The 72089-nt window shown below is 32.1% G+C and overlaps 2 protein-coding genes and 1 long non-coding RNA gene across 3 annotated transcripts; 1 reads left to right on the top strand and 2 right to left on the bottom strand.

The window, feature by feature from the left end:
- Positions 1–29687: 29687 nt before the first annotated feature.
- LOC132726141 (uncharacterized) lies at positions 29688–35072 on the bottom strand. The gene is made up of 5 exons (XM_060711412.1): positions 34896–35072; positions 32805–32895; positions 31367–31540; positions 30339–30467; positions 29688–29959 (listed from the first exon to the last, which is right to left on the bottom strand). The coding sequence occupies exons 1-5, from the start codon at positions 35070–35072 to the stop codon at positions 29688–29690; spliced, it is 843 nt and encodes a 280-aa protein (XP_060567395.1).
- Positions 35073–44428: 9356 nt separating this feature from the next.
- Positions 44429–50394, top strand: LOC132726137 (uncharacterized). Its single transcript, XM_060711408.1, has 4 exons — positions 44429–44713; positions 47960–48102; positions 48880–49014; positions 49989–50394. Exons 1-4 carry the CDS (start codon positions 44698–44700, stop codon positions 50229–50231), a joined length of 537 nt encoding a protein of 178 aa, XP_060567391.1. The 5' UTR covers positions 44429–44697; the 3' UTR covers positions 50232–50394.
- A 6158-nt stretch (positions 50395–56552) lies between these two features.
- LOC132726136 (uncharacterized) lies at positions 56553–62365 on the bottom strand. The gene is made up of 3 exons (XR_009625150.1): positions 62194–62365; positions 56905–57050; positions 56553–56613 (listed from the first exon to the last, which is right to left on the bottom strand). It is a non-coding gene; the product is annotated as an uncharacterized LOC132726136 (long non-coding RNA).
- Between the last annotated feature and the right edge of the window lie 9724 nt (positions 62366–72089).

The following is a 72089-nucleotide window of genomic DNA, read 5'->3' as shown; positions in this document are numbered from 1 at the left end:
GTCATTCGGGGTATTTCCAGAAAATCTATTTTTAGAAGAAAAACGGTGAATACACTCTGAAAATCTATTTTTAGAGGAAAGAACAGTGAATATATAGAGGATATTTGTTTGTTTGTGTGTAAGATGAAATTTTATTTCATCGAGTGAGCTTTAAAAACAGTATTATCACGAGTGGCGTAGCCACGAGTGAGAATACTGTTTTTAAAGTTCACGAGATGAAATAAAATTACATCTTACACAACAAACAGACAAATTTTCTTTTTTTTGTGCTTTAAAACAAGTTAAAACGAAATTTCCATAATTTTAACGTTAATATTAAAATCTGTTTCCCCCATTGAGAGCCCCATTCAGACGGAATTTCTCATTTAAAACAAGAAGTCTTGAGCTGAAAAATAAGTCCGCCAATCAAGGTTAAATGACGGTGATATTTATTCATTTTATCAAAAAAATATGAATGATCGCTTGTTTTAATAATAAAAACAAACAATTCTTGCAGGAGAAAATTCCAACCATCCATCCATATTTCTGTTACTTACTGCAAATTTATATTAGACCTGGCTTTCTAAAATGTAAACGGCAGCCATTTTTTAAAGTTGTGTATTTCATTGGAGGAAAATAATTGTGTAAGATTCAGAAGGATATAATTTGGATTTGTTAGTCATACACCTTTTTAAAAGAAAGAAAACTTATTTGAGGATTGTAACAGACAAAAAATAAGTGTTGACAGAAGTGAAAACATTCAGAAAAGGAGCTAGGAAAATGGAAAATTTGGAAGCTTGCTGAAGGAACGCTGGGTTGTTTTACTTATTTTACGAGTGATGGCTGTCAATGCTTTTCAATTTTTCATAAAGCATACGGCAGTTATTGCTCGTAGGATACTTTAATATGCCCAAATGTCATCAAGAGCCCGTTTTGCATGGGGAAGGAATGTATTTTTCAGACTGTAAAAACGAAACAAAAAAATTTAGAGACGAAATTTGGTGATTGGAATTTGAAGGAATAGAAGTAAGTTTTCTCTCTGTGTTACTTTTGACATTTAAGTTATTTATCTATTTCAGCTTTGCTATTTCTTTTAACAGCCTGACATTGTCAGAATTGTCCGTAAAAATAAAATTGAGGTACCACATGGGGAAAATCTTAAAAAAAGTAGTTTCGTCATTGAAAAAGTGAAATTATATTTTGATAATTTTCACTGTGAAATTATCAAATATAATTTTCACGGATAAATCAGTAATCCACTGAAAAGCATAAAATAAACTCTGATATTGACCTGTTATTTTTTACAAAAAGTTGCTTGTTAGCGAATCTGGCATTTCAAAGCTATTTATAGATTATATAATAATATACAATTACTGACCATTAGTGTGCCATTGAATATGATGTGATATTCACCGGCAGATGACATATTGACAGAGGCGATAGGAAACTTGTCAAAAATTGTTTTGTTATATATATAGGCTATAAGAATAAAAAAATCACAGAAAATACACCCTTATACTTGTACAACATTTGCCTTTTTCGTTGAAGCGCGGGCAAAAAAGACGCACGTGTAAGGCGTGCAATAAGTTAACTACGCAAAAGTTGCGCATACAAAAGTAATTCAAGTTTATACTCATCATTGCAGGGTACCTTTTAACTATAATAGTAAAGTAATGATTATTTAATCAAGAAATATACCATAAAGAACAAAATGCAACAATTTTCTGTTTTAATTAGCAGTCTCAATCTATTTTTAGACCTAGGAAATCCAATTCAGCCAGTGAATATGAGAGATTCTATAAAAAATTCTGTTGACTATTGTTTGGACCAATGAGATTGTAGCTATATTTAGATCATATAATAAAAAGTTTTAAACGCGTTAAAAGTCACCTTCAAAACGGTAGTCAGGTCGTCATTCTCACGAATGGTCTAAAAATGTAAACATATTCTTAGAAAAAAATAATGCTGGTTAAAGTATAATGACCTAGCAGCCGTATGCGCTGATTCGTTTCTTTTAACTTAAATTAGGATAACATTTTTTTGCCGGTTTACTCACCAAGTTACTCGTTTTTGCCTTTTCGTTGCACAGATTCGTCGTTACTTTCTTGTTTTTTACACATTCCAGCGTTACTGGATATACATGGTGTAGTTCATAGAAACAAATAGAATTTAATTTCATCTTACTGCGTACATCTCAGGGATTATCGAAGATTAATATATTCTGTGCATTGACCTTATAACCAATATGGAATTAACAGGTTTATAAATTCAAACAATATTGTGTGTTTTCACATAAGACATAATTAAGATCATAAAGTATTTACAACTTTTCTTAAATGAATGAATAAAAATACCGTTTTCATTATATAATCAATAAAATGTATTTGTTTCGGTTGGGTACGTGTACAGACGAATCATAGTCTCAAATTTATGCATTTGATAAATAATTCACTATTATTATAATTGTGGCTGTCGTGCAACAGACTGTAAAAAATATCGTTTCTTTTCAATGATTTTTCAATTTTCGTATTGATTTGAACTTTTTCAGACAGATTCTTGGTTTTCATTTTTTTTTGAAAACAAACACATACCTTTGGCCATTCTGATATATCAGAGAAAATTATTCCCTTTGTTTTGTTGAAGGCTGATGTTCCAACTGTCTCACTGCTTTCTGAGTTGAATTCACAAGTTTTGGTACTTGTTATGAAATTGGTAGACACACAAGCTCCCATTAACATGCATTCTTGAGCACATTCGTGATGTGACATGACAGTCTTGTCAAATAGCTTATAACCAAGTAATTGCTTGTTCAGGTGTTCGGGCTTTACTTGAAAAGGCTTGCATGGTTGTAAACAAGTAATTCTCGTGAATAAAAGAGAGAAAGCCCATAGACAAAGCGGTGTTATCAGACTCATGATTTTTACAATGGTGTGTCTCTTATAGCAATCTGAAATGAATAGTACTATCAAACATATATCATCAGTATAATTTGTATAAACAGATAAATATATTCATGAGTTAATTTTAAGTTTCTTGGAACTTGAGAAAGAGAAAATGCTGATATTTCCATACATTTCGAATTCATGTAGATGTATTTATCAAAGTTATACTTGAACAACACTTTTAATCCGGTTGATTCGTATACAACTTAAAAATTCTTAACAAAAGAAATTGTTAAATAAAAACTTTTTATAAGCCCATTCTCATACTATATACAGAAAAATTTCCGCGATTGTGAAACCATTACGTTTTTTAATCATTATAGGGGGTAGCAATTTGCTCTTTAATTGATTTTATTTAATAGATGCTGTTACATTCTTTTAACAATTGTTTTGAATGGCCAGGCAATGGACGAAATATTTAGAAAACAGGACATGTTTGTTAATCATGTATGCTCCCTATCTGCAGCCATTTCATCATTTGGTCAGGTCATTGTGACTAAATTTTTTTACGTAGAGACCAAATACAAATAGGGGCTATCTACTGGTCAAAACTTGTCAAGGCCAATGCACCTACAAAGTTTGAGGGCCAAAAGTCAATAACCTATCAAGTAATTGATCGGAAACCATTTTACCTACAAGGTCAAGATGACATTAACTCCTTGACAAAAAAATCAAAAGGGGTCATCTACTGGTTAAGTCAAATTCACCTACGAAGTTTGAAGGACCCACCAAAGGGTTGTCAAGTTATTGAACGGAAACCGTTTTACCTTCAAGGTCAATGTGACCTTGACTTTTGACTTGACCCCAAAATCAATAGGGGTCATCTACGTGTCATGCCAAGTTTGAAGTTCCTAGGCCTTAGCGTTCTTAAGTTTTTGATTGGAAACTGTTTTTACCTACAAGGCCAATGTGTCCTTGATATATTGCCCTTGACACCACAATCAATAGAGGTCATCTACTGGTCATGTACAATCATCATACCAAGTTTGAAGTTCCTTTGCCAAGGGTTATTTAGTAATTGATCGGAAACCGTTTATATTTACAAGAACAATATGACCTTGACCTTTTACCCTTTGACCCTTAAATCAATAGTGGTCATCTACTGGTCATGTACAATCATCATACCAAACTTGATGTTAAAAGGACTAACAGTTCATAGTTATTGGAGACCGTTTTACCAACAAGGTCAATGTGACATTGAAGTTTGACCTTATGACCCCAAAATCCATAGGGGTCATCAACTGGCCGTGAACAATCATCATACCAAGTTTGAATTTCCTAGGCTCAAGCGTTCTTAGGTTGTTGATCTGGAACCGTTTTTACCTACAAGGTCAATGTTACCTTGACCTTTGACCCCTTGATCGAAACATCAATAGGGGTCATAAACTGCTCATGTACAGTCATCATACCAAGTTTAAATATCCCAGGCCTAAGCGTTCTTGTTGATCAGCAGCCATTTGGTCTTTGGACCGTCTGGCCGACCAATAGACAGACAAATGCAAAGCAATATATACACCCATTTCTTCAAAGGGGCCATAATAAGCAGATTTATCTTCTTTAAGAAATAATTCACTTTTAATTTTTTACAGGTGCATATGTGTATATGTATCGAGGCCCATCACACGGTAAAATATTATCTCCGATAAATCTGGTTTTATAAGTTCGTGCTTGGTAACGCTGCGCATTTCAAGTTTAAAATTTGGCTTGGTATAAAATTCGCTTATTCCCTTCCCATATGTTCATTTTAAATGGTATAAACATCGCTTATTAAAATCCCACCTTCCCTTCTCATATATTCATTTGATTTTCTCCGCTTGTTTATAATAAACTTTGATATGAAAATTAAAACAATTAAATAGTAGCATTAAACAAATAGTTCTAATTTGGAACGTTATTCAATGCTTTAAAATTAATTTATTAAAATAATCATCAGTATTAGCAATTATTATTTGAGCTAATGGTTAAAATGGTACCTTTTTAATATACTTTAATGGTTATATAAATTTGCAAGGATGTGACGACATTGACAAACCGGTTCGGGTTTCCAATTTTTCCAAGTGTTATTTTTCCTGACCACAATTTGCAAGTTTCATTGCATAGAAAATCAGAAATGTTTTCATTTTACATTGTTCACGTATCTAACTTTACTTTCATAATGCCAATACGTTTGTAGAATTGAAACATTAGAGTATGTAACTTTATATAGTAGTACAGTAACTTCTCCAAGTTAGATTATGTTCAAGACATTCCATTATCATTATGAAAATGAGCAATTTTGCCCCATTTCTCTTTAGCTTTGTTATTGTTTTACTCTTGTACAATGACACACCGCTTTTCATTCTTAATGGTTGGCCTCGTAGCGGCAATCCCAAGCAGAATTTAGCATTTTCAGAGCTAATTATCATAGTTTACAGCATTTTGAGTAGTTTTGTAGCTTACCATGCATTTAGCTGTGAGCTATCTTTCATACTTTTTCTCATTATTATTCTTATGTCATTTAATATTTTTTGAAGAGGAGTTTTGCTTTAACCAAAATGCACAATAAAGTCACGGCTATATTGTAACCAATTTGTGTACTGTTATTCTATTCACAATTGACTATTTTTAAATTAATTTCTCCTTGGAAATATAAACATTTGTATTAGAAGTACTGTGCATTTCCAGACGGTGCTATGTCTGTTATTGTGTCATCTTAGACCTCATATCTTTCAACTAAAGATGCAATAACTAAGTTCAGTCTGCTTTTGAACCTTGTCGCTAGAAAACAACATAGGAGTAAAATTACCCGTTAATAATTAAAGACATAATGACTCCCCAGCAAGAAATGAATGTGAGTTGTAAATGATTTGCACATAAACTTTATATTTACTCTTATAAGTTTCGATAAGTCTGTCCTGTTTGTTTGGTATATATTCAAGTTATATTCAGGTTGACAACAATAAACTTGAGCAAAATCCATATGGGAAATAAGTCACAAGTGGTCATTGATGTTAGAACATTACCATCTAACATTGCTTTATATGGCTGTCCAAACACATCGCAGTAAATAAGAGTACCCATAAAGTTATTAGATTGTCGTTAATAGACCAGTTCAAACATACCTGGCATGACCAAATGCAGCTTTAATACAAAGGTCTGTTATACAATAGCTTTAAAAACTATGTTAAATATGAAAAAAATACTTTAATATGCTGAGTAGAACAGACAATTTAACTTTTAAAAATATCCGAATAAATAACCATCGACTTCCATTCGAAACATGACGTTACGATGGAACACGGTATGAAGATCGCGCGAGCCCTCCCTGTAACTATAATTCTGTCAGTAACGACCAACATTATCTAATGTACTGTGAGTATTTCATCGATAAAAGTGATACATTTCTAGGTGATTATTATTTTTGAGATAACGATTGCTTTTTTATTAACTTCAGGCAGACAACAGATGAAGTTAAATTATCAAATCTGTGTAAATTTATAAGAACTATACTTAGTGTTAGAAAATATTTTTTTTTGTCCAATAGGATTGCAGTTTTTCAAATGAATCGTAACATATTTACTTTGGTAACTTGGCAAAATGTTAATCAGTCTAGTAAATCGACTGTTTAAAAAAATAATTTAAAACACTAAGCTGGTTAAAATTTACAAAATTTATTAGTTCGTTTTTAAATATTGAATTGGTCGCGCGGCGGCGTGAAAAGGTACTTATAAACTTTAACCTAATTTTTAATCTATACTTAATTCCAAATATAAAAAAAACCCATGCCGCATGATTCGCAAATTATGATTTCTCACCTTAGCATGGTAGAATCCATTTGAACACAATTTTAACAGATAACAAAATCTTTAGCTGATACTTCGCTGTTTATATTTTGAATTTGAATTTTCCCGTGTTTTTGCGCGCTGTATTTTTTTAATTGACTAAACTACGCAAATCACCAATATTCCGCGAAAGAAAATAGATGTAGTAAATCATATTTCTTTTCATATACCAGTATAAGCGGCTCAAAGTCTATCAGCTTTTCACAATACCAATATATTTTTCTACATTAGAATCTTTTCAACCAAGATTATATAAAATTTATCTACGTACCTCAATTTATGTCAATTTCATTTTGTCAGGTTTCAATATCTAAATGTCTGTTATTCATCAAACCGCAAAATTACATCCCTCACTCAACAATTCAATCTTGAACAAGTAATCGATGATCCAACACATTGCACTGAATAATCAAATTCTTTGATCGACCACATACTTATTTCAAACAAAAACAGCGTTATTTACCCTGGTGTTGGCGTTCACCTTCTAGACCAAGAACTAAGGTACCACGTTCCTATGGTTTTCTGAAATTCTGTAAAACGCGGCAATTGTGTTTTGACCGCATTATTTTTTCATATGATCATGCTGACTATGAAGCATTACGTAAAGATATTAATACCGTTTCATGAGAAAACTGCTTTGATGCAGATGTTAACATATATGTGAATACGGATATCAATCAGATACAAACCTTTGCTAAAAATAACATCCCTATCAAATTGATTAAAGTAAGACCATTAGATGTTCCATGGATGACAAATTCAATCAGAGTCAATGTCCGTAAACGAAAAAGCTAGAATGACAAATTCACAATATTACTGACAAAGATTCAAATCCATCATAATGAAACAATATTATTGATACGGGAAGCCAAGTCAAACTTGTTTTACAAACTCTCAAATAAACTGAAAAATGAATCATTTTCGTCTAAAGACTGATGGGAGACTCTGAGATCTTTTATTTCATCAACAAATAAAAGTAGCAACCCACCGCAGATCCCTTAAGCAGAATCATTGTTAACACAAATAACGATAAGGTAATTCTTTTGAATAACTTCTTCGTAGAACAAATGTCTATTAAGGATGATAACAGAGATCAACATTATCTTTTTCCACCAGATTCCTGTCTCAACGATATTGTGCTAAGCCCCCATGAAGTAAAATATGTTCTTCTTTCGTTACAAGGTGACAAAACAGTAGGCCCAGATGATATAAGTAATATTATTTTACGTGAGGCTTCTCATAAACTATCTTTCCCATAGCGTGACTTATTCTAAGCTTCTCTACGATGTTGTGAAGTTTCAATCAAAAGGAAAGAGGCAAATGTCACTCCAGTTCACAAAAAGGGCAGTACATCTCTCCCAAATAACTACAGACCCATATCACTTTTGAACACAAGAGAAAAGTTTTTTGAGCGACTTGTATTCAAGCACATCTTTATCTGTCTTAAAGTAAATCAATTTCTGTCTACTGCTCAGTCTGGTTTTATACCTAGTCATTCTACTGTAAATCAGCTGGCCTTCATTTATGCTACCCTTTGTAGATCACTTAACAATGGTCTTGAAGTTCGTCAGGAATTTCTTGATATTAGTAAGGCGTAAGACAATGTTTGGCATAAAGGCTTCCTTTCGAAACTAAAGCACGCAGGCATATGTGGATCTTTGCTATATTGGTTCAATAGTTACTTACTGATACAAAACAAAGGGTCATACTACCTGGCGCCTACTCATCATGGGCTTTTGTCAAAGCAGGAATCCCTTAAGGCCCTTGGTCCCCTGCTATTTTTAATCTTTATAAATGATAATGTTAATGAAATCGGATCTTTCATAAATCTGTTTGCTGATGATACCAGGCTTTATGTTATAGTCTTTAAAGTTATAGGTAAACATCCTAACACAGCAGCCACATTTCTTCAGTCTGACATCAAAAAAGACTCTTAATGGGCAGAAAGGTGGTTAGTCACTTTCAATCTTTTAAAATCGGAATCTATATTTGTAATCTGAAAGAGAAATCATCAGCATTATCCTTCACTTCATATATTTTACCAACCATTTTTCAGGAGTTTCTTAACACAAACATAAGGCATATTTCTTGCTTCTGATTGCACATGGCACAAACATATTGAATCCATAGCTAATTAAGCTTGGAGAAGGATAAATATAATCCTTAGATTGAAATTCTCTCTGGATTGTAAATCTTTGGAAATCAACTATATAGCATTCATTAGACCTATTTTGGAATACGGTGATGTAATTTGGTGTAATTATACCTAATATGAACTCAAACAGCTTGATACGATTCAAAATGAATGTGCACGCATAGCAACTGTTGCAACCAAGCTTATCTTACTAGAAACTCTACAGAAAGAAATTAATTGGGAATCGTTATCCGAAAAAAAGATATAAACACAAACTTATGTTTGACAATATGCAGTCGAACAAAACTCCAGATTATCTCTCATCGTTAATAGCAAATCCAGACAAAACAAAAACAATCGGTATTCAAAAATAACTCGTTCTAACAGATTTTTATCCTCAAGTTAACACGAATTCTAGTGTGAAAAGCATCTAAGCGTCATAATGAGGATAGCCTTGGATTTGTTTAACCAAATTTAGACTATCAGCTCACAAGCTGGAAATAGAAAAAGTAAGGCACATTTATATTCCAAGAGAAAATAAAAAATGTCCAATTATCTATCAAATTTTGTAGAAACAGAATATTATTTCTTATTAATATGCCTAAAATATTACAATTTACGTAGAATTTTTTTTGTAGATGGCCTTCACGGCAGATATTCGAAACTGTATTGACAAGCACACATATCGAAACAATTAATAATCTGGAAAGTTATCTGTACTATGCGTTTAAGAAAGGATATAACTTTAGAGTTTATCCCTCTAGTATCTGTTAACACTTTTTTTTCTTATGAAGACTGGTAAAAGAGAGATAACTATGAACAAATTAACAAATGCTAAATGCATATAACGGTTATGTCATGTTAGAAAGGTTATTAATTGCCGTTTAATTGGTGGATAGTGATGTAATGCAACGTTAACAGATATCTTTCTACGTTGTTTCTTATATAATGCAAACTCTGTTAGATATGGCGTAATCTGTGTTTATACTGTTCAATAATACTACATGATAAAATTTGGTATATCAATGTCATTGTTATGCACTTCAGGACGCAGCCAGGTTTCAGTAAAAATAAGGATATCATATGGCTGTGTTTCGAGTCCAAGTACATTGTGTATATCAAGCTTTGGTCAAAGACTCTCAATATTTAAACACATAATACTTAATTCACTATTTATAAGTTCAAACATAGAAAATGCAAAGGATGAGTCGGTACTAGAGTTGCTTTCAGCAGATGAACCAGTATTAAGATGAATATCTACGGCACAAAGTAAAACAATGGATAGCCATTGAGGAGGTATAAATACAGAGTAAAAAGGGTGATAATATTTAATGTGCACTTGTCATTGCTTACAGGTTCTGTCTGTGACACTGTCATATTTGCATGAATAATCCAGTTAGTAAGTGGTGCGCAAGAGTTAATTTAGTGGTACACACGAGATACTATGTCGTGACCATCGAGACCACGAATAACTAAGTTGTGCGCACGAGATTATTAAGTGGTGCGTATGACTAGTAACTCTTGGCCACGACATAGTATCTCGTGCGCATCACTTAATTAGCCCGTGCTGTCGACTAAGTTACTTGTTCGCACGACATAGTATCTCGTGGGCACAATATCAATAAAAACACAAAAATATCACCTCTGTACCACCTAACATGTCCGTGGTAATATATTCTTTAATTTAATTTGTGTTTATCAATTAAGTAAACCAAGCCGTTTAGCGCAATAGGGTTAACTACGGTTTTTTTTATTTCTAAATGTCCTACATGTTGTAAGATCGAGACCCCGTAGGTCCATGTTTTGTTTTATTTATATTTTTAACATTGCAGGTTTCTGCATATTCAGTTTCGACCGATACTAATACGACACAAATACAAGAACATGTAAAAGATTTGATTATTCCGGATGTGGGGGCAATGCCATCATATTCTTGTCTAAGAGATCATGCGAGAGAACGCGCGTTAACTTGTAAACAGGGTTGAGAACTCTTAGCATCTTGCGCAATCTTGTAAACAAAGGAATGCACTCTAAGTACCTTAATGAAATTTTGATTCAAGTGTTTTTTTTAATGTTTTACGGATTTCCAGCTTCGAATATTTGTTTGAAGTTAATGTATGTCTCTATTTACAATGAATATGTGATATTTTTTCTAAATAAAACAAACGTTTCAAATGTAAATATATTGGCCTTCTCATCATATGTTTCCTTAGAATTCCCTGTCTATGACCCCCACCCCTCCATTCTTCCCGAAGAATATAATGAGTGTCAGTAGAACAATTTCACCATGCATAAAGAAGTTTGAAATAGAATTTCAAAAAAGAAAAATCTAAGATTTTACATGTTATCTAAAAAAAAAAAACTGACGTAGAATTATGATCCCGTGCTTACAAACAAACAACAAGGGCCATCGGTTATTGCATGTGTCGCCTAATGATAGCCATACCTCGGCAAAAAAAGCATTCAACCTAAAAACCCGTGTAATACGCACAATAATTTGAGCTATCGATAAATCCTGTAAAGTTTCATTGAAATTGCATTAGTGGTATAACAGGAGTAGTCCGGACAATTTCAAAATTACAATCATGTAAGGGCCAAAACTCTGACCGAGAAATGTTGATGAGATGCACAAGAAGACATGATATTGGTCATTCCCCTTAAGTTTTGATGATATTGCACCGGTAGTTTCTAAGAAGTAGTCCAGACAAACCTCTGTGTAGTTTACAACACAAAAACACCTTTATATTCAAGGACAATAACTCAGTAAAAAATCATTCAAGCAAAGAAAACTTGTATATTGTACACAAGCACTTTACCTACTTATCAATCCTGTAAAATTTCATTGAAATTGCATTAGTGGTTTAAGAGTAGTCCAGACAAACCTTATTAACACCGTTCTATTCAAGGGCCATAAATGGACAAAAATCATTCAAGCGGAAAACCCATATAATATGCGCAAGAACTTGACCTTCCAATTAATCCTATAAAATTTCATTAAAAATGCACTAGTGGTACAGAGGAGTAGTCCGGACAAATCTTTAGAAATAGAAAATATTAAAGGGCCATAACTCCAACAAATATTCATTGAACCGGAAAATGCTGACGATATGCAAAACTGGACTTGTTCCTGATCATTCCTGTTTAGTTTGGATAAAATTGCACTAGTAGTTTATGAGGAGTAGTCCGGAAAAGATTTTTGACGGATGGACGGACAGCAGACAGATGACGGAGAAGTGATCCCTGTATGTCGCGTCTACTCCGTAGAGGCGACATAAAATCTATTTGCTAAAAACAAATGCCTCAGAATACAAATGTACAAGACTTGAACCACAGCCATTGTTTCATTAATTACGGAGGTCATAAACTCGATGAAGTATTTTGACCGGTCGTACTGGTCACTTAATAAATCAAATGTCACATGTAGAATATGATATGTATCAAAACTGCAGAAATTTAACATATATGTAATTATATTATTCAGAAAAGGGACAGTACTCTAAGTATACCAAAGTGTCTGAAGCATGACAAAGCTAAATTTAAATAACAGAGCATCAAAACATGAGGATATTTAATTTGTTCGAGGGGCATAGCTTCCAAGTTTAAAACCTATTGGAGAGTGTTTTGATCTCCTTTCTCTGTTGTATCATAGGCAAAAAAATAAACACGTAGCTGGCATTATTAAATGAAACCCAAGAAAAATGTACCCAATCAACGAGTATGCCCTATGGACAGTACGGTAACTTGACTGCGGGTTACTAATATCTGCACTTCATTTAACGCACTGTGCATGTATGGGTACTTTTCCTTTGACATAATTATAATAGAAAGGCCTCCAAACTATAATACGAATAAACAAGTAGTATCTTTGAAAAAAGATACTCGACCGAAGTAAAACTGGTTAACTTGCAAATGCTAGTTTTTCATTAGTTTTTCATGCAAAGTCATATAGAAATGTTAGCATAATCTGCATAACAATAACGTAATAATATTGATCATGAAAACACTTTTAGATGTATGTGTTTAGGTGTATGTGTTTCTAAACAAACCTGCCGTGCTGCGGTAAGTGAACTCAATTTCTATCACCAACATCTACGCAGTCGGTAAGGCAATTATTTTTATAAATACTTGATTAATATCGAAAAATAGATACAATTTATCAACATTATATCAATTTGAACACATCAATATGCATTGTAATATATTAGACACTTATTGAACATCATAAAGTAAGTCTACCTGATAAGTTCCGATATTTTGCTCATTATTTTAGACATAAGTTAAAACTTTATCTTGTGTAAAATAAACCATAAAAATTCTTTAAAAAAGACCAATGAAAGCTCGAATGTCAGCTATGATCTTTTTATAATTGTAACAGGACGGACAAACGGACACTCGGTGATCACAGTTAACGTCCTAGTTATTTACCCAGGTTCATTTAGGATTAAATTAAAAATTCAAATAAGAAAAACATAGGCCTTATATTTGACTGTGAGACCTTATATTTGACTGTAATCTTTCGAAATCAGATATCAATAAGCTTTTTCCTCATAATTCATTTGTAAACAATGTGCTTTCGTCATGGTTTCATATTCAACAAGAACACAATAATAAAAAGATAACCTGATTAACGTGTCGTTGCCCTGTCCTTTTTGTGTTTGGGGTCCGCCTGGGCTCCTTGCCATTGGTTCTTGTTGCTGGGTCATATGGGGGTTGCGTTCATTGAACGCCGCCTTTCCTTGTTGATCTTGTTTTTCATATTTTATGCTCACAACCGTGTTGTTTGTGCCGTGTGGCGGCTGTAAAAAGTCTCCCCGTACATGCAATCAATGTTGTTATATTTTCATCCTCAAGGGATTGTTCGGCGTTCAGTGTCGGTGTCCCCCTCCATGTCCAGCCTTCATAGACTAATGGTTTATATTTATTTCCACTTTATTATATTTTTATACCCCAAATTTTCTTTAATCGTACCCTTTTGCAGGTTCTGTGTACACTGTGGCACTAATACTCTAGTCTCGTTACTTTAATATTGGTGCCCCACTGGACACGGAATCATTTGATTACTACATATAATTATGAATAACTTGAATAGAAGCAATACACACTTTCTTTCACCTCTTCGGGTACATTCTACGTCTACTAATTCTTTACAGATTGGAAATCACAGTACACCTAGACGAACACTATCCGTCGTTCTTTCGCCTTTAAACTTTTCATCTGTTAATTTATTTTATATTCCACGATCCATTAACTCTAATATTTTCAATAATTCTTTACGCATTAGGCTTTCTCCTATAAAACATACCATTCTTAAGAAATATAATATCACACATACTAATTATCCTCATAGAGCTAGAGTGTATCCTTCTATTAATAAGTGTAATTCTAAGAGGTGCGGATGTTGTAACTTTTTATCGCACAGGTCTACAATAACCTCTAATGTAAATGGGAGAACTTTTAATATTATTTTGAATACAGATATTGACTGAAAGGCAACTCATTTTGTTTATAGTTTAACTTGAAACACCCCTGGGTGTGGCATACAGTATGTTGGTCAGACAGGACGTTCTCTTAAAATTCGATTCCGTGAACATTTTTATAAAATGAGAAATCGCACAAAATTTACAACTTTTCTATATCAACATTTTCGTAAAGATGGTCATTCATTTAAAAATGTTTTAATTCAACCAGTGGAACAAATAATTTACGATTCTGATGCTTCTGCTAGTTTTAAAGTTAAAGTTAGACACTTAGCAGAATTAAAATGGATCAAGAACTTACAAACGCCTTTCCCACTTGGCCTAAATGACAATATTTTTCAACAAGGTAACATCTCTAAAGATCCAAACATTGATATATTTTCTATTCTGAATATTCGTAAACGTAAATCCCGATCTCACGGAGTACGTAGAAATGGCAACATCAAACGTAAATCTAAAATTACCCTGTCTGTCACCGACTTAAATATTATCTTAAAAAAACTCTGGTAAACATGCAATGTTATCACGTCTTACTTTCCTTTCATTATCATCTCTGAAAATCTTAGACGCGGAGGCAGTTAATATAGTTATTCAAACAGATCCTTTATATACAGCAGCTTATCTTATTCAAAGTTATACTCAGCACGTCTTAAGACCTCATATCGACAACACTTCTGACCACAACAGGCATTTCCTAAAAGTAACCTTTCTTAATAAAGGTATCGATTTCATCGATTTACCAAGTATTTTTCGTGATAAACGTGTCACTAATTCAGTTCCTTTATACTTCAATAACTCCTAGATACCAATTATTTGCTATAAATATAAGAAACCTGTTAGAAATATCATATTTAATTACAACAAAGTGGTTTCTGACTTAGATATTCAGTCTAATACTCCAACAACTTGAGACTGCAATACTTCTAAATTCTGTAATTCAGATTTTGGCCATATAATCACTGGTAATTTTGATATAATTGCAGACAAAAGAATTCGTAACTTATTCTTGAAAGGACCTAAATACAGAATTCCTTCTGAGATTGATTTTAATGCTTGTCGTGGTCAGATTGCTGAATCTATAGAGGATTTTTCGGTCAAATGGTGTCGCCGTGAAAATGCGGATAGTAATGCTCTAGTTACATGGAAACGTAACATCTTTAAAATTATTGATTCACGTATTAATTTTTATCGTGGAAATGAACATCTTTTGCCACCTAAACCAAGACTTACTTTAAGACATCTGAAAAAAAGATATTCTAGCTTTTCATTCAAAATTTGTTTTGGTGCCAGCGGACAAGGCGGCTAATAATATTATAATTGTTTGACGAATCCATTACATTAACGTTTTGCATAAGGAACTAAATAGCACTAATGCGTATTCTAAAACCTCTGCCTCCGAAAAAGACATTGTAAACAATCATATTACTAATATTTCCAATCTTAAAGTCCAAATTAATGAAAAAGAACTCAAACTTCCTATTATGTATTGGATTCCTAAATTACATAAAAAACCTTACAAAGCCAGATTTATTGCTAATTCTACATCTTGCACTACAAGTCAACTTTCTATTTTATTGACGTCTTGTTTGACTGCCATTAAAACACATGTAATTAGATATTGTGATAAAGTCTATGAAAACACAGGCAAACATCTCTTTTGGTCAATTAAAAATTCTGGTGAAATCTTGGATAAATTCAAAATTAATAACTTTCAAGCTTCAACTGTCAGTACATACGATTTTTCTACACTTTATACAACTTTGCCACATAAATTAATCAATGATAAACTAATTTCCCTAATTCAGAAAACTTTTGCACGGGAAAAAGTTACCTTTCTAGCATGTAATTCGAACAAAGCTTTTTTTACTAACGGTATTGTTAAACATTATACTACTGTGACGAAGTTTGTAGAGCACTCTCTTTTCTTTTAGACAACATTTATGTCAGGTTTGGTAATACCCCTATTTAAACAGATCATAGGAATTCCTATGGGTACTAATTGTGCACCCCTGGTCGCCGATTTGTTTTTGTACTGCTATGAAAGAGACTTTATGTTGAGTCTCTCTGAAGAGAAACAACAAGATGTTATAGTCGCATTAAATAATACTTCCAGATACCTTGATGATATTTTTAATTTAGATAATCCTTATTTTGATCAAATGGTGTCTGACATTTATCCGCATGAACTACAACTTAATAAAACGAACTCTTGAAATTTTAGTACATCATTTTTGGATCTTCATATTACTATCAACAACAATTCTATTCACACGAAAAGAGCAAGGTTCACTAAGCACCAAAAATGGCCCCATCTTAGATATTGATAAAAACCTAAAGGTGTATAGTACAATGTGTTACATTTTCAAAATAGACATTAATTAGGCATTTCTGGTTACTATGACGACATAATGACGTTATAATTAGAGCACCTGCTTGATTCAATTAAATCACAAATTTGACGACAATTTTCATACAAGACTAATAAATTTGTGTGTTTGACTGAATTAAACTCATAAAGATAGCAATATATTTCTTATATATTGTAAACAAAATTATAGTTTAGTTAAAATTAGACTACTGTGTCACAAAACTAATATAAAAGATAAATGGAGCTCGTTTCGGATATTCCAAATTCGGATATTTTGAAATAAAAATGTGCATGCATATTATTTTTCGCCTAACTAATTGTATTTATTTTTACTTTTATAAATACTCTAAGTTTGTTCATTTTTTAATAATAAATGTCTAATTTGCTTGTTATATTCATCTACTTCTTACATTACGCTTAAAATAAGGGTGTATAGAATCAATCGCAATTTTAACAGCCTTTTTAGTCAGTCTTTAGACAAGGCCGTTGAACATAATAATAATATTATAAAAATAATAATTATGATAATTATTATTATTATTATTATTATATTATAATAACACAAACAGATAGGTATTTCTATCTAACCTAACTAAACTTACACTGAGTAACTATATACATGTAAGCAAATAGTATGAAAAATACTGGGGGAATTTTGTTTGCTTTTTCCAATGTAAGGTAAAAAGTCGGGCCTAAATTAAGAAAATTTTAAATAGATTTTAAAAAACTTAAAATTTTTTTTTTTGTAAAAGTAAAAATAATTTTTAAACTGAAAGGGCTTTTTTGGGAAAGTATACGTAATTTTTTGATACGGGAACTGCAAATTCGATACTTTTTCCCTTTAATGAATTTAATATACACCCCCAAATCCAGAAAATGATTTTTTGGTTTTTATAATTATAAAAATCAGCCCTTTTAAATTAAAATTGAAATGAAAAATGATCCATGAGGGATATGAGAAACGGGAGAAAAAACAAGGATTTGAACAAAAACCGTGACAAATGCCCCCAAAGGGGATTCTAGTTTTTAAACCCAATTATTTACATGTAAAGGTGTGGGTGGTAAAATTGACAAAGTTTGAACCCCAGCAGTGAACTATAAGTTATACAAAGAAACCTAGGTCTTGTTCACAACACATAATCCATCAATGGTGACTTTATATTTTTCAATAAAAATTGAAACTTTCATGTATATGGAAGTTACAGAGCGGACACAACAACCACCATTTATATGTATAAAGCATAAATATTGAAAACGTTTAAAACCCCAGCAGTGACCTTAAACTAAGGCGTAGGAACACGGGTCTTAAGGGCAACACATCATACATTTATGATAATTTCATATGTGAAATAAAAAATATAATCCTTTCATGCATATTATTTTCAGAGCAGACACGACCATCTCTGCCTGTATGTATATTAATATCAAAATTAACAAAGTTTGAACCCCCACAATTACCTGGACCTAAGTCATAGAAACCAGTCTTGTTCGCGACACACCATACATCTATGGTTATTTCATATATGAAAGAAAAATTAAAATCCTTTCATGCATACTGAATCAGAGCGGACATGACCACCACTGTCTATATGTATAAAGCCTGAATAACTGACGGAATGACAGACGGACGGTTCGATTTTAATATGCCATCCTTCGAGGGCATAAAACATTATTTACATGTATTCATAATTTATGTGACATAAAACAACTCTAAGTAAGATTTGGTTTATATCATTCCAATATGCCCTTACATCTACATAATGAGTGTAAATTAAACACTTAACATAAGGAAGCCTTCAATCAAAAATTTAATTTAGCATTGTCTCTTAGACTCTATTACTGTTACTTTTAACGATTCTCTTTCACACTGTATTGAATGGCTATCAATTTCAAAATACCGCTAAATGATCAGCAAGATTATCAGCTCCTGACTGAGTCTCACAACTCCTCATGGTGTCCATATGCGAGGTACCATGTAACGGTGGAGTCATCGGAATACATTCAAACTACGTGTGCACCAGCCATAAGAAAGGCAGTAATACACATCAACGCTGTTATTCGTGTAGATAATCCAATTCATGTAGTTATGGCTGCTTACATGTATGCTCTGCAATTTCGTGCACAACATAAAAGGATCCTTTTGAATTGTGAAAAAGGACAAGTCAAGACTTTCTGTCTATTTATTCTTGGAAACAGCTAGAGCTTAATACCATGCTTTTTTTCTCATCCTGGGAAAGTGTACTGAACACATTTCGTCCGTTGACTCCTAACATATTTCCTGCTTTGGCAATTTTTTGTGAATATTTTTTAATGAGAATAATACTAAATTAATTAAGATTTAAAACTTCTTGTTGAATTTTTAAGCAATTAAATGTCTAAATGCTAAAAATCTGAAGGAATAAATACATTAATGAAATAACATATTATTTACTGAAAAAGCACTATCTATTTTATTAATTATTAAAACGAAAAAAAAAAGAAGAAAAAAAAGAGTTCATGATCAAGGTTTTGAACTCAATTCTCCTGGGTGAGAGGCTCCCATGCTACCACTGAGCTAGTGCCACATTCCAAGATGGTGTGATATCATTGAACAAGTAGTTTTACATATACATCAATGCAGACAATGTGGAATTATAAAGTTTAAATACTCTACATACAGTATCTTTAAACTGTTTTGAGACTTGCAATAATTTTATTTTCACAAAGTAAATTGAATTCTTTTTATTTTACCTTTTAAAAAAGATAAAAAAATCTTTTTAATAACTGTTTTTAAAACGACCACAGTTGTTTTGTTGTTGTTGTTGTATTTTGTGAGGGCGAAAGAACCGGACCCAGATCAAGTATTCAGCAATAAAATAGCTTGAACAGCATAACTTCTTTCAATGAATCAATAAAATTACATAACAACACCTTGCTAATTCTAGAATGAAATTATTTAAGGGCATAAGTAGAATTTCAGCATTTTATTTATAAGCGTTACATATAAATTCTTTTAACCTGCCAGAGTTTTTGTTTACAACCGTTACAGTGGAAAACCATCGAACTCGTACCAAAACATAATCGTACTTATTTTTAGTGAAAGTGCCTTTAATTTACTAAGAAATGATTTTCCTGCAAACATTTATTAAAATAGGTTATGAATCATATTTCAACAACTTAGAATAAAAATTTTAATAATGTGAAGTGCAATATACATGCTCCATGATTTGCATTTACTGAAATTAATGCCAGAAAATGACGTTTAGATATTAGATAAAAATCTTATTTTGGAATAGAGCACAGGCAAGCCCCAACTTTATATTGATATAGTTGAAGCCTTTGATACATTACAACACAATGGTGTAATGATTTTGTTGGGGCTGGACTGTGCTGATACTTTAATTTTCGTTTAAAACACCAAAATATACGTGAATTTTCCTAATTTTGCTGGAAATAGGGGTATTTCCATAGAACATAAATCATACTAAATGTAAACATATGTCTATAGATTCATATTTTTTTAAACAGTTTAAGGATTGAACTTATAAATAAAACCTAAAAACAAGAACTTTTCATCAAATTATTTTTTGCCAAAATCTTGGGCAAAAATCCATGGTTAGTGAACCTAGCTCTTTATGATAAAAGAGATGACTTTGACTTTTGTATAGTTAATTATCCACAATTTGGATTGGAGACGTACCCCATGCAACATCCTACGGGGTTTATGTTTCTCAGTTAATTAGATTCGCTAGAGCTTGTAACAACGTTAAGGATTTCAACGAGCGGAATATTTTTTATTACCAGCAAGCTTCTAAAACAGGGCTACCGCTATCATAAATTACGGAAATATTTTACTAAATTTTACAATCGTAACTTTGATTTAATTTCTAAATTCAATAGTGATTTAAAAACTCTTCTGCGACAAGGGATTAGCCAGCCTGGTTTTTATGGCGATGTGGTTTACAAACTTCGTAAGATTTTGGTCATGGTAATTTTTCTGCTGTTTTTACTAAAATTATTAAACGTTTTATTAAAAGAGGTTATGACCCTACTATTTTAAGACATACTGCATGTTTAGTGTTCAACCCTTTTACAGTTGGACACTACGCTTTCCTCTTGTGATTGCATCTGACGGACCAAGTGGGAGACTCTATGATTGGATAGTTCGTAAGCCCTTTGGGACTGAATTGACTTAATGTTCGTCTTCTGCCTTGCTTCGTCGGGCCCTTGTATGTGATTTTCTTGTTGCTCTGTCTTCCTTTAGGACATTGAGTACTTTTGTTATGGTCATTGGGTTTACTTTTATATGTTTCTACATGATCATTTTTAGTGTTTTTACTTATTTAACCTTTTGTAACCATGACAACTGTTAGAATTTCACTTGGCGGGGATTCATTTTTATTTACACTGTCTCGTTTATAGGAAACATGGTGGGGCTAAGAGCGAGGTTTGGTGCACCATTAACCGGTTTAAACTCCCCAGCAGTCATTATTATGCTGCTGACCGTTCCAAGGCGGCGCCCCACTGTGTTCCTCAGATGTATGTCTATGTTGTTTCATACTGTTTTGGTGACACTTTTGCTTGTGTCCCTTGTTGTTTTCTCGTCTACGGTAAGTATCTTCCCCATTGCCTCTAGTTTTTATTTCTTTGATTAACCCCCCCCCTTCCCCCGGTCTCCTGTCCCCTTCCCCCTTGTGGGCCTATTATTATTTTCTTTGAATTCCTAATCAGTTACAAATTATTTATCATTTAATGATTAACGTGTCGTTGCCCTGTCCTTTTTGTGTTTGGGGTCCGCCTGGGCTCTTTGCCATTGGTTCTTGTTGCTGGGTCATATGGGGGTTGCGTTCATTGAACGCCGCCTTTCCTTGTTGATCTTGTTTTTCATATTTTAAACATATAATATGGAATAATTCGAATATTAAAATTGATAATAAATTGGTGTACTATAAAACATGGCATCAAAAAGGTATTCTATATTTAGAACATCTATATGATTATAGGAAAATGAACTCTATAAATTTGAAGACCTTAAAAATATCTATGGTATGGAAAATGCTGAGTTTTTAAAATATTACACGCTTGTGAATAATATACCAAAAGGATATCTTAATAGTCTGAAATCTACAAGAAATTATAACGAAGTACAAGATACACTCCTAAATAAAGTTAAAAAATCAAAATCTACAAATAAGCTTTTATATAATATTCAACTTGAAAATGATGAAAGGTTCAAAAATACAAATGAAGAGAAATGGGAAAAAGAAATAGAAACGGAGTTGGATTGGCAAAAAAATATATATGGTTCCATTTAAAAGTACTACAGACGTGTCATTGAGAAATTTTCAATACAAATTTATTCATAGACTTATTCCAACTAATACAATGTTATTTAAGTATAGCCTTTGTAATACAAATCTATGTGATTTTTGTGGTAGCAATTTAGAAACGCTTTACCATCTTTTTTGGGAATGTACTATTGTACAAAATTTATGGTCAAAATTACATTCTTTTCTTTTATCAATCAATATTGTTTTCTCATATAATTTAGAAACAGTGTTTTTTGGAGAACTGAAAAACAATATTAATAGTATTTTAGTAAATTATATCATCATACTTATGAAATATTTTATCCTTAAAATGAAATACCAAAAGCATGAACCAACTTTTGATATTTTCAAAAACCTTTTGCTATTGAGAATACAAATTGAAGAGGAAATTGCTTTTCTAAATGATAACGTTGAATCACACAAACAGAAATGGGGTAACTTGTTTAACGCTCTTACCTACAAACCAACAGTAAGTTAAAAATAATTTCAAAACCATAAAACGTAAGAAAATTAATTGAAATTAGCTCGCTTGTTCCTTTTTTTTGTCTCCTCTTTTGCGATTGTATGTATGTTTTGTATGTATGTAGGAAAAAAGTATATTTTTGAATGTCTGTGTGTATGTTTGTGTATGTATATTTTTCTCTGACATTTTCTTTGTTGTTTTTTTTCTCTCTCTTTCCTTATTTTTACACCAAATAATGTTAAATATTTTTGAATATACGAGGGCTGTCCGGAAAGTTCGTAGACAAGGCTATAAAAGTATTATAAGCAGTCATATCAATATGATGATTGAATATTGTGCTAAAGTATATATCTGCTACATATTTCTAAATTAAAATACATGATGAAAGTAATATTCGCAAAGCGCCGATCACCATAACAACATGATCAACGAATCACGGAGCACTTTGATTTCATGATAATAGCTACTCGAATAATAAGTTGCTAAAAGTTGTAATTTTAATGCAATCTCTCGTTTTAATTTTGTGACATCATAGGATACTATTACATGATATTTAGTTTAAATTATGACGTAATACGTAAATAAACAGATTGTGAACGGCGATTATAGGCAATGAAGGTGCGTAAATTTGTGTTGCAAAAATGACGTCAAATTCACGGATGGAGCAACTTTATGATATTTAACTTCATAGCAACGCTAATATGGTGCCAACTGAGATTTAATTATTTACTTTAAAAACAAAATCAACCGTAAAATGTTAAAGGCAACTTGTGTTTAAATGTCAAACAAAATTAAGAAGCGGTGATGACAGAATTTGGTATAAGAGCTCTCAAGACGACCAAAAGTAGCATGGCACCGAAATATTGTAGATTGTGTTACGACATTTTTTGAAAAAGGCAGACATCTCACACACAGTATGGGAACCAGTGAAATCTTTATTTCTAATGATAATTTTAAATACGAAATTCATGAAGTAATAGCAAAGGAACATAACATGTATTAAGTGTACGTCAGACAGGTACCATGGGTGTTGAAATCGGAAGAAATTAAATAGTTGGTAAACATGAATTTAATTTGACCCCGTTGACGTTGTCAAAGTGCTCCATGATTATGTATATATGTTGTATGTAAATACTTTCAAAATTAAAACGTGAGTCACAGTTCAGTAATTTTTGATAAATGTGTTCGCTAGATATGTATATTTATGCTGGCAAAATTTGAACAGCGTATGTATTGTTTTACAATAAAAAATGAAGATGTATATGAACTTTCCGGACATCCCTCGTACTTCAAAAATCCTTCTTTTTTTCATTCTCCCTTTCTCCAATTAATGTTAAAATGTCTTTGAATATACATGTACTTTAAATTTTCAGTCTCTTTATCTGAAATATTCTTTCTATTATTCGAAATGAATAAATATATAGTAGAAATATGGAGTAAATGGATGTTTTTTCATAATTATGTAGTTTTTTGTTTTTGAAATTATAGGTATGAGTCTATGAATTGTATGTTAATATGTATGTTTGTATTGTTATACTTCAAATATCAAATAAATGAGAAAAAAAAAGAAAAACATAGGCATTTAAGAGTTTATCAGTTTTATTGCAAAGTAGATTTTAGATAAGTTGTTTCTAAGCAAAAATATCAAATTGATTTCTTAAAGTACCAAAAAAAAAATGGAATCATAAGTTATATAAACATCAAAGGGAAAATAGGGAGAAATGGCGAAGTCAGGTATTAATAGGTTATATGTAGACAAGGTAATAAAATAACCGAAAATACTGGCTTATATAGCCACTTCTATCTGCAAACACACAATCCATGAAAAATGCACGACTTGAAAATAAATAAGAAAACGAGGAATGTTACAAAATAATGAATAAACAATATCACGAATAAATATTTTGCTTTACAAATATATTGCAGTGTATGAAGTTTATTTTAGTGAACAACCTTTTATTAAATAAAAACCATATGATATTACTAGCATGAATATCATGAAATAATGTTTTAAGTTATGCTTACTGTTACTATAGATAGAAAAAAATAGTGCCGGCTGAGTGATTTTGAAAAGATCAATAAATAAATTAGGCTAAGGAAAATATTCATTATTTATATATTATACTGAAAATGAGACTCTATCAGTATAATATAATGACAGGCATTCCTGTCACATAAGTAATAAAGCTATATATTTTGAAGCCTTTGGCACATGTAGAAGATGAATAAAAATTGTCGATATGAGTTTATTATATCCTTTTCCAAAATGCATAAAAGGGTTTTCATATCACAGCTATGAAACTTGAATTAATCTTGACCTTTGTAAACGTAAGTTATCAAAGGTTGAATACATTTGTGCATGCATACTTAAATCCGCCTTATGTGAAACTTAATCGCACAATCGTATGAACAGACAGACAGACGAACGCCGCTCTGTCTGGAATTTAAAGACAGTGTAATTTTATCTTTATCGAACACTTCTGTTCTGGCAGACTACATAACTGGCCTAGGGCTAGAAATATAAATGTGAAAAACAGAAATTAAAAAAAAAGAAATCATAAATCAAACTAAAAAACATACTGCTGAAAGTATATTAACTGAAAACCTAAGTCATTTTTGAACCATTTTCTGGTTTGAAGGTCGGTCATGCATAAAACATAAAATGACACCGACTGATTTTGAGATCCATAGGTCAAAGATTATGGTCTCAGCAGCCTTGACCACTTATTGATTGCCAACAAGTACCTAGAGAACAGTTTTGCCAAGAGTCCTGTGTTGGTTTGAAGCTTGCCTATGACTTTAGTGTATGATCCCTTTGGCTAACAGGTGAATGTTGTTCACGCCTAGTATGTATCCCCTATTGATACTGAGGTCAAAAGGTGTGGGGTCAAAGTCATAATGACACTCTGGGTAAATTATTTATCCTTTCAATAACTTCCGAATGAATCAGGCTATTTTTCAATTAAGAAGGGGCACTGTCAATGGCTTGTGGATGTCCAAAATTATAGTATGGTGAAGGATTTTTTCTTTGTTCTTACAAACTCATTATCTTCAGAACACTTTCAATGAGGATTTGAAAACTGTATGGATAGATAACAATGCTGGTTTTAAATCTATTCAAATGCGAAATAATGCATCTGGTATATAATAGCTGAGATATTTTTGCACCTGTTACATATCAATGTATGTTTTAACAGAGGTTGGAATGGGGCGTGGGTATCACACTTTCCCAGTAGCATAGATTAATTAGATGTCATTTTTTTCTAGGATTTACATTTGCAACAAAAGGGAAAGGGCACAAGAGAGGAGAGAAAAAAAACTGAACATAGTGTTTTTTGCTGATTTCTGATACAAAACGATTATGAAATTGCAATTAAAAAAATCAATATAATATATGAAACTCGTTAGTTACGTGGCTATAAATGCCCCCAGCTCAGAATCTTATGAGTAACAATATTTAAAAAAATGTTTACCCATTCACTAAGTTAAAGACGGAAAATAGTCAAAAAATGAAAACACAGTTATATAACTTGACCGAGTCATGACGTTTTGTTATTGTGAAAATTTGAAGTTGGTAAGTCATTGCTATGACTTGTGATGAAGTTGAAAATTTAAAATATTTATTTTTACCATATATATGCATTTAAGTACAAGACTTTAACTTGAACCTAGCTACCCCAAACTCCATGCGAACTTAAATCTTAGGTATGTTCCTTATTGGTAAAAATATCAAAGGCTGTATAAAAAAGTGTAAAAATCTATTTTTAGAACTTGTGTCCTTGATCCAGCTAACCCCTAATCCAATCCAAGGATGCAAGTAATCAACCTTTGAAATATGAAAAAAACATCAGTAAAAAAATAATGGCTGTATAAGCAAATGTGTAGAAATATATTTTTGGCATCCTTGACCAACTGACCCCTTACTTCAATCAAAAAGAAGAATATCACGTAAGTCAATAAATAAAGGCTGTATGGGCAAAAATATAAGAGCTGTTTTAAGCACTGGTGAATTTGACCCAACTGACTCCTAACAACATCCTAAGGAAGAATACAATGTAAGTTATCTTCCTAACAAATATAAAACACGTCTGCCAATAAACGGCTATATATCGAAAAGTTTAAAAGATCTATTTTTAACACCTTGGCCCACTGATCCCTAACTCATTTAGAAGAAAGAATACCATGCAAGTTATCTTCCTACCAAAAATGAAAATCATCTGTCAATAAATATGGGTTGTTTGAGCAATAGGGTAAAAATCTATTTTTAGCAGATTTCAGCTCTATTTTCACATTGACCCAACTGACCCCTAACTCCATTCGAAGATTTCTTATTAACAAGCCTACAAAATATAAAAGACATATGTCAATAAAATAAGGTTAATACACATGTAAAAGCAAATAATCATTTTTTGTCATTGGTGATCTTGACCTTGACCCAAAAGACCCCTTACTTAACCAAAAGTAAGAGGACATCCCTTGGGAAATTTGTTTTAAACATGAAGGCCATCAACCACAAAATAAAGGCTGTAAGAGCGAAATGTTTAAAAAAAAATTTACCAGTGACATTGACCTTAACCCTAGGAATCCCTTACTCCATAGAAAATAAGAGGACCATTTAAGGTTCACATACCAAACACCTACAACATATGAACGATATCATTTGATAAATGAAGCAATTAGGAAAAATTTAAGATAAATCCAGCTTGTCGAATAAGTTAACCATTCATGACCCTATTTTGAAAGGAGATGAAAATAAAAATAATTGGGAAAAATGGATGGCACAGTTTTATTACTTGGCAATATCATGTACTTTGTATAAATAAGTAAGTGTGGTAATTATGAAGCTATAAGTATAGATTGAACTTAAGATATATCCAACTTGCAATTAAGGTTGACGCATTATTCATTTTCTTAGTGCTGAAAAGGGCAATAATTTGGTAAAAATGAAAACCATTGTTATGTTACTTGCCCACATCATGTACTTTGGGTTGATAATAAGTGTGTAACGTATGCAATAGGGATGTATAGGTAGTACTTAAAAAATCGAACTCGCAACTTTAGGATAACCTCGCAGGGGCAGACGGACGGATGGACGGTTAAATTATTATATGTCGGGGGCATAGAAATAAGGCTTTGGTGACATTTCTAGTTTAAAGCTGCATTATACTTTTCACTCTACGTCAAAACAGAAATGAATCTTGACATTATGCAAGAAGAAAGTGATAAGCTTAAACTATTATAAACAAGCAATTTCCAATAAAAATCCCTCATTAGAATCATAGAATCATACCAACTAATACATTTCTTTTCAAATGCAAATTGTCTGAAACCAATTTGTGTGACTTTTGTCATAAAGGCATTGAAAATATTAACCATCTTTCCTGGGAATATGAAGAAAAAAACACATTTTTTTCAGAGCTACACACGTGGCTAAACTTAATTGGAATTATATTGAATCTTTCGAAAGAAGTATCATTCTTTGGAGAACTTAAGTTTATCTGCAAAGTGACATAATTAATTTCATTTTCAATCTAATAAAATATTGTATTTTTATATAAAAAAAATAAAAAAATATAAAACAAATAACACCAACATTTGAAATACTACGGAAAATGTTATACAGTTGAATACAAATAGAAGGACAAACTGCATTTACCAAAGATAAATTGAAAGCTCATAGGACAAAATGAAATATCCTCTGTAACATAAGAATTGTTAAGTAAATAAAGAGTAAAATGATGTTAAACTTAAAATGTGTGCATAGGACACGGGTGCCCCCCACAATACACTGTTTTGTCAATCTACTGACTCTGGGTCTTTTGCGCTTCACCTTGCACAAGTTGAAAACTGAAACTTTTTTTTTAGTCAATGCCAAAATCTGTACAAAGCAAACTCCAAGGTGCATAGCTTCACATGTTGACCAACGTTGTTGTAAACTTTTAGGACAACAGGTCAACAAATACCTTTTGAGGTATGCATGAACAAGTCTATAATTTATACTAAGTCAAGGGAAATAACTCTAACAAAACTGAAAAAAACACATGCAAGACCCCACGTGCACAGCTTCACAGTGATGTTGATCATCACTAAGTTGGTTGAATATAACTCAAGCACTCAAAGTACACACCACACAACATTTTGGGATTTTTCTTACTAACCAAAATACCTTTTGGCACAATTTAAAAATTGCTATTTTTTACTCATTGAAAGTCAATAACACTAAAAGTCCCGATTAAACCCTAAAGCGAAACTCCTGGTGCACAAATACACATGCTGATCAACATTCTTTCTGTACAGTTTCAAGACGGTATGTAAAATAGTTTTTGAGCTTGCGACACAAGTTGAAAATTGTAAATTTTTACTAAGTCAAGGGCCAAAACTCTGACAAAAGAGAATAAAGCCACAAACGAAACTCGAGGTGCACAACTTCACATGCTGAGCAACATTCCTGTAAAGCTTCATGATCCTAGCTCAAATACTTTTTGTACGACACAAGTTGAAAATTTCAAATTTTTATTAAATCAATCAAATACTGAATAAATCCATATGCAAATACCCAGGTGAACAACTATACAAGCTGATCAACATTCCTGTAAAGTTTCATGACTATAAATACTTTTTCAGCTACGTGCGACACAATTTGAAAGTTATATATTTTACCAAATCAAGGACCAAAACTCTGACAAAAATAGAATAAATCAGTAAGCAAAACGCACAGTGCACAACTTCACATTCTGAACAACATTCCTGTGAAGTTTCATAACCCTATGTCAAATACGTTTTGGGTTATATGCAACACAAGTTGAAAATTGAAAATTTCTGTAAGTCAAGGGCAATAACTCTACAAATACTGAACAAATCTATACGCCAAAACCCAAATTCACAACTGCACATGCAGATCAACATTTCTGTAAAGTTTCATTACTATAATTCAAATACTTTTTGAGCTACATGCGACACAAAGGCAAACGAACGGACGGAAGGACGGACAAAGTTAAATCTAAATGCCCCCATAGATCAAAAACATACATATAAAGAAAACTAATATTATTGTGTTAATCACTATACATAATAGGGACAAAATTAGCAAAAGAGGGCGTGCGAATGTGTGTGTGCGTGTACGTGTGTGCGCGTGTGCGTTTGTGCGTGTGTGTGTTCCTGCGTGGCTTTACAATAAAAAATCACCAACGTCTTTTAGATGCAATTTTTCTCGTACAATACTATATCATAAATGCCGTCGTATACAACGTCTTCGGGAATTGCTGCCTCTACCATTTGTTTTGTAAACGAGCTTCTTCTGCAGTAATCGATATCTCTCCTGTATTCAAAGGACAGACAATCTTCATCTTCAGAACACAAGCTATAGCATTCATCAATAGAGGCAACTGTGCCTTCTCCACGGTCATTGCGGCTCACAATGTGTACCATATCTGAGATGGAGAAAGTGCTGTGTATGGCGCTGCAAACTGAAGATTAAACACGTTATTGTTAGAGTTAAACATTGCATAAGAGAAATACATTGATAAAGAAAACTTCTTTTTAAAAATGTTTTTCAGTACAAACTTTTTATAGATTTCGAAGGTATTGCCTTTCAAGAACACCTTTTTGTCATGATTATAACTAAATCTTGACTCAAAAATAAAGTTCACGTACGTTTCTTATAATTTTCAATGTTTTATGTTAAGAATGCGTCAATTACTGATGTTGACTTAGGCATGTTACCTATCTTAGCAACATCGCAAACGCAATGCAAGCATGTTTGACTTAGATTTAAACAACAACGTTTAACCTGGGGGGGGGTCCACTGAATGCATCAAATTAAAATGCAAATGTCTGATGCAATACCTTTGATACAATCCCTGGAATCAGCGTCGTATCTATATAAGCGGCTACAATAACATCGTCCTCCTTTGCACAGTCCACCGGTCTCTTTACAATCTGAGTTAACTGAACACGCCTTTCCAATTGTCGGTTCTACAAAGTAAAAAATATTTAATTAAATTTTAATACTACCAATGAGTTTAGTTTGATTTTATTTTGTTGTCAAAGTATAATTCTTCTTGACTTTTTGATATTATATGAGATAAACTTGTGACATCGACACACTCGTCATACTCTATATACTACCCCCATTTATACAACCATTGTACATCTTATCTTGCTCTGTGAATAACGGATTAATTATGATTTCACATGTCACTGTTGTGAATGAATGTTTCACTTGTCAGTCGCTGCTAGAATGCTGAACAAAAATATTGGCCCGACGTGTGCGTGAGTTAAGTTCTTTTAGCTAGGTCATCGTAATGATATACAAAAATATCGCTCCCAATTTCAAGCTGAATGAACTTCAGAACTAGTATAGTGAAACTATTGCAAACTTTTGGTTGATTAGTTTAAGTTAAATGATGTTTCAAATGTATTTTATAGAACTTTAACAAACAATACTTAATCAACGCTGAACAATTAACTTTAATATCACTTATTATATCTGTTTTGATAACTTTAATATAACCAGTAATATCTTTTTGAAAGCTTTGATATCACCAATAATATCTGTTTTGATACTTTAAATAACCAAATATATATGTTTTGATTACTTTAAATTCACTAATCCTATCTGTTTTGATAACTTTAATATCACAAAAAATATATGATTTGATAACTTTAAAATCACTAATAATACCTGTTTTAATAAATTAAATATCACCAAAAACATATGTTTTGATAACTTTAATGTTAACAATAATATCTGTTATGATAACTTAAGCATTAAAAATAATAACTAATATAGAAAGTATGATATCATTGCTCAGAATAAAAACACAATTATATTGTTTTCAAGTGCATAATAAATGTTCAATGGCTTGACAAACCTTGGCAAGTCGCCTTTGATTTTGTCCATTCACCATTCACTTTGCATGTTATATCCTTGTCACCACCGAGAAACATATTATCTGGACAAGCAAACACGTACGAACGGACAGTGCCAGCAATGACTGAAGCATGTTCCTCAACTCTTTGATGTGGATTTTGTGGAATTTTGCACGCTAAAAATCAATGAATAATAATTTTATTAAAGATCATGTAATAAAAAACTTCATATAAAGTTTAGGTCAAATTTTTCAATAAGAAATGAATGCATATAATTCAATGCTTACATTTGATATCTATATTTCTTCATGTCGTTTTGTCTTCTTACTTCTATAACGTATGTCATTTGTCATTTTACATCTGTAATACTATTAAGAAGATTGCACAGATTTTTCGTATTACACATGTGTAGAATTTTTTTCATTCGACGGGCATGACTGAAAGGGTAAAGTTGTTTCCTAGTTCGCTTAATCGAACCATATGTAATACATTTAATTATTTTTAGTTACTTAATTATTTACGTGGCATACGGACAAAAATTAAGCCCGGGCTGTAATATGTAGAAACATTAATTTTTTGTGTTATTGTACCACGGATGAGAATATCCCGCCATCTATATTCTGAGAACAGCTTAGCACTTGCTGCTGGTACAGGTTTTTTTATCCATGAAAATGGTTTTGTTTCCTGTGCGGCTTTGGTGTTCTATGACGATTTTCATGTGGTACTTTTACATCAGAAATAGGTGATATAAAACTCATATACATTTAAAATGTATTCAGTGTTATCATAACATTATTTCATCATAGATATGTTATAATATGTTTACATTGTTGGTCCATATGCTGAAAGTTGTTCATTTGTATATATGTATAAGGATTTTGATATTAAATCAATAACGCACCGCATTCTTTTAACGTCAAACGTCTTGTTGTTCTTTTACCAACTACTTAATTAAGAAATGCTTTATTTTCGGACGAGCGTAGCGAGGGAGAAAATAAGTACACATATTTGCAGTATATAATCTACAAATTCTTGATGTTTGAAAATTGTTTTATTAGCATAATTAAATACATATATATTATTTCACTTAAGTGTGGTATGCAAGTCACTCACTCACTCACTCACTCACTCACTCACTCACTCACTCACTCACTCACTCACTCACTCACTCACTCACTCACTCACTCACTCACTCACTCACTCACTCACTCACTCACTCACTCACTCACTCACTCACTCACTCACTCACTCACTCACTCACTCACTCACTCACTCACTCACTCACTCACTCACTCACTCACTCACTCACTCACTCACTCACTCACTCACTCACTCACTCACTCACCAACTCACTCACTCACTCACCAACTCACTCACTCACACACTCACTTACTCACTCACTCACTCACTCACTCACTCATTGTAACGTAATTTCCTTACTGATATTTTCGCATTTATATGAGTCAGAGTCAAGAGGGAGGCAACCCTGAGCTTTGTCGCATTGATGGTTGGCACACCCTCCAACAATAGCCTGAAAAAAATTCCAACATCAATAAAATTATGAAATAAAAATATACAAAATAAGCGTTACAACAATAATTTTGGGGGAGCACAAAAACATATTTTATGGTCGTTTTTATTGCCCTGTAAATTTAAATACTTTATAATCATTTAAATAGTTATCCCTTCGGTTCTGTCGTATTTTACGAAAAATTATGGGGGAGTCCAAAAGTTTTAAAAGTCCCCTCTTAAAAATGGGTTTGTTTTTCCGAATCCAGTCGGTTAATGGCTACGAATATTAAGGTTCGGGGTTCGTTTTCTTTTTTTCCCATTTTTAAAACCTTTTTTTCTTAAATTTTAGGAAAATTTTAATAAAAAGGAAGCATTGAAAATTTGTGTCACGGATATGACAAATTTAAAAAACATAAATTTTCTCGTTTTGTATTGTTTTGTTTTTTTTTTTCCAAATAATTTTTAAATTTTAATTTTTAAAACAATATTAAAAAGAAATTTTTAAAAAAAAAAAATGAGAAAGAAAACCCCATCCCTTTAATAATGTTGAAAGGGTTTCCCGATTTACAACCTAAAATTTTAAAAATTTAAACGGTAGTGTTCCTTTGTGAAAGGGAATTTTCCCCGGGTATATCCCTCGTGGAAAAGTGAAATAAGCAGGAAATTTTACAAAAGTAAGCAGAAACGTAAAATCTGTGGCCCAAAACGGACCAAAAAAATAAATGAACAAAAATTTTTTATTGAATAATTTTAAAGAAAAAACGGCGCTGAATTTTATGAAAACCGACGTTGCCCTTTAGTCGCTGGAGGGCCGAACCCCTTTAAAATATTTTTCAAAAGAAAAATTTTTTAGAGTTTAAATTAATGTTAGCACCGTATTTTTTTTTATTTAAAGTAAATGAAAAATATCTGTTCTTACTTTCTGGTGCTATTTTTGGCCCAATTGCCGATTCTGGGTTTCTTTTTCACAAAACCGGTTTTTTCAACATTCCCCGCTCCGAAAAGTTGCGTACAAAATTATTCAAGTTTTTATTCATTCAGGGGTTTTAAAATTAAAAATAAAATAATGTATTTTAAACGAGAATATACCAAAAAAACAAAAACCCAAAAATTTTTTGTTTTAATAGTTTTACGATATTATCAAAACATTTTTTAAATTTTGAAAATCCAATTCAGCCCTAATATAAAAATAATTCTATTTAAAAATTTTTTATATGTTTGGACCAAAGAGATTTCGCTTTTTTGTATTAATAAAAAATAAAAAAAATGGTTTTACTTATAAATTTCAACGAAACACAAAAGTGACCTTCAAGACGGTAGTCAGGTCGTCGTTCTCACGAATGGGCTAAAAAGGTAAACATATTCTTAGAAAAACATAATTCTGGTTAAAGTATAATATCGTAGCAGCCGTATGCGCTGATTCGTATCTTTAAACTAAAATTAGGATAACATATTTTGGCCGGTTTACTCACCATGTTACTCGATTTTGCATTTTCTTTGTACAGATTCGTCGTTACTTTCATTATATTGTCAAATTCCTGCGATACTAGATATACACGTTGTATTTCATAGAAACAAACATAATTTAATTTCACCGTATTGCGTACATGTCACAGAATTTACAGAACATTTATCGAAGATTAATATATTCTGTGCATCGGCCTTATAATCTGTCTGGAATTGCCAGGTTAATAAAATCAAACAATATTTTGTATTTAGATCAAACATTATTAAGATCATAAAGTATTTACTACTTTCCTTTAAATGGATGAATAAAAATACCGTTTTCATTATATAATCAATAAAATGCATTTGCTCGGTTTGGTACACACGAATCATAGTCTCAAATTAAATAAATAATTCACTATTATTATAATTGTGATTGTCCATGGTGTTATAATGAACAGCGTCGTGCAACAGACTGTAAAAATATCGTTTATATTAATGATTTTTCAACTTCGTATTGATTTGAACTTTTTCAAAAAGACTCTTGGTTTTCATTTTTTAAACAACACATACCTTTGGCCATTCGGAAATATCGGAGAAAATTATTCCTTTTGTTTTGTTGAAGGCTGATGTTCCAACTGTCTCACTGCTTTCTGAGTTAAATTCGCATGTTTTGGTACTTGTTATGAAATTGATAGACTCACAAGCTCCCAGAAACATACATTCTTGAGCACATTCGTGATGTGACATGACAGTCTTGTCAAAAAGCTTATAACCAAATAATTGCTTATTCAGGTGTTCGGGCTTTACTTGAAAAGGCTTGCATGGTTGTAAATAAGTAATTCTCGAGAATAAAAGAGAGAAAGTCCATAAAAGAAGTGGTGTAATCAAACTCATGATTTAAACAATGGTTTGTCTCTTATGGCAATCTGAAATGAATAATACAATCAAACATATATCATAATTATAAACAGGTTAATATATTCATGAGTTGATTTTAAGTTTTTTGGGACTGGCAAAAGAGAAAATGCTGATTTATCTTTACTATTTCGAATACATGTAGATCTATTTATCAAAGTTATACTTGAAAAACACCTTTAATCCGGTTAATTCGTATACAACTTAAAAATTCTTAACGAAAGAAATTGTTAAATAAAAACTTTTTTAAGCCCATTCTCATACCATATACAGAAAAATTTCCGCGATAGCGAAATCATTACGTTTTTTAATCATTATAGAGGGTAGCAGTGTGCTTTTTAATTGATTGTAGTTAATAGACGCTGTTACATTCTTTTAACAATTGTTTTGAATGACCAGGCAATGGACGAAATATTTGGAAAACGAGACATGTTTGTAAATCATGTATACCCCCTATCTGCAGCCATTTAACCATCTGGTCAGGTCATTGTGACTGACTTTTGACCTAGTGACCAAATATTAATAGGGGTTATCTACTGGTCATGACTTGCCAAGACCAATGCACCTACAAAGTTTGAGGGCCAAAAGCCCATAACTTATCAAGTTATTGATCGGAAACCATTTTTACCTAAAATGTCAAAAATCAAAAGTGGCCATCTACTGGCCAAGTCTAATGCACTTACGAAGTTTGAAGGACCCAATAATGGGTTGTCCAGTTATTGATCGGAAACCGTTTTACCTACAAGGTCAATGTGACCTTGACTTTTGACGTGACCCAAAAATCAATAGGAGCCATCTACTGGTCATATACAATGATCACACCAAGTTTGAAGTTCCTATGCCTAAGCGATCTTTAGTTTTTGATTCGAAACCCTTTTTACCTTCAAGGCCAATGTGACCTTGATCTATTACCCCTTGACCCTTAAATCAAACTAGGTCATCTACTGGTCATGTACAATCATCATACCAAGTTTGAAGTTCCTAGGCCAAGGGTTATTAAGTAATTGATCGGAAACCGTTTTAAACTACAATGACAATGTGACCTTGACCTTTCACCCCTTGACCCTTAAATCAATAGTGGTCATCTACTGGTCATGTACAATCATCATACCAAATTTGAAGTTCCAAGGACTAACCGTTCATAGTTATTGGAGAACGTTTTACCAACAAGGTCAATGTGACCTTGATCTTTGACCTCATGACCCCAAAATCCATAGGGGTCATCAACTGGCCGTGAACAATCTTCAAACCAAGTTTGAATTTCCTAGGCTCAAAAGTTCTTAGGTTATTGATCTTGAACCGTTTTTACCTACAAGGTCAATGTGACCTTGACCTTTGACCCCTTGATGCCAACATCAATAAGGGTCATATACCGCTCATGTACAGTCATCTTATCAAGTTTAAAGTTCCTAGGCCTAAGCGTTCTTTAGTTGTTGATCGGCAACCATTTGGTCTTTGGACCGACGGGCCGACCGACAGACAGACAAATGCAAAGCAATATATACCCCCACTTCTTTGAAGGGGCCATAATAAGCAGATTTATCTTCTTTAAGAAATAATTCACTTTTAATTTTTAACAGGTGCATATGTGTATATGTCTCGAGGCTCATCCATGTGAAACGGTAAAACATTATCTCAGATAAATCTTGTTTTCATAAGTTCATGCTTGGTAAGGCTGCGCATTTCAAGTTTAAAATTTGAAGTGGTATGAACATCGCTTATTAAAATCCCACCTTCCCTTCCGATTGTTCATTTGATTTCCTCCGTCTGATTATAATAAACTTTTTTGGTTTATACAGAATTTATTTAAGTTCGATTGTGTAGGAAGCTATAAGCTTATAGACACACTTTCGAATCAGTTCCTGGAACCAACCAGTACTGAGCAATGAGTGTAAAGTTTCTTGCTCAAGGAAACAACGACTTGCCCCTGACGGGGTTTGAACCCATACATAATAAACTTTGTTATGAAAATTAAAACAATTTAATAGTAGCATTAAACAAACAGTTGTAATTTGGAACGTTATTCAAGGCTTAAAAATTAATTTATTTAAATAATTATCACTATTAGCAATTATTATTTGAACTCAATGGTTAAAATGGTACCTTTTTATATACTTTAATGGTTATATAAATTTGCAAGGATCTGACCCGACATTTTGTGGTATGACATTGACAAACGGGTTCGGGTTTCCAATTTTTCCAAGTGTTTTTTTTTCCTGACCACAATTTGCAAGTTTCATGGCATAGGAAATCTGAAATGTTTTTATCTTAATGTTTTCACGTATCTCACTTTACTGGAATATATCTTTCATAATGCCAATACGTTTGTATAATTTAAATATTAGTGTTATATCCTGTCGTGACTTTATACAGTATTACAGTAACTTCACAAAGTTACATTATGTTCAAGATATGTCATTATCATTACGAATATCTCATTGTTAAGAGATTAAATTGGAGCAATTTTGCCCCATTTCTCTTTAGCTTTGTTATTGTTTTACTCTTGTACAATGCTACACCATTTTTCATTCTTGATGGTTGGCCTCGTAGCGGCAAGCCCAAGCAGAGTTTAGCATTTTCAGAGCTTATTATCATAGTTTACAGCACTTTGCGTTGCTATGTAGCTATCTTTGCGTTTAGCTGGGAGCTGTCTTTTATATTTTTCTCATTATTATGTTTATGTCAGTTAATATTTTTTGACGATGAGGTTTGTTTTAATCAACATGCACAATAAAGTCACGGCTTTATTCTAACCAATTAGTGTTCTGTTATTTTATTCACAATTGACTATTTTTTTTAAATTCTTCTGGGAAATATAACCATTTGTATTAGAAGTATTGTGCAGTTCCAGACGGTGCTATGTTTGCTATTGTGTCATCTTAGATCCAATATCTTTCAACAAAAGATATTTCAGCAATATCTAAGTTCAGTCTGCTTTTGAACCTTGTCGCTAGAAAACTACATAGCAGGAATACCCGTTAATATATTAAGGACATAATGACTCCCCAGCCAGGAATGAATGTGAGTTGTAAACGATTTGCACACAAACTTTATATTTACTGCTTGTTAGTTTCGATAAGTCTGTCCTGTTTGATATATATAGAGGTTATATTCAGGTTGACCAACATAGACGATATGTAGATCTATCTATCTAAACAACAAAAAACTTGAGCAAAATCCATATGGGGGATAGGTCACAAGTGGTCATTGATGTTAGAACATTACCATCTAACATTGCTTTATATATGGCTGTCCCGAAACAAAGCTGTAAATAGGAGTACCCATAAAGTAATTAGATTGCTGTAAATAGACCAATTCAAACAAACCTGGCATGACCTATTGCAGCTTTCATACAAAGATCTGTTATACAATAGCTTTAAACGCTATGTTGAATATGAAAAAATACTTTAATATGCTGACTAGAACAGACAATTTAATTTTTAAAAAAATCCCAACAAATAACCATCGACTACTAGTCAAAACATGACGTTACGATGGAACACGGTATGAAGATCGCACGAGCCCCCTCTGTAAACTATAATTCTGTTGGTAACGACCACCATTATCTGTTGAATAGGATTGCAGTTTTTCAAATGAATCGTAACATATTTACTTTGGTAACTTGGCAAAATGTTAATCAGTCTAGTAAATCGACTGTTTATAAAAATAATTTAAAACACTAAACTGGTAAAAAATCATAAAAAAATATTGTACGATTTCACATAATTTAATTGGTCGCACGGCTGAGTAAATACGTACTAATAAACTTTAACCTATACTAAATTCCAAATATAAAAAATCCCATGCCGCATGTTTCGCAAATTACTATTTCTCACCTTAGCATGGTAGAATCCATATGTACACAATTTTAACAGATAACACACTCTTAAGCTGTTACCTGGCTTTCTATTTTTTGAACTGTGAGCACATTTTCCCCGTTTTTGCGCGCTATATTTTTCATTTAACCAAACTACGCAAATCACCAATGTTCCGCAAGAGAAAATAAATGTAATGAATCATTCATCTTTTCAAATACATATGGTGGCTGATTTGTGCCATCCGTGTTTTCTCTCCGCGACCCCGACAAGCGAAAAAGTCGAGAATTAAAAAGTTAAAACGGCGGGGCCGCGGGACGAAACGCGCTAATTAGCGAGGGCGCGGGGTGAAGTTAAATAAATAAAACTTCGCGCTGCAGGGGCGCGAGACGAGATTTTGAAATAAAACGGCGGGGACGCAGAGCGGAAACACGCTAATTAGCGCCTCCGCTAATTAGCGTGTTTTCGCCCCGCGCCTTCGCCATTTTAACTTGTTAATTTTCGACTTTTCGCTTTGCGGGGTCGCGTGGCGAAAACACGAATGGCACAAATCAGCCACCATGAATACCAGAATAAGCAGTTCAAATTATATCAGCTCTTCACAATACCAACAACTTTTAATACCATACAAGTGTAATTAGAATGATTATATATACCTGAATGATAATGAAAAAAGTAATAGAGAAAAAAATGTGTAACGTTTTTCGCAGATCTCTACCGGAAACATACATTATTATGTGTTTTAATGTTGTATATTATAATACCTTGCGTGGAAGAAAAGTCTTTGTATGTCTGTCTGTCTGTCTGTCTTTGTGACTGCATTTGACGGCCCATGAAAATACATTTCTTGATACTAGCGACACTGGTTTAAGGTAGTACACCCCTAATGGGCACTATAAGGAATTGTAAATTTGACAACATAGGACAGTTATATGCCTTAAATGTCACCTGTATGCAAAATTTAAACAAAATTTACCGGATGGTTTATGAGTTATGGACATTTTTATGAACTAAAACTTTGCCATTAGAAGGGATTTTTTCAGAAATGAGGAAACTCTAAATAATCTATAATATCATCATTATGAAAAATGTTTTCCTTTTGCTCATTGTTAAGAAATAAATAATGACATTTAGGTAATAAATTAAACAAGCAAAATGATTGTTTGTAAACGTAATTTTTTTAATATGTATAAAAATGTAACCCTACCCCACCCACTTTTAACACTAATTTGACCATTTCCCTATGTAAAAAGCCTTATTTAAAATATCCCTTAAATTTTCCAAAATGAGGGGCTATTTTCAAAGTTTGCCTAAATTTTCTTTAATGTATATTGGTTGGTCTTGCAAAATATAAAATACCTACAATAATTATATAATTAAAATAAAACACTTTTTTCTTCCATAGGGGGTCTGAGAGATTAATAAAAAATGTTAAAAAGAAAAAAAAGAAAGAAAAAAAATTGCCCCTTCTGGGGTTTGAACCCACGCCCCCTCAGTTTCAATACACTTTACAGTGATTTTAGCCTATTTGAATACTCTTCAAAGTGGAGACAGTGCATTATGGGTGTACTACCTTAAAGGCCTATTAAGCCCCAGAAATGCTTTTATTATATTTCTGAAAAAAGCTTTTTATATTTTGTGTCCTTTGTAGGTTCCTAAAAGTTATTCGCCCATAACCTGTATCATATTTTGCTTCTGTTACTTTCTAGAAGTAGTACAGTTATAGTGAATTAGTATTTTGTATGGAAGTTAAAATTCTACTTTGTTTACATCTTGCTGATTTTACGACAAATGTTTTCACATTCAGCGCTACTATTTTTTGAGGTAATAAGACCCTAACATAAGCAAAAAACACTATTTAAAAATTATTGTCACATAAATTGCGGCGCAGGAATGTAATAAAGCCATTTAGTAAAATTTGATATTAAACAAGTCTAATGACACTTTGACGTGACGGAGATACAGGCAAAATTTTCATGTCTTAGTTTTGAGTTTTTCAGTCATTATTCTGTAAATGCACTCAAAATTAATATATTAGACAGTAAAAGGAACAAAACTGTTCTCCATATAAAGATTGAAATGGTGGTTTCCTAACTTGACCCGCGTGGGTCAGGTTAGAGCGATAGGATTTCACAATAGTTGTCAAAGTGAACTCTTGAAACGTTAAAGAACATGTCAAATGAATGACTTAGACTTGTTTCAATCATACAATATCCATAATATCTGTTATTGTTACTTCAAGGGTTTGTTCAAGTCAAGTGACTTGTTTTAAAGCTATTTGGTGATAAATTTTGTTCAATATATATATAGATATATTTACGCTTCAAACCCAAAATATTTAGAATTTAAACAGAAATTCAAACTTGAACTTCAAGAAATGTCATTTAAGCGTGATTTGAGTACATAAGATCATTTTAATACTTTTGTCATTATTTTGCCTGAATATCCCTTTATCATATCCCTATAATATAGCGTAGCATTACACTATAGGACGCGTCGTTGAAAAATAACTCTTTTTAACATTTTATGTCTGAAATATTATAGTCTATTTTTAATCACATTTCAATTATTGATTACTGTTTTATCAAATTTGATTTAGATTTCAGTTGTCTTATCTTGATTTAGATTTTTTAAATTTCAATTGTTTTTAACCTTTCTCTTTATTTTATTTTCGAGCCTTAAATTAATCTTCATGTACATATTTTTGTATGATCGATTGAGTTTTAGACTTTTAGTTTAAACATGGGGTATTTTATATTTTGTATATGTATACATATATGTGTGTTATATTATAATTACTTTTATTTATTTTTTTTAAAGTCATTGTAAATGTATATAATTCCATTGTAAAACGCCTTTGTACAGACTCAATCAAACCGAGTCTGCAATTCTCCTGTAGTTTTGTTGTGATTAATGCTTCCGAGGGATCACTTTGTTTCCAGATTTTTATACTTCCCAACAGCAGGTGTCAAGTGCTGTGTGGCAGCTGCAAAAGATGCCCCGTACTTCACTTCAGTGTTGTTATATTTTTCTGGTCCTTCGGGATCATTGATGCCAGCACTATTAAGTGTTGAGAATTGAGTACTGCTCAAGCCGGTGCTAGGGGGCGTGAGGGATGTTACACATATTCATTATCCCCTATGTACAGACTTAATCAAACCGAGTCTGCAGTTCTCCTGTAATTTTGTTGTGATTAATGCTTCCGAGGGATCACTTTGTTTACAGACTTTTTGAACATTTTATTTTTGAGGAGGGCGCTAGAAAAAAATGTGATAATTATTATTATAATAAATAGAAATTTCTGTTCAAAATACATTAATAAATAGGGAGATATCCAATGGCAATACACAGTAAAATCATAATGTTTAAATATTGGATTAAATTGCTTGAGTCACCTGGTAATTAAATTCTAAAAATTATGTATATGCTTAAAAAAGATGCAGATATTGAGTATCATTACAGGGAAAGAAACTGGGCTTATCAAATAAAAAATATACTGAACCAAATATAACGTCTGGCTACAACAAGATTAAATAATATTAATATATGTGTCATCAAATTACGAATTTTAGATACTTAATAACAAAATTGGTATTCAAATATCAATAATTCTAACAGACTCTCATCTTTTTGTCATTTTAAACACGAACTTCAGTGTGGTCATAAATAAAGATAGCCATAGGATTATTTTAACCAAATTTAGACTGCCAGCTCACAATCTTGAGATAGAAAAAGGAAGGCACGATATTATTCCAAGAGAAAATAGAAAATCTCGAAATTGTCCATTGAATTTTTTAGAAACAAAATATCATGTTTTATTAATATGCCTAAAATATTACGATTTACGAAAGTTTTTAAAACATATTTTTGTAGGTGGCCTACAATGCAGATATTCGAAACACTTATGACAACAACAATTATCAAAACAATTAATAAAGTGGCAAGTAATCTGTATTATGCATAACTTAAGATTTCCATAAATGCAGACTGGTTAAAGGGAGATAACTACGACAAGAAATGCTCAGTACATATAACAGTTATGTCATCTGCCGAACATGATAAAATTGGGTATTTCAATGTCATTGTTATGGACTTCAGGACGCAGCCAGGTTTCAGTAAAAATAAGGATATCATATGGCTGTGTTTCGAGTTCAAGCCTATCAAGTCTATTAGGTCTAAGACTCTGAATATTACACATAATACCTAGCCCACCATTTATAAGCTCAGAAATAGAAAATGCAAAAGATGAGTCTGTGCTAGAGTTGCTTTCAGCAGATGGACCAGGATTTGAGCAAATATCTCCAGCACAAAGTAGTACAATGAATAGCCATTAAGGAAGTATAAATACAGAGTAAAAAAGGTGATGATATTTAATATGTATTTGTCATTGCTTCCATGTTCTGTCTGTGACACTGTCATATTTGCATGAATAATCGATATCACGAGTTACTACGTGGTGCGCACGAGATAATTTAGTGATGCACACGAGATACTATGTCGTTACCACGAATAACTAAGTCGTGCGCACGAGATTATTAAGTCGTGCGTATGACCTAGTAACTCTTGGCTACGACATAGTATCTCGTGCACACCACTAATTTATCTCGTGCACACGACTAAATTACTCGTGCACACAACATAGTATCTTGTGGGCACGAGATAAATAAACACAGCAACATATCACCTCTGTACCACCTAAAATGTCTGTGGATATATGTGGTTTAATTTGTGTTTATCAATTAAGTATACCGAGCCGTATAGCGCAATAGGGTTAACTACGGGTTTATTATTTCTAAATATCCTCGTAGGTCCATGTTTTGTTTTATTTATATTTTTTAACATTATTTTCTTCATGCTGTGGGTTTTGTCTAAATATGGTTTGCACTTATTTTGGTTAAAATTTATATTATTTTCTTTAATGACATGGTCTCATGATAAGTTTTTAAATTTTCATTCGGATTAAATCAATAAATGTTATTTCAATGCTGTAATACACAATACAAATCTGTTTAAGTTGCTTCATGTACGTGTATACAATTTTGCAAGCACTTTTCCATTAAAAGTCATTTCCATTTAATATACATATCAATAAAGAAAGAGAAGTCTATATCAATGGAAACAGTAGGAATCGAAACCGCAAGCCTCTCATATAGGCAATCACTCAACCGAAATTCTCCAGTTCGCTATTCATTATACATATCGACATTTCTTTTTTCCTCGTACCAATCGGAATGATCGGCTATTATGACAGACGAAAACGCCCGAAAAGTTGCAATTGCCCTTTTTCATTCTATAATGGGCGTCGCGCTTCGGCGCGGACACCAAAAAAAATGTAGTTAACTTATATCTGAATATGAAGGAAGTTTAAAACTTTTACTACGGTTATTTTACTGTTATAAGAAAGATTCTATTACTGTTGGTGCGCAATAGTTTTATTGTTTGCGACATTCATGTAATATCAGTTTTTAAAAACTTAAATTATTGAGATTACATTTGCGACATTGACTGTGACTGTTTATATAAAATACAAATGTAATTACATAGTTCTTCTTTAGTATTGGTGCAATCATTACACTCATATTTGGAGATATTGCTTAATGATTTTATAATTGCTTAACATTCGACACAAAGTGTTACACGGAATGTTGGAAAACGCAGGTATATGAGATTTTATTTTTTAGTCATTCAAATGGACTGCCCTGATAAATTATTGACACGGTGCTGAGATAATCGCTGATCAAACGCCTAAAGCACTTCGTTGTGTGAATTGATATTAAACTTTGGGAATTATTCGGGAAGCTTTCATATCCTAACGTTTTTCAATACCTCTTAACAAAAATATATGTCATAGCGTTGAATTATTTGATAAATGCATTACGAACATAAATGATATATATATATATATATATATATATATATATATATAAATATATACTTACACTAACTAAACATACACTATCTATCTAAAGTACACTATCTACATGATTATATACACGAATCTACATTAGTATTAATCATACACTAACAACAATAATATAAAATATTCATAATAATTAAGTATATTTTGAATACCAAAATAAAGTAGATAGTTTATAATGTAATGGCAGCTTATTGTAAGTGTAGTCGGACCTCCTTATACTTTCGTTTTTTCTGTATTTACTTCTTCGATTAACCTCCTCTCTATCAATTATAAATCAATAACAAATCACTATCGAGTAATCGATATCCGCCATATTTTGAATATACATGTAAACAACCATTTGTGCTTAAAAACTATTATTATCCTTTTTTGTAGTTATTTTTTGTTATATCTACAAGTATATGTTTGCCTCTTATGTCGTATGTGTATCTGTGTATTGAATTTCCATTGTTCTGAATTTGTATTGTTAATTGTTTATATTTTCCGTGTCTTATCATTGTATATGTATGTCATTACAGGAGCGTATTTACCATGTCAATATAAACAGATTCCTTCGAACCAACCTAGTTCTTTTGTTCTCATTAACCATTCAGTAGGCCGACGACATGTACAAAACGACACTGTCAAATACTTGGTTGAAAGTACTGAGTGTAAGCCTTCTGTTTTGCATGTTGCACATGTAACCAGGACTAACTGACTCATATGCATGTTTCCCCCTTTCAATCAAGACTTATTTATGAACTTTTCCTAATTTGTTGTATGTTGTTGTACATATTTGAAGAGGCGGACGAGTCCATTTAAGAGTACTTATGGGTAGAAAGTTGTGTTCTGTCGGGTTCAAAGCAACAAAAAAAAGTAAGATAAATTTTGACACTTTATGGTATTTTAGGAAACAGGTACATCAGTTCCTAATTAATAGAAATTAAAATGAGGGAAAAACAACCATACCTATAGACTCAAGATATCATTTGAAATATTATATATATTTATTTATCAAAAATGGCCAAGAACCATTATTTAGAACATATCAATTTCAAAATGAAAACTGTACCATAACATGTTCTATGATGCACTATGTATCTATTAATCGTTTGATAAATAAAAACAGCTATACATTTCGCTGTACAAATTCTTAATACCCTTAAAATAGATTTTAAAATTTTGTGCATGCACACACTTTCTCAAGAATAAAGCTTTATTGCCAAATACGGCATATTTTGATGGAAGTAATCCAGTTAACTCAAAAAATTTACATATATAAACAATTGTTCAGTCAACCACTTTGATCCTGCATGACATTTTTAATTACTGTGTAAATGTTCATCACCTTTTACCCGTTTTACTGTGTGATAACTTATATAAATGTTTTATGAAGAAAAAAACTACTCTTGGTAGATAGTTAAAAGTCATTTCTGATAAAAACTACTTTAGCCACTCTGTCGAGGTTCTTTTCAGAACTTCTAATGTTAAGTTAAACCATTGTATTTATAATGCAAAACTCGTTATGAATGTTTTGAAATAATATATATGTAATTTTTGAAAAACAATGTTTAACTCTAGGCAATATTCAATATTTTTAACATATAAAATAAAATATTTCATGATAATTTACAGTTAATTTACAACATGAAAGTTTGATATATTACAACATTTTTAAAACATTACATGATAGACAATTTAAAGTATCAATGTGACATATAAATAGAAAAAAAACAGCTATATAATCATTGATTTCAATATAAACTGCAAATCTGGTACATACATGTCAAAGAACAAATAAGATATGAAAGGGATTAAAGTATCATCATGTATCGAAGACAGCAGTTCATCAACCTTTGATGATTGATATAAAATAAGTTATATGAAACAGTCAAACTTACATTGCAATTTAAATGTGTTCATTATATTTTAGAAAAATGTACATATTGATGATCATATTTACTTGCTTATTAAAAAGTATCTTTGTGGTATGGACCTTTTTCGGGGAAAGCAGTATCTCTAGGTCTATATTTATTATTTAACAAGAAATATGTTAAACAACAATGAATATTGTAATCATTATTGATAACACTTCACATGCTTCTCCTTCATTTGTGTAAAATACATAACCAAAAAGGAAGGTGTAGTGTCTCAATCAGATTTCCAGTCATTAACCAAAGTATGTTTTTTTGCATGGGCCTGACTTGGCATCATATCTTGTAACAGACTATTGTGTTTAGTTTTGGCACTCAAGTGTGACCTTGACATTGAAGGCAGGTGTCTATCTGTTGCATATGACACATGGTCCCATTATTATGAACATTTGTGCCAAATAATTTCAAATCGCTTAAACAAAAAATATATGGACTGCACACAAAATATATACCCTATAAAAGACCATGTTAAGCTTTGTCCCGTAAGTGTGGCATTGACCTTGGAGATTAGGGTCCGGGTGTTGTGCATGACACATCGTCATGACACATCGTCTTATTTTTGTCAATATTTTCTGCCAAATATTTTCAAAATCAATTGAAAGATAAGAAAGCTATGCACTGGAAACAAAATATATCCCTATAACAGACAATGTTAATCTTTGACCTCCAACAGTGACCTTGACCTAGGCGACTGGGTTTTGCGCATGACACGTCGTCTAATTATAACAAACATTTGTGACAAGTTATTTCAAATTTCCTACATAAATGACACAGTAATGAACCGGTCACGAAAATGTGACAGCGAACAGACGGACGAACGGATGGACGGACAAACGGACGGAGTCTTTTTTTATATCCCACTTTTCTTCGAAAAGGCGGGGGACAATAAACAAAAGATGATACTCAGGTGAAAAAAACAACAACAACCAATAGTGAGGGCTAGCACTCAATTAATGATAGAATAAATGATGAAACCACATTGTGTACTTCCAAAAATTATCTTTATTTTGTATGGCTAAACATTGAGCAGCAAGGGTTATTTAAGTTTATTGAAGTTTTATTTGTTCACAGGATTTGATCAGAATGGAGATGCATACACAGAAATGGATGCCACTTTTCTGGTGGGTGTGCCATCTACATACCAACTGTCACCCCCGCAGCAAGGGCCTGAAGATCTAATATGCCAGCCGAGTATCGAACTTACAAATACAACGGTAAAAAATAATGTTCTTTGCCTTAACTGCAACGTTTTTGGATTTTTGTGTTATTGTTATGATGCATTTAAGATGTGAGTAGAGGACAGTGGTGCAATTTGTTTTCGCTTCATGTACTCAGCAAGTAAATTGCATCTTTAACATAGATTTGGATTATACAATACATGTTTATAAATTCATTTTATATAATGTTAAATATCGCCAAGGTCAAAGTTCATCTAAACCTTAAGATAAAACATAATGTTATGGTACTTCTTTATCTCCAGTTTACATAAGGATGAGGTTATAATATTAGTTTTACAAGTTACTGACGGCATATACTGGACAATATAGCCTGAGTAACATAACCTTGACCTGATGCCACAGCATAGGGTTGTATTATATCAGCAATATTACAGTATTCTGTATATTCCTTCAGCAAATTGTGTAACAAAATTCATAAGAATGTAAATTGTTATTGTAATTATTTATTTAAAAAAGGCAGCAACTATAGCCTGTTTTCATTAAAGCGCGGTAAAAGACACATGCAAAGAAAAATACGTCAGACGTTCAACGGGTACTCGATCACAGATGCTAGATAAAAGTAACTAAAGTATAAAGTCATCTGTAAACTGTTGTTTTGAAGAAATTAATTTTGAATCGAATTATATGACATAAATAACAAAACAAAATTAAAATATATGCACATATAGTTAATCTTTAACGATGTACAAATCATTGTTATAGATATAGAGTGTACAAATAATAAAGGGCAAAATATTGTATTTTCTGTGATAGGTTATGAGCGAGCCACAACCAGGGACTGTCTTGAACAATGTTCAAAAACCACTTCGAAACCATACGGTAACCGCCTTGTTAGTCCTATGTTGCTTCCTTCCAACAGGTTTATTCGCAGTCTATTTTGCATACAAAGTAAGTGCAGTTTTTAATTCCTTAGTATAGATTACCTTTTATTTTAAGACATTTTACGTATTTTAACTAGTAATAAATAAAAAGACGCCGGTTTCTGAAACACATTGGTTGCTTTTCGTTTGTTTGTCTGTGTGTACACTAATTGTCACACATTTTTGCTCATATCTCGGCGGTCAATCCACTGAACCAACTTTCCTGAATAACTTAACCAGAAATAACCGATTTTACCGCCGCAGATGACAGACTTTAGTCCCAAATGATTTCTGAACTACGGCAAGAGACAAATAACTCTTAGATTCACTACCCTTGAACGATTGTCAAGGGGAAATAACGCATCACCAGAGGATTGAACCAGCAGTTCCTGGTTAATTGACCCGAAGTTTTTCCTAATGAGTTAAGCAGACTCATCCAGGACACATAAATGGTTGAAATTCTAGGCTACTTAGCAAAATAAAGAATGCGGCTTCTATTTGTGTAGTTTGTGTTACTATATTTTCACAATTTGTAAATCTGCCGATGCCCTTTGCCTCCTTCACGACATGCACATATCGAGGGGAAGGCAGAAGTAAATGCAATATTATACTCCGTCATCTTGGGAGGGTTTACGTCACATCGACACAGTATAGGTCATATCGCGACGTTCCAGCTTTACTGGTGGCGGAAGACCTCAGATGCTCCTCCATGCATTATTTCAGGCACGAACGGCCACCTGGATAGATCCACCGACGTTCCATAAGCTAGCTTGATAGCTTCCTCACATAAAAGTCCCTGTCGGAATTTGAACCCACAGCGGTGTGAAGTCAACGAGCTCCATCATCTGATATAGCATTACAATGTCAGGTTATCCATTGCAAGCCGCAATTGATTACGGGCGAGGTGACTCTTCGATTGTTAGTATTTCTTAGCGATTGTGTATATATTTCACAGCAAAACGAATTTTTCGGTCTTATAATATTTTATTTTGTTTTTTGTAGGCACGGAATCTCGAGCTCTCAGGCGACTATGACAATGCGAAGTTGATGTCAGACTGTACAAGAAAATTGATAATTGCTACAACAACTATTGGAATATTTCTCGCCATTCTTACCGCCGTCAATTACAATACCCAAATAGTGAATTATTACAAAAAAATAAAGCAACTATATACCTATAGATATATAGGATATAAATGTCAACGTCCACTTCATACTCGAAAAACTGACGTGATTCTAAATTGAAAAGAACATATTTCTGAAATCATGTGGTGTGATTCTCGTACTTGAATATCGTGAATACATGTATACCGTTAATATTTTTTTATTTCGTATCATTTTGTTGTTGAAAATATCTATGTATATACAAATATTATTTCAAATATAAAAGAGTTTATCCATAAATCTATATTCGATTGAAGTTTTATTTTATAAATGACAAATTGGCAATAATTTTTGACAAATTATATCATGCTATGAAGATTTTGACAGGTTTAAGTGGCCTGTACGACAAATAAACAGGAACATAAATTTTGGTCAGGACATTAAATTTTAAGCATGATTCATTTGATTGGAACCATTATTCAAATTACGAGAAAAAATAATTATGTGCAATTTTTCAAGTTTGATTTTCATAAGAGATAACTTTCACATTTAAAACCGAAGAATATAAATATCAACACCTATAATAAGGTGCACATACAAAGCTTAATTACATTTGGACTGTTAATTGCATTCACCATGTGCTGTGCCCGAATCATGATGACCGGTTAGAAAAACAAAATATCCTTATCAACATTAGGACTATAAAAACAAATTATATTTCATGCATTTCTTTGGTAAATCTCAAATAAATTTAATACAGAAACCCCCATTGCCACTGTAGGCCGATGATATTTTTTTAGCTTTTAAAATTAAAAACCAACATAGAGTGAGTACACATGTAAACAGAAACAGGAAGGGGTAATTTTTTGATAATGAAACGAATGTATTTATTTCAATAAGTCTGTTTCGGACAGTTATAATTTGAAATTATGTCGGACATCCATTCTTTCAAAACTGATGACAATTATAAACAAATCCGAATTAATATCAACAGGTTGTTTATTTTGAATTCGGTTTATAACCATAAAATAAAAAAAAAAATGTAATCTTTACTATAAAAATATATATATATTGAAAGTAGTTATTTAGGTGGACTTTTAACTTGATATATGGAATAAAAAAACTTGAAACTCTACTATCTGTTTACATGCGAGGATGAAACCAAAATACGGTATCCGATCTGTGTATTCTTACTATTGTGTTCATAGTTTTTATCCGAAGACTAATGGAAAGGTTTTGGTACAAAAATTTGAAATTAGAAGAAAACGGGGCCCGCTAGCAGTTTTAGCCCGAGCCAATCAAAAGGGATGGGTTTAACTGACGACCAACAAAAAATTACTAACTGAAATGTAACATAAATAAAAAAAAGGGTTTTACAAAAAGATAAAAAGGGTTTTCTTTTCAAAAAATTTTAAAAAAACATCAAAAGAATTTTTTAAAATATGTACAGAAAAGGGTTTAAAAATACATTAAAATTTTAATTTTAAAAAATGCTTTTTTTTATAAATTTAAAGCAAACTTTATGATAAACTTTCTAAAACCCCCTTTCTTAACAAAATTTTAAATTTTGGGTTAAAATTTTTTACAAATAATACTTTTTGAAACTTACAATATTTATAAATCTTCATTTGAGCATCAGATTTATTATATAAAACATATAAAAATGCGTTATATGATCTTTAAAATGATCTAATGTACTTGAATCACGTTAAAATGACTTTTTGTCTATGAATCATAAAAAATAGCATAAGGAACAGTAACAGTCTTACTATTACACTATTTACAAATGTAGTTACATGAAAAAATTACACCTGTAAAAATTGAAATGAGAAACGACAGTAAAACAAACCAAACAAAGTGAATATAACCTTTTTAGTGCAATCGAACAAAAACATTATTTATACATGCAAGTGTTAAATTATACGATTTAATTTGGAATTTACAACAATTATTTTATATAAATTGATGTTTGATTTCATAATTGCACATGGTTATATTAAGGAAGATATCTAGATATTTATATAAAAAAGGAAGTAAAGCTCAGAGAGCGTGGCCATTGTAATTGAAAGGATGGGTAATTTGTTGGAGAAAACAAGTTGCCTGTAAAATATTTAAATTTACAGGCTTTAATTACGATGAGATAAGCGTTTTTCTTTAAAGAATTCGTCTGGTACAACATTGTGACTGAAGGATTGCAAAACCCGACTATAAAACTTTTTTCTGAATGATTCTAATTGTTGTTACAACAAATATAATAAGAGAGCTTAGAATAGAATGCATAATATATTCCCAAAGTTGATTACTAATAAAATTGACGTTCTTTGGTTAAGGAAAAATCAAACATTTTGCTTTTTGTATCCAATTGGTAATTATAGTTATCGCTAATTTTTTAAAGCGCCGTCGTGAATTTTTTAAAGAAGTTTTAGATAAAAAAAGAACAAAGTCAACACGTATAATATTAACCTGGGGCCCAGCAACTTTTTAGCAAAAGAAGTATATTTTAGCAACTATGGTCGTACGTAGGTTAGAAACTGTCTATGTTAATCAGTTCAACATTATGCAGTTTTGATTTCAGATTAAGAAATCATTTTGCTCAAGCTAACGTGATACAGAATGTAGTATTAAACATTCCGTTAATTTTATCAGGAAAATCATTGCTGATATACAGACACTTGCAAACGAAAGATGTAAAGTTATGCATGTCTTTAAAAGTAAAATGAAAATATATGAAGCTAATACGTCAATAAACATCTGTGAACAATGCCATGCGATTGTTTTCTGTTAAACTTTGCCCACACGCAAGTATTGCATGCCCGTTTCCTTTTGGTATATATTGTACCTAAGTAACCCTTTTCCTGTAAAGAAGCTTCCAGTCTTTGGTTGCAAAAAAAGAAGGGTTGTAGTAACAGGAAGATGTCGATTCGAACTAAACTACATATGTTAAAAGCAATAATGTATACTGAGTAGTACCTAGTAAAAACACCTCACCCATTCTTGGTTGACAACGAACCGAATTCATTAAAGCCTCATTGAAGTATATACGACTAAACATATATGTGCCTTTAACAAAAAGTTCTTGTGACTAGTTCATTTAAAATTATTTGCAGTGGTATGCCCTTTAAATTGAGTTTATCAGTTACTGCCGTTGCTGAAAAAGTTTTCGGACAGTTTTATTAGCAGAAAAGGTATTTCTCAGGCATGGAAGCAAGGCTTTCTGAAAATAATTGAACCGGAACATAGTGTTAAAACTCAATCTACTTTCTGATAGTGCCTTTTTCTTTAAAGGTTTTTTAAGAAAAAGGGGAAAAAATTTATAACTTTAAAAACTTTGAAATTTGGCGGAACAAAGCAGAACCATAAAAAAATTTCCGTAACACAGTAAATTATAATAAAAATGACAGTCCAGTTTTGAGGGTGAAATTTGGGTGAATTAAATTAATAAAAGTTAGAAATATTTTTTAACAAATAAAAACAAAAACCAAGGGAAACATGATTTATTTTTTCTTTTCTTTTTAAAATTCACTTTCGCCGAGAGTTTTCAAAAAAACAAAAGTATGGTAAGGACTATTCCTTTCCCCCTTTTACTGTCCATTTTTAAATTAAAACCAAAACTATTTTTTTTTCTGTTTTCAAAAAATAAAATGAAAAAGGGTAAATTTTTTTTAAATAAAAATACAAGGTTTTTTTAAACTTATTTTAATTTTAATATAGACTGTGATATATTACATTAAAACTTGTCTAGTTTTCAAAGGCACTTATTTTCAATATCAGTTCAAAGGCTATCTTAATTGTTAAGTGCAACATTTGATTTTTTTTTTTTGTAGTACACCAAGAACCCCGTAATAAACAAGTGCACTTATAATTGTAATTTATTTTCCTCTTCCAGCGGGATAAAGTAAGGCCATATTGAAAATAAAAATCCCAAAATTCCAAAAGCACCGTCCCAACAATCGCACTGGCTATAACAAGCCGGTCTGGCAGTAGCAGACTTTTTCTTGCCTCGACAATTGCCACCAGCATACGCAAATAATTGTTTCCCTTGAAAATATAAAAATGTTAAATTTGATGAAGTGAACAAAAAATACATTAAATTGAAGATCAAAAAATGAAAAATCTCTTAAAAAAACCCGAAAAACCAGGGAAAAAAAAATTGTTTTTGCAAAAGGGGGCGGCCTTCGGAAATTTTTGGAAAATTTTACCCAAAGGGGTTATAGACGTTTCTAGAATGTGCAAAGTTTTCCGCCCAATTCAACCAATATTTAAGCACTTGCTTCAAATGAATTCACCATTTTACATAAATGGGTAAATTTTTGTGATGATCATACTCATACTTGCGGTTATCATGGTTTTTAATAAACTAGACACACAATGCAACACGTTAAAAGCGGCCATGGTCCCAAACAAAAATATTTGTATGGTGCCTTAAAAACGAGAAAACAATAGCCCTAAAAATAAGTAAGATTGCATTTTTGAAAATAGAGTTTATGAAACCTTCAGTGAATAAGTGTAAACATTACTCATATTTAAAAAAGCCTAAGAATATTACCTGGGGAGCTCATGTCGTGTTTAAATATACTGGAACCATCCATTTTAAAATAAAAAGGCCCAAGAGAAGAAACGCCAACAAATAATGTGTGCAAAAAACGAAGTTTAAAGATCGGAAATTCGTTTCATTTGTTATTGCTTAAAACATAAAAAGGAGCCCTCAGGGGGGGTTTTGGTTTTTATTATGGAAAAACTAAAAATGATTTTGTGGAAAGGGCTCTACTTGGGTTTTTTCGGTTTTTTGCTGACATTCTTTGGGCTACAGAAAAAAAAAAAAAAAAAAAAAAAAAAAAAAAAAAAAAAAAAAAAAAAAAAAAAAAAAAAAAAAAAATTTGAGCGAAGATTTTCCAAATTATTTTAAATATTTGCTCAATAAACTGCATGTTAGGTTCACTAAAAACAAAACAAACATTGACAAGACTTTCGTCCGTTTTTGTAAGTTTAACATGTTGGGACAATTGTAAGTAGAATTTTCGCGTTAGATAAACATTGTTGCCAATACAGTTAGGGAACCATTTTAAAGTCTCTATCGGATAAACCTTTAATTGCAAAGCATAACACCGAGCTTTGTTACTACGAGGCGAAAGGGAATATTGCGGAAATAAACCGTGAAGGGGTTAGCCAACTGAACTTTCAGAACAACGAATTCTGGGAGGCATTCTACATGTACTTGGAAACAAGTGTTTTAATGTCCAACATATTTATCTTAATGACTGTACAGGTCTTAGTTCTGTAAGAGAAAATATTTGTATTCCAGCACGTTTTAAAGATCTCAATTACAGATAATTCTCTCGCGCGAACATTTGTTTGTTTCAAGTAGACGATAACCAAATCAAATGAACGATTATGTATCCCTTTCAACCGGTCTTATTCGATGTTGATTAGAAGAAGGGGTTTCATTTTTGTTAAGTAAGATTGAGATCCTTTACACATTGTTATGTCACGCGTCCCAATCATTTCTGACTCATTCATGTTAAACATTACCTTTATCTTACTAGCCACTTATATTTCATAACAATATAATACTTCGCCTGCTATTACTGTTTTGTAAACTGAGTGTAATGACAATTTTGTATGAGTTTTGGCGTCCGTTGTCAGGTGGTTAAGGAATATTGCTTTTCCCTCATAGAAGGGGATCGAATTTCTTTCCATGACTTTGTTTTTCCTGCGGAAAAGTTACGAAACCCTCTTACAAATATTTTAAATAATACACAAGGTGATTGAACATACACAGTGCATTCTTTTTTATGTTTAGATATCAAACTTGCTTGACTTTGTGGGAAAAAGACATAAGTTTTGAACATAATTTGAATTTTATCATTCAATATTTAATCATTTTAAGAATACTTATGGAACATAAAATTTATCGTTTTTATTAATCATATTTAAAAACACATTTTTCAAGGAAATTTTAGGTTGCTTTAAGGTACTGCTTTTTGATAATAAACCTAAAACATCACGCATTATTTTTTCATTTTTTATTATGTTTACTAAACATGTTTTAGGAATAACATCAGCATAAATGACCTTAGACACTATGTATATACTTGTTGACTCAAATACTTGCATAAGGTTATTTGGGCTAATCGCAACTAGCACATTCAGTGCTTTTGATTCTTCTGAGTTGACAGGGAAAAAAAACCTACTAACCTAGGGCAGCAAGAAACGTGTACTGCCAAAACACATTTTTTGCTGACCCCTTAAAAAGCCTCTAGTTAATCTTAATTCTACTCAGAACAAGAAAAAACACTTGTAAGATCTTAGAAACATGATAACTAAGTTGATTCTGTCAGGCACTATGTCTTACTAAATATATTAAGAAACTTCCTATTTTACATACCTTGTTTGCATAGATATAAAGCAAATATTCCAATAGGCCAAGAAACAACAAACAGATAGCTAAAGTAGTGCCATCATATTTAATCGGGGGGCCTTTTCCTTGGTAAATCGCATCACTAGTCTGAGGCTGATGAACAGACTGAAAAATGTTAATCAAATAAAAAAAGCACACAAAAAAACAACAACGAAAAAGAAACAACATAACTTGCATATTATAACCATTACATTTTCGGGGTTCTAATAATAATATTTGATTTTTTTATTTACAACCATGCACTTTTTTCTCAGACGCAGACGAGGTCACGAACTGCAAAAGTTTCCAAAAGCAAAACAATTAAGAATTTTTATTTTGTAGACGGGAATAACTCACTGAAAAAAAACCCCACATTATTCTGCTATTAAAAACGCGGTGCAATATCAACTTTTTTACCATATTTGTTGCATTTGTGTTGGGTCGATAGGTTGCTTGCATCGGATATGGCTGCCAGACATAACCTTGTTGCGGCGGAAACAGTTGTGGTGTGTAATACCCGTAGGAATGCCTATTTGGGTAACGGTCTCTAGATTGGTCTAATCCTAAAATGAAAAATTAAAATTAATTTATCAAATTAATTAATTTATTGAATTAATCAAAGTTTAATGTACGCAAAATATGAACATGAATAAATGTTTAACACTTCCTTGTGTGGTTGTGTTATGTGTTGTTTGTGTGTGCCGCGGTGCCGTGTACGTGCTTTTGATGTTGCATGTGGCGCATTGTTGTTGCGCGCCATGTGTGCTTTGTTTTGTTTTATTTTAGATACACAGTATATGGAAAATTTTGCCTTTTCTTGATGAGTATACCTAGGGGTTTCCCTCCATAACTATATTTCAGGGAACGAGCTCGAGAGTCCATTGTATGTAATATCGTTTAATTTACACTGGGTTCCGCTGAAAAGGAAGTCACGTGACCTAAGTTTTGCACAGTACATTTTAATCTGGCTAAGAATTTTTCAGCAGTCAGATTAAATATGAATTCTGACAGATAAAATGATATGACAAAATAGACAACACAAAAGTGAAGTTATTATTTAAACATTTTAAAAATTTAAAGAAATTAACGTAAAAGTAAATTTTCACACATTAGAGTCATTGCTTTCAAGTTCAACTGAAGCTAAAATAAAACAATTTTGTTTTACACTTTTAAAAGAGATTATAGTGTAATATTAAGACAAATTTTGTCAATACCCACTACATTAAAGCATAAAGTTACTATTAAAATTGGAAGTCCTGTTAAAGTTAAAAATATAAACAACTTTATATGATTATGTTTAAATAGAACCATTTTAATTTTGAAAAGAATCAGGTGATCAACACCTACAACGTTATTAACATAAATAAAATTTGTTCTGATTTTTTTTTTCCTAATAATATTTTCTAATACTCCATAGTAAACAGGACTGTAATTTATATTATCATTGTTGCCTGGTCGACAAATCTAAGGGGAAATATGTTATATAAAACATTAAAAACTATGTCATTATTAAAGTGATGAAGACGCAGCATTATATAAGGAAGGGGCTAGAGTGCATGCCAGTACTAAAGTGAAATGCAGTAGTGCTCATTTTATTTTAACAGAAACATTTCTTAGCTTTAACCCAAGTCTAAGTCTGAAAAAGTTTAACATTTTGGTTTTAAATAATTATTGTTCTTTCTTTTTATCATTCCTTGAACTACATGTAATGTATATGTAGTACATGTAAATATTTTAAAATTTTGTTTTAAAATAATGTACATATATTACTTACATTCATGAAATTGGAAACTTGGATTAATAAGTCAATAAATATTTGGCCTTCAGATTCAAAAGTTCACTATTAACCCCTACCAAAAGGATTAAATTGTTGACCAATTTTGTTTTATTCAAGTATTTCTATGAGAAAATTTTCTAAAAAGGTGTTTTTCTTCTTAAATAAACAACACTTGCAGGGTAATGCTAGATACCCTTGTCAAAAAGTTCCAAGTGTATTCTTTTTATATGTCATTCGATTAGATGGCCATTGCCATGAACGCTTTCTTTTTTTTAATTTAATTTCAATCCAAATTATTTAAAAGACATCAATAATAATAATAATAATAAAAATTTAATTTAATTTAATAAAAAAAACCAATCATTCCACCATTGATCTGCCATAGTAATGCCAAGAATAAGTTATCAGTACATGTTGTGTACAAAATTCTACACCTTTGGGCTTATTGTGATTTCTCCAAAACAACATGCAACCCATAGTAAGTGACTTTTTTCCAACCCAAACAGCGGTTTTTTATTTTGCAATCAAGGATAACTATTTTCATTATGACAGGGGTTGTCATTATATATACTATTCTCAAATGTCCAGTCCGGAGAGTTCGAATTTGGTATTTCACTTGTACACTTGTATATAAATACACGCGTTTTAGAGTTACATTAAGAGCTCTCATTAATCATTTTGACATAAGCTCAGTCTGCATGTATCTTGTACTATAATATTCATAAATCAAAGTCATGTTCCATAGTTCACATTATGAAATAAAAACCTTAATATATGTTATATACATGTCTTGACTTGTCATTTCTATTAATATGATGTGTAAAGAGTAAAATACGACAAACTTTTGACGTGACGTCATTTGCGCTATATAGAAATATAGCGTAAAGCGCGCTAATGTTAGCGTTTACACTATGGGCGCGTCAATTGAAAAATTACTAATTTTAACAGTTCACTGTTCTATTTTAAATTATATTTTGATAAATAGAATATTATATTTCGTGTAGATTCAATACTTACATTTATAAACTCGTTGAATAAAACGATATTACTGCTCGCCAGAGGCTCGCATAATATGATTTTATTCAACTCGTTCAATAAATTTAGTATTAAAACTACACTTCATTCAATATCCATTATGTATGTCATGGCGACGAAAGAATCCCATCGTCGATAAGGAGTTCAGCTTATATTTCAACCTTAGACTCAGCTGCTGATGTCTTATCTAGGGTCTACAAAGTAGGGAGGGGCGACGGGGAAATGGCTAGATGTTTGAGCCCCTAGCACAGAGAAAAGCAAATTTTGAAAGGTTATTTCTTTAGTTTGGCAAAACAGTCTTTTTGAAAAAATTTTCCTTTTTTAAATTTAATTTTTTGGGTTACTGCCAGTTTAAAAAATCCCACAATTTTGGGCTAATACTCCTTTTTAAAAATCCCATGGACCTTCAAACCCCAACCCCCTTTTGCCCCCCAAAATTTAAATTTTTAAAGGGGCAGCCTAGTAACATTTTCCGTTGTCTGCCCTCGAACGAAAGCTTCTTTTTGTTTTCCCTTAAGGGGCCAAGGGGGACCCTTCAAAAAAGCATATAATTTTTTCCCTTTTTAAATTTAGGGGAAAAAACCGAAAAATTGCCCATTAAATAGTCTGTATTAGATAAAAGGAAGTTATTACACGTGCCATGCATGATAATGAGTGTAGTTGTTGATTTAAATGATCATATAACATTAAAGTATGAGGGTTCTTCATTTTATGGGTTATTCGAATATTTTGATAAAATATCGGGCGTTTTGATGATTATTAATGCTAGTTCATTTTTTTCCCCTGTGCCCTTTACAAAAAACAAAAAAAAAACGATTTTTAAAAAGGTTTTTTAGCATTTTTGTCCAAAAAACTTAATCCGGTTTTAGGGAAAACTTTTTTTTTTAAATTTGAAAGAAGGGCCCCTCCCCGTGAGTTAAAATTTATTTAAGCCCTTGGAACGAGTTTCCCCGGAAAAAACCCCTTATTACCCCAATTTTTCCCAAAAATTGATTTTTTCCCAATCCAAATAGCGAAACCCCGCCTTTCAAAGAATTTTTAAAAGATAAATTAAAAAAGGGGAAAAAAAAAAAAATTAATTTCAAACATTTAAACCTATTAAAAATTTCCCACTAAATTTTTTTATTTATTCAGAACTTTTAGAAGTTGCATCTAAAAATACAACTTCTTTTTATTAATTTCATATACATTTTCTTTGTGTATCTTGACTTTTTAATTGACGAAAATTGTTTATAAAACTGGGAAAACTCACGTACATCATTTAGGCTGCCTGGAACGGGAATCGCAATCCAGACCTCTCACATCCTAAATGTTTCACCAAAGCTGCCTTCTATGCACACTTCTTAAATTCTATTGTCTTTTTGATAAATGTTACTGTGGTTTTACGGTTTTGATAGATGCGTTGTTTTGAAAAATGGGGCTGTGAGTTTTGATATATGATGGTGTCAGTTCGGTATATGGTGCTGGCATTTTATAGTAATTGAGTTATAGGCTTTCAAATAGAGTTATACCAAATGAAATTGTCAACCCAGGACATATAAGCTCATATTTAAATTATATGGTTATCTTTTAAATCACAGCACCATTTATCAAAACCTTACCACCACTTATCAAAAATCACAACACCGCTTCAAAACTACATATCTATTTATTAAAATTACATCACCAGTTAGGACGTGTGTATTAGTTTGTTTGGTTTTACGGCGCGCACCAACACAGTATAGGTCATACGGCGCCGAAGCAAGAAAGTGGTGTTTGGCTAACCTCGGTATTTACAAACTTCAAAGCAACACTAGGGGCTTAAACTGTCTCACCTGATGAAGCTTATAGGTGCAAAGACTCCAGTTATAACAATCAATTTATCGCCTCTTACTATCACACAGGGTAAAGTGGGACTGCTATTGTTATGCCTCAACCATTAACGGGCGACACAGGCAAAATGTTCATTTCTTCGTTTTGAATTTTTCATTCATTATTCTGTTAATACACTAAGCAGTATCAGGAAAAAATCATTTTATAAAGAATGAAATGGTTGTTTCCTAACTTGACCCACTTGGGTCAGGTTAGAGCGTTAAGACTGAACAATAGTTGCCACAGTGAACTCTGGAAACGTTGAAGAACATGTCAAATGAATTCCTTAGACTTGTTTCAATCATACAATATCAATAGTATCTGTTATTGTAACTTCCAGGGTGTGTGCAAGTCACATGTCTTGTTTTAAAACTACTTGGTGATTCTGTCGGCCTCTAAATTTTGTTCAACAAATATGGATATATTTAAGCTTCAAACACAAAATATACAGCATTTATACAGATAGTCATGCTGGTACTTTACAAAATGTAGCGTGGTTTGAATACATAAGATCATTTCTATATTTTTGCCATCAATTTGCCTGAGTATCCCTTTAAAGGCAACCACTCGGCCACAATGGATAAAAGAAGTGTGCAAAGAATGTAACTACATGTATACCGTTCCATAGAGCTTCACAAATAAATTTATGTAACTTGCAAATATAAATAATATTAATCCTTTCAATAAATGCAATCCTATACCTGCAATCATTTTATAAATACGTGAAATATAATATAGTTGTGATGTTATTTTCGGCTATACACTTATAAAGAAAAAAGACGCACAATACGCCAAACACATTTTTGTAATTCATTTCAATGCTTTTATAATTATATGCGATAAAAATAATTTTAACATTGCCATCATAGCATAAAAAGATTAATTAAACATATCTAAGAAAACATTATGAGTCTCGCCAGGCATTTCCAATGTAAAGATTTCTTGAATTATTTTGAACACAGTTTCAAAACAAATTCTCGTAAGACCGTGAAAGAAAAAAGACCCTTTATAAACTTAATTAAAATCCAGTAAATATAAAATACCTGCACTATCCGACATTTTGTTAAACGATATCTGTTTTGATCAACTGAAATATTTTCACGTCCTAAATATGTATTTGTCAATGTTAAATTCTATTTTTGGAAGAAGGAAGTCTCCTACAAGTTTCACTGCATTTAATATGTCAAACGCATCAACATTATTTTTAAAGCGAGTTTCTCAGACCAGTTTCTGAAATTCTCTAAAGTTATTCATTAAATACAAACCCCGCGCATCGGTTACGCTATGGTCAGTAACCACTGACTTCACACAAATCACGTGATGATGGTCTTATCACATGATTGTGTAAAGATGGCGGATACGCCGATGAAATCGTTGAAAAATTGTTTTATCTGTGATAAACAGCGACATTATAACTTGCGCTCTGGTGTCAAATCTGTCGATATGATTGAAAAAAAAAGTCATTTTTGTTGAGTGTTGAATCGATATTAATTATTACTTGAATTATTTCCTCCTAGAGAGGGGCCATTGTTTTGGAAATTAACGGTGCGACGAAAATGCTGTTATGGCAGAGATCTAATCATGTAGAGGGAGATCACTGCGTGAGAGATTGTCATTGCCATTTATAGCGTAGTTCTCAACCCTTGTATGGCTGCATTTGTGCAATCAATTTGCCTTTCTTTGATTTTTAAACAGTTTTTTTATATTAAGAAATTTCAAATTAAAACCTTATAATTAATGTCTGCTTGTATAAATATAAGTACTGCAACGTCCTGCAAAGTTAAATTGAATTCTAGCCAGTGGTGGCTTCAAAGTTGTCTACGTAACATGTATAAACGGACGGACAAATTGACAAACGGATTTCTCTACCATAAGGTACTTATGTTGATACATTACTGTGCTACATTATTTTCCTAACCACGTTAAAGAAAACAAGGGGGCCAAGATGGCTCTAGATCGCTCACCTGACCCATCGAACTCATCCGAGCAATTACCTAAACAAGCATCCTGCCAAAGTTTTATGACAGTTAAGTCAAAAATGTTACCACTAGAGTGCTAAAAAGTTTTTTTTTATATCTGAGTAGTGTGACCTAGTTTTTGACACCAGGTGACCCATATTCGAACTTGACTTAGAAATTATCAAAACAAACTTTCAGACCAATATCCACGATATTTGAATTAAAACAGTAGCCATTAGAGTGTCTAGTTTTAGCTCCTGTGGCATAATTTTAATTCGAGATGACCCATGTCCAAACTCACCTGACCAATTATGAGGACAAGCATGCAAACAAAGTTTGATGATGATTGAGGCAAACATGTGTCCGCTAGAGTGTGGATGGACGACGGACGACAAACGACGGACGACGGACATTTAGCGATCCTTAAAAAGCTTACACTGAGAAGGCTCAAGTGAACTAAAAAAAAAGAACCAATCTCTACGATTATGAGATAAAAACCCAAATTTCGAAAACAAAAATGTCCTTAAGACCTGTTTTCTCGCGTTGTTCCTCAAATGTTATTAGATTTCCAAAATAATAAAATGTCACTAAAATAGGCATGTCTCATATTCAGTCTTCGATACTAGATCGATACCACAGGAGCTAGTTACATAATCAAATAGTTTACATAATGGGCCTATATATAAATATTTGATTATGTGACTAGCACCTGTGATCGATACTAGCTTAGAGATTGCAATATTCGGAATGAAAATACCCCGGTAGTTCTGGTATATACGTATTCTGATAACAGTCTGATAATTTGGGATATAATAATAATTTTTCTGTCTGAGCGTAATACCTGCGCCGCTATGTTTTAAATACTCGATATATTAACAAATTTAATAGTGTTATTCCTATGGTTTTTTTGTTGTTGTTTTTTTTTTGCTGTATATAACAGTTAAGTAGAGAAAAACTGATTTACTTTTGAAATAAGAGACAGTAATTTTGTTTTGAAAGAACGACATAAATATACTGTAATTTGTTTGCGTTGTACAATATGTACAATATGGACCATTTCCCTTAACTGGATTATATTGATTTAACAAGTGGACCATCCACCCATTAACTCCCACCCACCCCCTACCCCAAAACAACAACAACAAACGAGGAAGTATTTTTTCACAATCTGGATTATCCAAACATTTCCCCAATTTTCCTTTATTAAATGTTTTTAAAACTAAATTTTCTTAAAATTTACATATTTATTTTTTAAAAGTTTTTTATATTTTAAAATTACTTATTTATAGCAAAAATACATAATAAACCTCATTGTTAGGTATATAAAACCCATTAAACAATATACTCATATTTTGTTATTCCGTTTGCTTCCACGATATAACAAATTAAAATGAAATTATTATCACTTTTTATTTCCTACACTCAACCCAAACAGATACTTAACACTTTATAATAACCTGTCGTTTTTATAGATATTACATCATTTTTAACATAATTATTTGCGGCCTTAAAAAGATTTTAAACGTAGTAAATATAAACCGAAAAGTATGGAAGCCCTGTAGGTACATTTTAAAAAAATATTTAAAAATAAAACTTATTTAAAATTTAATTCTGAGTATTTAAAATTTAATTTTTATATAAAATTATTTAAAATTTAATTTTTAATATTTAAAACTTAAATCCTACCATTGAAATAGGACGCGGGAAAACATTCCGTCGACATGTTGACGCCATGAGTAGCGGCAGCGAGAATACGAGTAGCGAAATAAGTAAAGTAAGTTGGTATTTATATAAAAGAAAAACTGTTTTAAATCGCACAAGGACACGCATACAAACCTATTTTTCTTGCTCAGGACAGGCTTGGGCGGGTTCATTTTTTTTAAAAGATGATTCATTCCAGATTGTAGGGATCCGACCATAAAATGGAGCCTTTGGAACCGGACCAATTTAATTGCGAGTTTTTAAATTCCAGGGTCTCGACAACTCGCTCCCGCTGGGTTCGTCCTTACATAGTGTTGCCACATACTAATATATATGTATACTGTATAGGTACGTGTGTTGAGTTCAAATTGAATAAAGTAAGTTTGACTTAAACTTATTCTTACTCAATTTAGTATACATGCTTTTAAACAATTAATTTTATGTCTTTCGTTTTATAAAACGTAATTACTTTACAAACGAAATCCCATACTTTAGCTCAGTAGGAAGAACGTTCGGTATATAGGTCGCAAGTTCGCTAGTTCGATCCCCGGGCGAAGCATGTTTTACTGTTGAAAAATGGCGTTAAACCAAAAACAAACATATACAGTAGCTATGTGAGATAATAGAAAAAGATGTATAGAACTAGTCTGTGCAATATCCATTATCCGTATCAATGATAACTTCATGCTAAGGTCAGGGCCTCAAGTCCATGATAAATGAGCGGGCGAGTTTTAGAAACACAACTTGGCCTGTTTTATTTCAGTTTATTTAATCATATATTTGAAGGAAAAAAATCTTGAGGGCGATTATAGTATAAAAGTAAACCGACAAATTGACTCTTATTCTTAGTAGAGGTTTTGCACGTAACACTTATAAGTTAAAATACTATTATTAAACACATTTAAGTATGTAAGTATACCTCTGTGACAGAAAATGAGAAAAGGGCATATAAAGTGACATTTATGGTTTAAAGCTGAATTAGACCTCTCAACCCACGCAAAAACAGAATTAAATCTTGGCATTGTGCAAATAGATAGAGATAAGCTTGAACTATAAATCATGTCTTTTTGCAATATTAAAAGTACTCAAATTTTATGATCATATAGATTTTAAAAGTAAATAGGATGTCTACGTATAGATTTGCAATCAGAGAAATATCACTTCCTGATACAATATGTAAGGTAGGTAACTTAGTTTATCGTTTTGATTAATTCTAAAATAGAATAAGCAATATCATATTTAGGCAAATAGTGTCTTAGATAATAAAAGTCATAATAACTTAACATTTTTTCAAAACAGTTTTTTTTACTTTCCATATTTGTTACATGTAAGCTATCGATAATAACCTACATGATCCACAGGAATTTCTATAATGGTGCATTAATTAATCAGTAGCGTTCACATAAACTACAGGGCAGTCACTTTTACATTTTAGGCAGTTTTAGTATTTTATCTTTATCATTTGTCACTATCGATTTTTGATCAACCCCGTCATATCTTTTGAAATATAGGAAGTCCTAATATACATTTTTCATTCTGCCTATTTGTTTATCATTTTTAAAAATTAAACTAGTGCAGCTCAACCGGAGAACAAAAATATGAACATTATGTCACTTTTATAAGAAATTATTAAAAAGGGCTAAAATGGACGACACTGAGGTTGAATTTAAGTACGTTTTTTTTTTAATGAAGGTCTGAACCAATAACTTGAAAATGTTTTCTAAGATATAATGCAATTTAAATAAGTCCTAATATACATTTTTCATTCTGCCTATTTGTTTATCATTCTTAAAAATTAAAAATATATTCTAACTCTGGAACCATTGAAACAGTGGATAGTGTGACGGGAAATATTAAATCAACTAGAGTGAATTCGTGTCGATACTGCAATTTTTCGCGTTTTGGAACAACTGTGACTATTATTAGCGCCCGAAACCCTACCAATAGGAACTTTGCAAGAACCGGCACAATGGACAATGACTCATTTGTAATTCTGAACTATATCATCCGACTGTTCGATACATGTATATAAATTACGCATGATTGTATATAGGGATAGTTTTAAAGCTTTTTTCTTTCAATATTTGTCCTTTCTTTTAATCAAAATACAATGGGAAAAACAACAAGGAAAAGTACCTTAAGGTACAAGGTTGGAAAATTTACAAACTTATCATATACAAACCACTCTTGCGATTTCAAGCGGTTCAATATATCATGGTTACTGCTTATTGTTAAAACCTTGACATAAAAAATGTATAGTGGATGATGTCTGCCATGTCGTTTCTTCGTTCTGTCGTTATTTGAGGGCGACACGCGAAAGAACAAAATATCAATTGAAATAGTAATTCACGTTTTAGTTGCACTGTTATTATCGTTTTTTATTTCACGTTTTCCAGTGTTTTATTGTAATATATCAGATGATTATATTCTGATAAACCACTAGTGAAATTTATAAAATATAATTTTCACTGTAGCCGGACTATATCTAAATGCGGATAAATAGAAAATCATAACGAAATGGAATAACAGGCAGAAATAAATGCTGTCATGCGTAAATTTTGCTTCTTTAGGAAAAGAAAGTCAATGTCACCATACATCATGTTAAAAATGTAACAAAATTAGACAAAATTTAACAGAACTATATTCCAAAATCAATGATGTGACGTCATGATGTGATTCGTGAACACCAGCTATTATATTTTCACTCGTGGCTACGCCACTCGTGAAAATATGGCATCTGGTGTTCACTCAAGAAAATTATATTTCAATCTTACATGCAAAACAAACAAATATCCTCTATGTCGTTACTTCGTGTCAGCGCCGTTCAAACACGATATCACGACAAAAGGAAAGTATGAATGCGCCAATACGAGATTTTAATGCGACAACACGAATATAAAAATATCGTATTGTCGCCCTGTATTTGACTTTATCTCGTTTGGTTACAGAAACAATTTCTTTTTGTATATCAATAGGACGTTAATAAACTCAATAAGCATCATTTTAATTTGTAGATGCGAAAACAGACAATTGCGGAGCGATGCCAAATGTTTAAGGTATCATTATAGTTTAGACTGTAACACACCCATTTACTTGATTCAATAAAAATATGACATTATCCTAAACTAAAATGATAAAACTGATCAATAGCAATGTAAAAGTAAAGCCTATAAATAATTATAAGCAATATACACATACATATTATTGTCAGACTTTCTATATGAGACATTGTTTTAGATATCGAGTTACTCTATCTACTCTATGAGTAAATAAATGATTGTATTGTGCAATTATTTGCCATTTTTAGTCAATAATATCGAAATATCATTGATCAAAATAGAGATGTATTGTGGATATGTTCTACCTTCAAAATCAATTTTTATGTAATATGCCATGTTAATAGACCAATTACTTTAAGGGAACAGATACCAAACCATTTGGGAATGAAAGATCAAATTCCTTTGCCCTTCTAATCAACGCTATAGAAAGGATTGTAAGTAAAAAAATAAACATCTTTAAAAAGGTAAACATCTCTTGATAATTTTGACACAATATATTTTACCTTTTACATTTCTATGGAAATACCGTCATATGTTTCATAATACTAGAGCTTTTACTTAAGGTAATTCATACCCCTACCAGAAAGTATAACATTTTTGAAAATAGATTATCTGAACCAAACGCGAACTTGACCTTATTTTATGATATTTCATCTCTGTACCATAATTAGTACCATTAATTGCCCAATATCCAGAAATTGTTTTTCTATTTAAGCAACAATGACTTTAACCTTAAACCTAGGGGGTCCAACAACAATCAAGAACAAGTTAGGAACGATATATCTCTTCATAAGCTAGTTATGCCGAGTTCCTTTACAATAGCTCATTCCGAACTGGATATCGTCCAGAAACCATTTTATATTTTTAGTAACAAAAACATTAACCTTCATCACACGAGGTTCAACGACAACCCCAAGCAAGTTCTCCACATAAACTTGCTAAATACCAAGTTTGATTACAATATATCATTCCTAACTCTCGTTATTGTACGGAAACCATTTTTCTATCACTAACTCATTCCTTATTCTTGTTATTTTTTTTTCAGATTGAAAGTCAAACGAAAACATGAAAACAGTTATGTCAGCAAAAATAATATCTTATAATAAATTCTAATTGTATGACTATTGTTTATAAACAAAAAATCTAAATTAAAAAGTTCATCATTATTTTGTTTTAATGTTTAATTCTAATAAATCCGGTCCACCACTTCTGACTATGAAGATGCTCTATCAAATTAAGTCTGCATGCAACATTTTTGATTTTGCCGATTTTGGCATTCTGAAAGTTTTTAAATTTTTAACTATTTATTTATTTCATATAAATGATGGCCAAAAACAGATTGACAAAGAATGTCTAAAATAAAGGTTTGTTGGTGATATATATGTAGTGTAGATATATTTTTGGCAAACACTAATCACCATATCATTTCAGCAATATTCTTAAAATTTGTGTTTACTTTTTGCCCCAAGGTTTAAGAGTATTGGAATATGTGTCTTATATACATACCTTTGACAATAGACCGAAGGTCTTTTCTTTGTAAACTATTAACTTTCATTGCCTCCACTTCTTCAGGTTCGACATAAAAGAGGACCTAGGACGGTAACACCCGACTCTGCTGTCATTTCACCAATGACGATATATAATGATGAATCGGAAGAAAACGACACTATTTTAGAATATATGATAACACAAGTGTACCGTCCCTGGATAAAACATCACATTTATATAATGAATATTTCATGTTTACTTCCAAGAGGTTCGCTTTTATTGTCCCCCACCTTTTCGAAGAAAAAAAGGAGGATATAGAAATAGGCACTGTCCGTCCGTCTGTCCGTCCGTCTGTCAGTCCGTACAAACCAGAGCTACATTATGGGGGTTGGTCTATTGTTCTCATAACAATAGATGTCTTTGATGTCATTCATTCCGTTTCTCTTGTGGGGTTATTTTCTGCATTTTTGGGTTAAAGAGAATAAAAGAAAAAACAAAAGAAAACCCCATAATGAAGCTTTGGTAAGAATGTCCGTCCGTCAGTCACACTTTCGTGCCCGGTTCATAACTTTGTCATTTATAAAAGGAATTTGAAATAACTTGGCACAAATGTTTATTATAATAAGGCGATGTGTCATGCACAACAACAAGACCCCTACCTCCAGGGTCAAGGTCGCACTTGCTCATTCAAGGTCAACACTGTTTATTTGAGGGTATATGTCGTGTCCGGTCCATAACATCTCAACTATAAAGGGATTTTGTAAATACTTGCCATAATTGTTCACAATAATAAGACAATATGTCAAGAGCAAAAACCAGTCACTTACCGTCAAGGTCAAGGTCACACTTGGAGGTCAAATATTAACATAGTCTGTTACAGGGTATATTTTGTGTCCGGTCCATAACTTTGTCAATTTTTTGTCAATTTATTTCAAACAAACATCTCAAACAATAGTGAAATAAATAAATAAATACAAGAGAGATAATATGTACATTGTATATCCATTTTGGATAGTTTGCAGGCCGAATGTTAAATATCGTGATGATAAAACTCCGATTGTTCATTGTATATATTTCAATTTAAATGCTATCTACCTGACAGGTATGATAATTCACTCATTATTTACACTTTAAATGGAAACCTCTTGTTGGTGTTTCTGTTTTTATAATATTTCTAATGAAATAATGATAAAATCTGTATCATGTATATGATGTTTAAACTGACAAATGGAATTTCTGGGTGAAAATGGGCTTAATAAAGACTATATTCAAGCAGGATCTTCCACAATTAGGCAAAGTATACAGTAGGTCAGTATGCACTGCACTGAGACATGTTTCCAGATTGGTTTTAAGTCCCCAAACCTTTAAACCAATCTTGAAGCATGTCTCGGACAATTTTTTCTGTCTATAACAAGTTTTGCCGGGAAATGGATCTGTACTTTCTGGCGTCTTGCTCTTTCAAATTTGACCTCTTCAGAGTTATACAGTTCAGATCTAACTTAAGATATCTCTTTTGGATATTGTCTATCTATACCAAACCCCGTACCTTTAAGTTTATAAGCTCTTGACATATTAATCGTTCTGTGTCTATGTAATCATTAAATCTCACAACCATTGGGCGCTTAGGGTCTTCCTTACCAAAGTATTTCTTGTCAGTTGTTTTGCAAAGTCTGTGAGCTCTTTCGATTTTCATATCCCTAACATCAAGATCAAGTTTATCCTCAAGAAAATCCAGAACAAGGCTAGAGCTATTCATTCTTATCTTCTCCGTAATGCCATAAATGATAATGTTATTTCTCATATTTCTTGCCTCGCTGTCAATTGACTTTTAAGTTAATTCCATTGAACACCTAGATTGCCTCTCAATTAAATTCTCTAGTCTACTAACTCCATTGTCTATCTCTCTGTACGCTTTGTTTACAATTTAATGTTCTGATTTTAAAGGTGCCTGAAAGCTCTCAATTTCTCTAATTTTATCATAATTTCTGTTTAGCTGTTCAAAGATACAAATCAATTTATCGTCAGTTTCTATACCTGCGAATGCATTCACACTACCACTGCTGCCTTTCTTTCTTTTATTTTTTGACACAGTTTTGAATTCCCTGCTCCCGCCATATTTTATATTCAAACCTATTGTTCGTTGACACAGAGTATTACTCATTTAAATCCAAAGCATCCTTACTCTCATTTGCACTTTCAATTCCAATGCCACCTTCCTCAGATAAAGAACCTCCTGTATTCATCACACCAAAAATAATCCAACAAAATTGAGCTAGAACAACTTTATTTTTAAATTAATAAAATAAATGACAGTGAAAGAAAAGCGTACACTTGACCAGTTTGATCTTTGACCCATATATAAACACACATGGCTGGCAGTGCATACTGACCTACTGTATACTTTGCCTAATTGTGGAACATTTTGCTTGAATATAGTCTTAACTAAGCCCATTTTTCACCCAGAAATTCCATTTGTCAATTTAAAACATTATACACATGATACAGATACAAATTAATGAAGTGTCAGTACGCCCTTCCTTTTGTGTTATTACGCCTTTATTCGCTTTATTACGCATTTTCTTCGCCTTATCACGCCATTTAAATCGAGTAATAACGTCTGTCCAACATTTTATTTTATTGCATTTGATACTATCATGCTTTCGTAGTTAATTTTCAGCAATGTAGGTCAAAACGGTTTATATATATCTACCCCGCAAACTAAACCTTGAACTT

This window comes from Ruditapes philippinarum, unplaced genomic scaffold (genome assembly GCF_026571515.1).
Source record: "Ruditapes philippinarum isolate M1 unplaced genomic scaffold, ASM2657151v2 ctg1824_1_1_1_1, whole genome shotgun sequence".
NCBI classification, from domain to species: Eukaryota; Metazoa; Mollusca; class Bivalvia; order Venerida; family Veneridae; genus Ruditapes; species Ruditapes philippinarum.
The sequence above is the reverse complement of the archived record's forward strand: the minus strand, read 5'-3'. Positions and strand labels throughout refer to the sequence as shown.

Excerpts from the sequence above, each read along its gene's own strand:
- LOC132726137 (XM_060711408.1), top strand. Across the intron at positions 48,103-48,879 it reads TCGAACTTACAAATACAACG|GTTATGAGCGAGCCACAACC; the intron begins GTAAAAAATAAT and ends TTTCTGTGATAG. Across the intron at positions 49,015-49,988 it reads CAGTCTATTTTGCATACAAA|GCACGGAATCTCGAGCTCTC; the intron begins GTAAGTGCAGTT and ends TGTTTTTTGTAG.
- LOC132726141 (XM_060711412.1), bottom strand. The coding sequence starts at position 35,072 with ATGTCACATCACGAATGTGCTCAAGAATGTATGTTTCTGGGAGCTTGT. Across the intron at positions 30,468-31,366 it reads ATCAAAGGCGACTTGCCAAG|AACCGACAATTGGAAAGGCG; the intron begins GTTTGTCAAGCC and ends TTTACTTTGTAG. Across the intron at positions 29,960-30,338 it reads TTCCAGGGATTGTATCAAAG|TTTGCAGCGCCATACACAGC; the intron begins GTATTGCATCAG and ends TTTAATCTTCAG.